We start from the raw sequence: 72,089 nt of genomic DNA on the forward strand, positions 1-72,089 counted from the left end.
GCTACCTTCGATACGCATTCTACATACGGAACCGGCGAATGAGGAGGACTACCGGGACGTTGAAGAGCACTTCGCTGCGGAGGTAGCTGAGGCTACATCCTGCGCAGAAGGACCTAAGCGCATATTAAAACACAGCTGTCAGGTGAAACGGAGCACCTCATGAAACACATTCCTTTAACTGAAAATAACTATAAAAAAATCGTGGGAAATGTTCAAACATAATAGATATAACAATAAAAAACATTTTTGAACAAAAAACCTTGGCTTGCTCTATTTAAAAATTATTTTATTTCTAAAAAACGACATCCGGTGTCGCTTTACAGCACCAAGAAATAAAATATTTCTATCACTTTAATTATCTATTGTATTGACCTGTTATTAATTATATATTAAAAACTTAAAAAGTCAATTTAAAAAAATATTGAAGGAAAAGATCAAGAAAAATATTGTGGCAGTTAGGTAATCATCAGATCCGTATCCTGGGGCTGAATCTGGAAATAATATAGACTCTTGAGACGTAGCAACGAGAGATTAAGACTGCTGTCTCTACTGACGAAGACTGTATTTGTTGATTGTATTTTCTGTAACGGAAAATATAGCAAGGATGGAAGCGGTGAGAAATGGGTACAGTGCTTAATGTGCGAATTGTGGGTCTAACTGATGGACCTAACGAGGACGTGCCGAAGACGTTGTAATTTTGAATGTCATTAAGAAATGTGTCGCAAGTTAAAACACGACAAATATCAAGCTGTCCTGTCTTTGGTTTCGCAGAAAAGTTACCTGTTTCTCAGTTACCAACTTACAACGACATTACGAAATATGATTTATTTATCAAACATGAATTGAATGACGTAACAACGAAAGAGCCAACAAGTTTTAGAAATGTGGCAAAACTCGTTGCTGCCAACTGTAAGTTTAGAAAGAATCTTACAATCCTACAATTGATTTGCGTTTGTCACGACAAATACAGATGCTTAATGAAACCATATCGAGGTCGTCAAACGAATATTAAATACCAAGAAAAAAATAATAGATTCACATCAGACTCTCATAGTTTGTTTGATATTTGTAGCTGCAAATGCAAAGTTATATCGGATTGTAACTGTCATTAAGAATGTCGCAGTCACAGGGAGGAAGTTGATATTTTATTGGATCAAAATCGGTGTCGATGTGGCTACAACGACAAAAATAGGAAAAATTAAGAAAGAAAAGGCTTTATTTATATCGCAATAGAGCGGTCATTCTATCGTTGTGCAGGCAACGGTCGTATACCGACACTTGTGGATTTTAAACGATATAATCCTTTTTACTCCTTATACACCAATTATTTACATACATAAACGGAAGGTTACCTGCGTCTTCAACCTATTATTCTATATCTTTGAGAGGTCTAGGCTACTAAACCTCTTCGTAAAATACCGGCCACGTACGATATTTGACTTGTGTTGCCGAATACTTATTTATTAAAATACTCCTGAGGGAGTGTTTTGTTTTATTTATTTATATACATATATACTTTTAAAATAAAAGTTTATTCCGAAGCACTACAATATTGCCTGGTGGATTCAGCTGAAGATTATTGCTGAGTTCGAGCATCTGTTTCTTTGGAGGAATTGCTGCCTGTCCAGTGCTGCTGCCGCTATTTTTGATTGCACTGCTTTTGTTCATGCGTTTCATTTCTGGATTCTGGGTTAGAGCTGTCCTGCTTGTTTGTATTAATTGCAAATTGAAATTTAAAGATGCCAACTCATTAATATTATTAGTGAGTATTAATATCATTGGTAGAATAAGCTTATTATACGATATAAAATTTTATAGATGATAAAAAAGTGTGGAGTTAATACCTGTTGACTTCCAAGCAGGATATATTGATTTAAATAATTGTATTTAACTAACATGCCTCTGTATTTTTTAAATGTTAAAAAAGAGTAACTACTGAGTTTCTTGCCGGTTCTTCTCGGTAGAATCTTCTTTCCGAACCGGTGGTAGTTTCACTTAATTGTAAAATGACGATTCAAAAGTGCTTGTAAAAGCCTACTTGAATAAAGTTTATTTTGTTTTTTTTGAGTATCAACTCATAGTATTTAGCATATCATTTAGTACATCTGAATTAACATTTTAAATGCGGTGGATATACATACATCATGTATTGATGCTTAACCATTGCGTTCATGACCAGATACCGTCAACGGCCCCTGAGCTTTTGTGTAATTTAAAATATATTTTTTTAATCTGATTATATGATTTATAATTTTTTTTTCAATTAAAACTGTTTAGTTTCTTCTACTGTCCCCGCGACAGGTTTCAGCGGTTAATGATAACAGATTATCGGCCTTTCCAGGTAGAAACGTCCAAGGGACAAAGGCTAATACCAGAACATAATAATAATAAGGAACAAGTAACAATAGAGACAGATTAAGAAAATAAACCAATAAAAATACAAAAGTTGTAAAAACAAAAGCCGACCATAAATAGTTATCCTAATGGGCTTAATCATGCTTCTTGTTTCAAATAATAACAATTCTTGTTAAAACTATTCATTGTTTCAAAAGATAACGCCAGATATTGTGGCATTATTGTTCGTTGCTAACGGCGTAACTGACGGACTTGTTACAAAAATAACAAAATTAATTATAACCCAAATTGTTCCTTGTCCCAAAAAAGCTTAATTTACTTTTCTTAATTGAGGAAATTAAGAATATCTTAATTTAAGATTTTTCATAACCAAATAAATATTAACGGAGTTAAGATGAGGCAGGTTTCAATTTTTTTTTTTAAATGCTTTATAATGTTAACTTCTGATTGGACAGGGTCTAGAGCGCAGACTATTTTCTAGATACCATAAAAAACCAACATTATGAGTTAGCAACGAGGTAAGGACCGCAATTTTTTTGTCGTTAGGCCCTCATGGTCCCGGTTGAGTCCCACATACCCGTCCCGGTCCCCGGACAGGACAGAATGCGTAAATGCATTTCGTCATCGTTAAACAAAAAAAATGATCAAGAGCGCAGATCCAGGTCCCACTACCTCATCCCAATAACCAATACATAAGCTAACACTACTTTAATTTTAATTGATAAAATTATGTATATAATAATAGAAAAGGGATAGCTTATTGATATGCGTCAATAAAAATAGGGTTTCATTTTCCTGAGTGCCCTAAGCCTAAGCTCCAGAATGGTCTTCGGTCAAGGGCCATAGCAGAAACCGGTTCCTGTTAAACAAACAAAACTGTTGTCTGGAGTCATGAACAGCCAAATGCTATACAAGAATTTCCTATGCCTCCTGAAAAAACGACAACGACAAATATGAGTGTTATTCTTTAAGTTAAATATTAGGAATGAGTTACGTAAAACCATAGTAAAGAATAGTATAGGTATATAGCTTAGATTGCAATTTATTATTTGTTGAAGTGAAATAATTTGGGACGGATATTGTGAAATATTGCATCAGCCGTCCATTATTCATATATCATCAGGATGCATTTATCCATTAGCAATGTAAATTATTAGATTTGACTTCAATAGAGAAGTTAGTCTTAATTAGAAGATAGTTTTAATTATAAATTGTAATTTTAAATAAATAATTATATGTAATTGTTTTTTTTTTCAACCATCATATTTCTACCAACGTAATTAATGTAAAATAGCAATCTAAATACAATAGATTGTAAATTAATGTATAGAAAGAGAAGGGCAATAGCCGCACGCTATTGGCCAATGAAAAAAGGTGCTCAATGGAGAGGCGTAGGAGTGGTATGCGTCCGTCCGCTACCTGCTATAAAATCCGAGCCTTCGTGCGTAGAAAATCATTCTGTCAGTGACGTCGGGACACTGCACAGTCACAAACAAGCAAGACTCTTACTCAGCTAGATAGCGAGATTTAAAAAGATTATTATGTCAACGCACTGTCCTGGTTAAATAAAAAAACTCGTTCAGGCACGCTATAGTTGGAAGACGTGCTCGAACATTTTAGTCATCCGAACCGGATAATTACGAAGATTAAAAAGAAAAATGCCTACTACCAGGCGTCAACGTACCGAAACGTCTGTACTTTTCGGTGACCGAACTTAATGACTGAATATTCAATAGAACGTACATCTACTACAGAAGGAACTTAAGACTGCTAACAGCCGCGATAATAAACAAAACAAAGGGAGTATAATCAAATTGAAACAAAATGCAACTAAAATCGCCTGCGCCAAAGAAGATGCCATTAAGCTATAAGTTAAGATAGCAGTTGCTCGCAAAGATTAAAATAGCTAATTCTTTCAAATCACAATACAATAAGGTTAACACAAAGGATCAGCAAAACAGAAAGACTATTTCAGCCACAAACTACAATGGTATTTTTCAACGCGATGTTAAAACGAAGGAAGACAGCCACAACGGGCGGCTCTACTCTCACAAGGGTCGGCACTCAGGTAGAAGAGCAGGTACGTGCGGCTACAGTTTGTGTGGTTAATAATAACGGATTATCCGGCTTTCTAGGTAGAGATAGATATCTAATTCTCTCAAAACACAATACAATAAAGTTAACACAAAGGAACAAAAAATGTTTTTAAAAATATGGTGATATTTTCGTTACCAGTAATCTAGAGGATTTGAAATTGACACAAATCTAAAAACCAAATACTCAATGGCAATTTAACTAATGTCAAAATTTCACTAAGCACACGATACAGATGCTTGTGAAAGATTAGAAGAGTTAATTTCCAGAAACTGGACTCCGATCCAATTCTGAGCAATAGTATGTCTATCGCAGGATTGAAGTAACATCCGTCGAATGTTACTGGATGAAGTCTAAACTATCGAGGATTCAAACTACCCTAAAATATATTTACCTAATGGCTAGCCTTGTTTGCCATCAAATACTGGAGTATTTGAAAACAATATACACTCAGCGGCAGAAAATGTGGCCCAAACTCTAAAATTCTTATAACAATTTTGCAATTTTGGTGTTGCGTATGAGAATTCTAAGTGGCAGCGTTTGTTTAACGTAAGTGACACTTAACGTTATTAAGTGTAAAAACGCCCAAAACTCAGTTGAGTTTGTTACACCCTGGCTACATATGGGAAAGGGCTGACTATCCATTCCTGTGATCTGCTTCATCAGCGATATGGAGTCAAGCCCTCAGTTCCATTCCAGAGACAGTCAGTTCAATCTCAGTCTCGGTACGGGTCGGAAGTCGAATAATCGACTACTAAATCTATTTCTAAATCCTTAATTAATTCTATTTCATTGTAATAATTTTCTTTTTCATTAAATAATAAATTATATTTCTAAATTAAATTTAGTTTCGTGAATAGTGTTCTTTTTTTTTTAAAAAAAAAACGAATAAAGAAATCACGTATAACAAGTTAAAGTTCGATATTCATGTTACTAAAAACTGAAAACTATGGCCTTAAGTTGAGCACAAATCGCTCAAGCTGTGTTACTTCGGAGTCAAGGTTTAACGCAGCGTGAAATCGCTGTATCATTAAATGTACCACGTACAACTCTAAGATATGCCCTAAAAAGATACGATGAGACCGGCCTATACACGAGGAGACCAGGAAGTGGCAATATCAGATGCACATCAGCTCGAGATGACCGATTTATCTATCTTTTAATTATATCTGTTTCCTTACTGCGGGTGAAATAATGCGGCGTCTACAAACGACAAGAGGCGTCCGTGTAAGTGAGCGAACAATAAGAAGAAGAAAGGAGGAACAAAACCTGCGTTCCCGAAGATCAGCACGAGGTCCAGAACTGCTCCGACATCATCGTGGAGCTCGACTTCAATTCGCTCGCGAACACGCTAATTGGACTCACGAGCAGTGGGCTAAGGTTCTGTGGACCGATGAATGCAGAGTAGCCTTAAGGCATCCAGATGGTCGCGAACGTGTGTGAAGAAGGCGAGGAGAAATGTTTTTACCCACCACTACCTGACAAACAGTAAGTTTTCATGGTGGCTCTGTTATGGTCTGAGCAGAAATAAGTTCAGACGCACGTACGGAGTTAACAATAATCGAAGGTCGCTTAACAGCAGTGCGATACATCGAAGAGGTCCTCCAAGAACATGTTTAACCATATATGGAATTTATTGGAAGCCAGGAATTTCTTTCAATGCACGATAATGCGCGACCTCACACAGCATTTTGCGTGAATAGCTACCTATCGGAGGTAGGAATTTCAAAATTGGACTGGCGAAGTCCGCGAAGGTGTGAAGGTGTGAGTTCCGGAAGTGGCGAAGAAAACGAAGTCCGGATTTAAATCCAATAGAACATGTATGGGACATGCTTAAAAGACGCATCAGATCCAGCATCAACCCTCCAGAGTCTACTAGTGATTTAAAAACCGCCTTGATAACCGCCTGGGAAGAAATACTCCAGGTTGACATAAAAAACATAATTAAAGGGCTTATTACACTACGCGGTATTCAGACAGTCTTACTAAGATTTAGCATAATGTAATAAGAGTTAGCAAGTTAGCCTGTCTAATTAGACCGACCGAATGGGTTCGACCATGCTTACTTGCTTGCTTGCTGAATACCGCGTAGTGTAATAAGACTTAGCACGCTTAGACCGTTCAGTCAGCGCGCGGCAGCCGCAGAGCAAAGTCGCTCGTATGTTTGTTTGCTGTGGCCGCGTGCACCATGGCTTGTTCGAAAGAGAAAGAAGTGCTTTTTAATGTACTCGATTTGTACCGAGACATGCCATATTTATGGCAGAAAAGTCATAAAGATTATTCTAATCAACCACTACGTACTGAAGGATTCCGGGTGTTGTTGAAAATTTATAAAAACTTTGATGAAAAAGCTACAGTCAACACAATAAAAAAGAAGTTGATGAATATGCGCACCAATTACAATAAAGAATTGGCTAAGGTATGTACCTACTCAATTCCTTTGTTATGTCTTTTTTTGGTCCCAATAAATACGTAGGTACCTCCATATACCTACGACAAAGCGCACCTGCGGGGCTATTACACTATTTTGCCGAAATGAAATTTGACCGTTATTTCAAAAACTTAGACGTACATTGCCTAATTCGATTTTCTTTGTATGGCGTCATCTGTCAAACGATTTCGATTCACGCAATGTACATCGACTGTGTGTCCTGTCAAAATAGTGTAATAACCCCCTTTATAACTTTTGATTTGAATTGAACTGGGCCTAAATCGTTTCAAGCTTCGAAATGCGGTGTTTTTACAGGTAAATGCTTCCAAACAAACTGGTGCAGGGACAGATGACGCGTATGTACCAACTTTATGGTATTACGACGCCTTAAACTTTCTTGGGTCAAGGAGTGAACCGTGTCGCATAACACCAGAGAGTATCGAAGATGAGGAGGTAATTGTATTCAATTCATTATACCAACTTCGAAATCGCGAATAAAAAACAGGTTTCATCAATATTATGGTGGTACAACATCAATCATTCGGTCTTGGAAACTAACACGTCCAACAGAATTGAAATAGTCCATGAATTTATTGCGAACAATGTTGCCATCTTCATTACGCTGCCTATTTGATGAACGCTGTAATGAAACTAAGGGTGCAGAGGTTTGTCTCCAATCTCCTTCGCGAAACGTACCCAGTCTTATATTTTCTGAGTCAATATTAGAATGAGATATATAAGTTGGTACTCGTTTCCTCAGAAAGTTATGCAGAGCGCAACATGCCAACACTACAGCATCCACATTGTCCAGATCTAGATCAAGTGGTCTACGCAGTATTCTGAAACGGGAACTTAATATGCCAAAGGCATTTTCAACCACTCTTCTGGCTCGCGATAATCGATAATTAAAAATCCTTTGTGAACGATTAATATTTTTAAAAGGAAACGGTTTCATTAAATTTTTATTTAATGCGAATGCACTATCCCCCAGAAACACGTATGGTACAATTTCGTTTGTGCCTGGTAGTGGAGATGGAGATGGCAAATTTAAAGAATTGTTCATCATTTTCTAATAAAATTTTGTACATTTTAAAATTGCTCCATCTGCAACGGATCCATTGGTGCCTGTGTGTATATACATGAATTCGTAGTTAGCGTTTACAACAGCAAACAGCACTATACTGAAGAATCCCTTATAATTATAGAACAAAGAGCCACTTCCGGGGGGTTTTTCGATGGCGATATGCTTCCCATCACATGATCCAATACAGTGACTGAAATTCCATTTTGTTTCGAATTCCTCAGCAATTTCTGTCCATTCTGTCTCATTTTCAGGTATCTGGAACAAAAAAATTAATTTGATTGTATTTTTAGGGCTCAAACTCATCTGACGAAGACATTTCAAGCCAGCAAATTCAAGGATCAATTCCTTCAACGTCTAGAGGACATAGCGTTAAAAAAAAGAAAGAAACACTTCTACAAAAACAAGAAAAAATTATTAAATCTGCTGAAGTAATGTTATCAAATAAAGAAGAAGAAGACTGGGAAGTATTTGGAAAGTCTGTAGGCTTGCAGTAAAAGGATATAAATGGAACACAACTGATATTTACTCAAAAAATTATATCCGATGTAATTTATAATGCTAAACTTGGACGACTTTCTGAAGATTCTTGTCTACTCGTCACGCCATCGGAAATAAGACATACATTGAACAGATACAACTATCAGATACCCTTCATCCAATCACCAGCATCAAGTTATTCATCCCCGTCACTATACAACCGACAGTCCCCTAAGTTGCCTCACAAACGTCCATCATCACGCAATTATTTATCACCCACACCGAGTCCTCCATCGTCATCTACTACACAGTATCATCCGCCTCATCCAATTCAGTTTCCACAACAAGCATTCCAGTCGTCACAACAAGCAATCCAATCGCCACAACAGACAATTCATTTACCAAAACACACATTCCAGTCGTCACAACACACAATCCAGTCGTCACAACACATAATTCAATCACCACAACCAGCAATCCAGTCACCACAACATTCATTTCCCTCGAGAATCACTGTCAACAATCCTGAAGATTTTTTAGAATACATTGAAAATGAATCAGGGTCAACTGTTTCCCCGTCTATAGTAGAAGGGAGTGCCAATGTAATGAAAGATTTTTTGATTTTCAAGCCGAAAAAAGAATAATTTTCTGTTTAATTTACTGATTGTTTTTGTTATTGATTTGATTTGAAAAATAAATGTTAAATTGAACTTTGAATTTTGATTTGAAAAATAAATGTTAAATTGAAAAATAATATACAGTGGTTTTACTCAAATTGATCAAATGTATTAAGCATTTGTAGATAGCCCGGCATGTTTCTGGTATAATTGACGATAAAAGAGGTTGCGATATCAAAGAGCTGAACCTTAGGTCTTGATAGGAGTTGCCCGTTGCCAGGAATCTTAAAGTAACTACCAATCTTTGTTTAGCACTGACACTTTGTCTAAGAATCGTATCTTCTTTATGAATATACGGAGTAACTAATTTCAAAAGACATTCAAACTCGGCAACTCCTACTCTAAGGTAGTTTCTTAAGTCACATGGTTCCAGAACACTCAGTATTTGCATATTTGATAATTTTTCTCGTAAAAGTTAATACTCTTTCACCCATATTTTTCTTTTCTTTTTTGTATTTAAATTAATAGATGCGGCAAGAGCTATGGCGATTTTCTGGTGCTTTGAAAGTTTTCCCATCGCGCGACAACCGTCACCGACTACGTACGCCTTGCAAATGAGTTAGCATGCGATATTCAGCACAGTGTAATAGCGAGCTTGTCTAGTTAGATTTTAAGACAGTCTTAGTAAGACTGTCTGAATACCGCGTAGTGTAATAAGCCTTTAAATCCATGCCTGATCGCATGCAGGCAGTCATCAAGGCTAGAGGAGGCAATACCCGGTATTCATTTTAAGTCCCGTAAGTTTTGGAATTTTTTTTTTAAACTTTCTTTTGTTTATTTTTTTTCAATTTTAGAGTTATTTGTTATAAAAAATCAATTAATTAATTTTTTAAGATAAAAAATTAATTAATTGAGGTATTACTTTTTTTTTACTTAATATTCACTTTAATACCTTTAAATTTTATGTAAGTTAATGGTCTCATTGGCGGTTTTTTTTAAGTGTGTGTGTTTTTTTTCCATTCTCAGTTTCTTTAATGCTATATGTGACAACTTTTATTACTTTTTTTTTTACTTAATATTCACTTTAATACCTTTAAATTTTATGTAAGTTAATGGTCTCATTGGCGGTTTTTTTAAGTGTGTGTGTTTTTTTCCATTCTCAGTTTCTTTAATGCTATATGTGAGAACTTTTATGGGCCTAATAGTTATTACGTATTTATTATTTTGTTTATCAACGGCTGTATGTTCTCCAATTAAATAAATAAATAAATAATGAAAAAACAATATTGCTATTAGCTAATGGGTTCATAAACTATGTGTGTATATACGTATTTCAAAATGATATATTGTTATTGTATGTATATTAATATTCTAGTGTTTATTAAAATAATAATACCATAAATTGTCACAGCGCGTCACAACCACACAGGGTACTATTGAAAATCAGCGTTGGGTTCTTGGAAGCTGAATGACACGTTACACGTTAATTATCATTGTTTTGTTTTTAGATTAAGATATAATTAGTTAATATGTTTTTTTATTTTAGTTGTTTTTCTTTTTTTTAATTTTTTTATACTTTTTAATCGTTTTATTGTGTCTCTTGTCCTAATAAACATTATTTCTTTCTTTCTTTCATTTCTATTTAGAATAAAGATTTTTGACTTTGACTTATGGTAACCCGCACGTTGGCGGGTAAACCACCACGATAGCATTCCCATGGAGGGTTAGTGTCAGTCCAGCGGCCGACTTCAAAATTTAAGCCAAAATCCTTAGCAGCATGGACAATTAAAACCTTTGGCCCGCGTTATTGTCGATCCATCGAGAACTGTATTATTTCCAGGATGAAGATTAGATAGAGATAGCAGATATCATGCCTGCCGTATCTGTACCTTACCTTACCTTACCTTCATCGCGCCGCCTTCTGTTTGCGTTGCTCCTAAGTTGTCATTGTCAACATAAATAATTAATTGTCAAACTGTTCAGTCCTTATTTAACTTGAACATACAAGTGATTGTATACGAGTAGTTTCATTTATTATAAACATCGGCTTATTAATCCACTGTTATCATGGAACCACTAACATCAATAATTTCAATACATTTTATTAAACCAAACGAAACAATTGCTAAATGTAAACCATGTTTTAAGTCAGCGTAGTATTGTATCAATACGTCCAATTTATTCAAGCATGGAATTACTGTGGCAAAAGGCAAATTACAGAATAAAGCTAATCAAGGGACCAACGAAGGTAAGGTCCTAAAATTATGACTCAATTTCAATCCACACGTAGAGGAAAGTCACCAAATATGAAATAGTATCCTAATATGGAATACCTTCATTTCTCTGACGGCCGAATACTGAAACGTCCCTCAAACACTCAGTTGAGCGCAACTTAACTTTGAGTAGCTCCTAGATTTAAATGGTATTCTCAAACGTCACTCAAACAATTTGAGGGCGTGATTAGCTGAGTAGCTCTCAAATGTTTGCTTATAAATAAAACAGTCGGTTTTCGATGATCATTTTATTTTAAGTTCGGTTTACGTAGAATATTATTGTCGCAATTACAAAATACTACTATACAGAAGTAAGTAATAAATAAAGCATCTATTATGATACTTTTATGTTATTTAACTTAATCATACTCATCTTTTAAGATATCAAGATGTAATTGAAAATCAGGAGACGAATGCTCGCATTATTTTAAAAAAGCGCGAGGCTTGGGACTCACTAACCAGGCAATGCTGATGCCACTAGTGGTACCAGGACGTGCCTGCTGCCACGTCCTGGTACTCCGCCACTTATATGAAAATATAAAACAGCGGTCAAAAAAGAAATTAGCAAATGAAAACGTAATGCTTCTTTGTTTAAGTCTATATCATTAGATTTCTTCATAATTACAATACAGCTCATTTTATCTAATTATGTAACTTCAATTCCAGAGAATTTTTTTTACAAAAATGAAAGTATAAGAAATATTAAAAAAAAAGCTTTAGATGATAAGGTGAGGTTGACAAAAATGCCATGGAGCACTTCATCAGATTTCATTTTTAAGTTAAATTCATTTTATAGAGAGAATTAACATGCACTGGTGGTGGACCCTACAAAAGTAGCAACTTCACAAATATGGATGCTCAAATTCTCGCAGTGGTTGCTCCACAAGTACAACCATTGCACAACCCTTACGATGACGCTGCTTTTTACTTTGTACAGTAATAAAATATTTTCAAACTGCTATAAATCTAACACATAAATAATAATTGTTATTATAAATTTACGTTGTTGAACGGATATGTTCCAACAGAAACCATGTGTGGTATGACCATTTTTTTTTTATTGAAAAAAAAATTATTTAAAACAGTTTCAATGTACTCAAAAATATTATTTAAAATTAATGAATGAATTATAATTTTAACTGAATGACAAAAACTTATTATTTTAGATGAAAGAGCATCTGATTGCAATGCTATGTATGCTGTTCCATCAACTTCAACTGCACCAGTAAATGGTAATTAAATATTTTTATTTATGTTAATAGATGTATTTAAAATAAAATCCTAATATATTTATAAATCTGTTTCTTAGAAAACAATGTAACACAGAAAAGGACTCTAAATAGCCCAGCACATAATGTTAACAAAGGTTGAAACAAATACTGTGTATATTTTATTTTTATTTCACAAATATAAACCTTAAATAGATAATTGATATTGAACATAATAAAATTATCAAAATAACAGCATATATTTGTAATTCCAGAAAAAGCAGGACCAAAAACATTAAAAAAGAAATGCATTGCCCGTGGATCTATAAAAGAACTTTATTTTAAAACTAAATTACACACTGCCAGACTGGAAAAAAAAAATGTAATAAACAGAGAAAAAAGAGATTACAATAGATATAAAATGGAACATAATAAACATAAAATAGAAATGGAAATACTTCTTTTGAGGAAGAAAAAATTACAGGGTCGACCATAGATTCTCGAGCAAAAGAAATTCATAACGCCATCGCTGAAATGATCGCAACTCACAATCAGCCTATTTCGATTCTGGAAAACGAAGGCTTTGACAGATTATTGCATTTATTGAAGCCTAAATATAAATTGCCTGGAAGAAAGTATATGAGTGAAGTGCTGATTCCGGCAATTTATGAGAGAGTGAAAAAATTAATCAAAGATGAAATCTCAAAAGCTAAGGCTGTTTCGATTACATCTGATATGTGGACTTGCTCGAACAACATGCTTAGCTTTCTAAGCTTTACTGCACACTGGCTTAATGAGGATTTTGTTCTACAACATAGAGTTCTGCAAATGAAACATTTTGTTGGGTGTCATTCAGGTGATCACATACGTTCTGTATTAGAAGAGTTAGCTTCAACTTGGGACATATCTTTGCTTATCCATGTGATTGTGAGAGATAATGGTCGCAATAAAGTAAAAGCCATAAGGGAAAGTGTATTTGAAGGCAAGGGGTGTTTTATACATACATTGCAGCTGGCAATCAAAGCGGTATTAGAGGTTGAAAACGTAAGTGATGCTTTGATCTCCGCCCGAAGAATAGTAACACACTTCAACCACTCCAGCACGGCGCAACAAAAACTGAAAGATATCCAGAAAGAACTTCACCTAGCTGAGCATCACCTTGTACAGGACGTCACAACTAGGTGGAACAGCACCTATTACATGTTGGAAAGAATCGTTAAACAAAAACGTGCGATTTCGCTTTACATTTCTGATAATTCTGGCTCAATTAACATTCGGAATTATACTGAAAGACAGTGGCAGATTCTCAAAGAATCTTTAATTCTATTAAAACCTTTTGAAGAAATCACCAAAATCACAAGTTCTACATTTTCTACAATTTCAGAAGTGATTCCCCACAGTAACACTCTGATCAAATATTTAACAAAGCCCGAAATTTCAGAAATATGTTTAAATATACCAGAAATGGTACAAAAACTACGAGAAGAAGTTCAGAGTCGTTTTAAAAATTTGGAAGAAGACAAATACTACTGCCTTTCCAAATTGTTGGAACCCCGATTTAGAAGGAAATTATTCGCTCAAGAAAATTATGAACTGGTAAGAAAAAAGCTTTATCTAGAAGCGATTCAAAGAAGCGACTCTGATGCTGAAAGCTCAAGCGAAGATGAAGCTACAAACAGAGGAAGACCACCACAAAATGTTTCAAATTTTTTAGAGGAATCTCATGTGACATTTTGGAATTGTTATGAAGAACTTGCCTTGACGAATCCTGTCATTTCGGAAGATCCTAAAATCCCAATCGCCGTGGAATTGAACAGCTATGAAGCTGAAAGTTTACTACCAAGAAACCAGAGCTCTTTTGATTGGTGGGCAAAGCATAAGTCAAAATATGCACATTTAGTTAATTTAGCTAGAGTGTTTCTAAGTGCTCCTGGTAGTAAGTAGTGTGTACAGTGAACGATTATTTTCGGAAGCAGGGAACCTGTATGAAGAAAAACGCAATAGACTCTTGCCGGAGGGCCTCGAGCTTGGTGTTTCTGCACCATAATTTATTTAGATTCAAGAACTAATATAAACTTTGTAAATTGTCAACAATATTTTAGTTTTTAACCCTATAAGGCACCTAGTTCCATATGTGGAACCCAACTTTAATCGTTCCTATAGCTATAAAACTATGAGCGACATCTCTTGACATCTTGATAAAAGCTACTGAGATTTAGCAATGTAGTAATACAAATAATTACCTAAAGATGTCGTTTGTGTTTATGTTATAGGGCAGTCGGTGTGAAATTCGAATGAAAGTGATAACTTCGTCGTTTGTTTGTCAAAAATGAAATAAAAATATTAATTGAACAGTTTTTACTCAAAAAATATTTCGTGTGTTTTTAAGAAGTGTATATTTTCCAGAGGTAAGTTGTTTTTTTTATATTACAATAGCAAATATATTAGTAAATCATATTTTTATGATTATCATTATTTTTATGTTCCACATACGGTACGTTGTGCTTTATTGTGCGTTTTTACTTATACGTACTTACGATAACTTTCCTTATGAATACTTTGATTTTATTGCAGATAATATCGCGAAGAAGATTGTGTGATAGAGATTATTAGTAAATCATATTTTTATGATTATCATTATTTTTATGTTCCACATACGGTACGTTGTGCTTTATTATGCGTTTTTACTTATACGTACTTACGATAACTTTCCTTATGAATACTTTGATTTTATTGCAGATAATATCGCGAAGAAGATTGTGTGATAGAGATATTGTGGTTTCTTGAATATTCCTTCTGGGAGTGAAGATGAACAAGATTTTTCTGACGCTGAAAGTGAAGATGACATCGAAAAACTTCAGTCCACCCAAATCTTTTTATCTAAGCCACTTAGCGACGTGGGATCTTCCTTATCTCCGCAAAGACATCAGTGTTCGTCTCCCGTCAACGAGGTTATTGAAAATCGCCAGTCAGAAATATCAGACCTTCAGTCTAGTACATCAGGAATGACTTCAGGGACAACTGCAGGTACACGATCTCGGACACCTAGACGATCATCGACTATGAGTAATGCAATCGGTCATAGATCTATAATCCCTGGTTCTGTGACTGTCACCAAAAAAAAAAGAGAAGATTTATTTGGAAGAAAACATCTTGTCAATCACCTCCTTTTACATTTACTGGAAACACAAATTTACATTCACCAATCATAGACTTTGAGACTCCCGTTCAATATTTTTTTATGGTTTTTTGATGATGAGCTACTTCAGCATATTGTAGAAGAAATGCACAAACATAGTGTCCAAAAATATCCTTCAAAGCCATTTACAATAACAACTAATGAATTGAAAAAGTTTATAGGTGTCTGTGTGATTATGAATTGGGCACCTGAATTGGGTATTCCTTTGATTATGCAGACAATGTCGCTAAATTATTTCAAAAAATCTGTCAGTTCCTACATTTCAACGATAACTTTACGCAACCGCGATCAGGTAGTCCAGGGTATGATCGTTTGCATAAAATCCGGCCTATATTGGAAACTCTAAAAAAAACTGCCAAAGCGTACCTAAAATAAGAATCCTATCCGTCGACGAGCAAATGTACGCGACGAAAGCCTCTAATCTTCTACGACAATACCTTCCTAATAAGCCACACAAATGGGGCTGCAAACTGCTGATTCATTGCGATGATCGTGGCTTTGCTTACGATTTTCAAATTTACTCTGTAATGAAGAACGATCCCGAGCTAAGATATCCAAGTGAGCCAGACTTAGGAGCAAGTTCAAATATCGTAGTACGCTTAGCTAGGTCCATACCAAAGAATCAAAATTATAAATTATTCTTTGACAATTATTATACGTCACCAGAGTTGATTGCTTATTTGGCCAAACAGGAAATACAGTCGCTGGGAACTATAGTCAATAAAGGTCGTTTAGGATATGACCTCAAAATACCTTCCCTAAAAAACCTAAAAAAAAAAGGTTCAGAGAGGTTATTCAGAGCAATGGGTAGCAAATTGTGATAATACAGATATTGTCACCGTTATGTAGTACGATAACAAACCAGTCGTTTTATCATCGTCTTTTATAGGTCAAGAGCCAATAGAAACAACAAGAAGATACTGCAACAAACAGAAAAAGTACATACAAGTGGATTGCCCCCAAATAATCAAAGCATATAACAAGCATATGGGTGGTGTGGACCTCCTAGATTCTCCTTGGGAAATATAAAATGAAAATTAGGACCAGAAAATGGTACTTGAGGCCTTTTTATCATCTTCTTGATGTAAATCTTATCAATTGCTGATTATCGTACAGAAGAGTCGGAGAGCAGCAGCATTCGTCAACTCCAATAAAACAGAAGGTCTACAAATTCGAAGTAGGGAAAAGTTTATGTATGTTAGGGTTATCGATAAACAAAAAAAGAGGTAGACCAAGTTTATCTGATGACATTGATTATAAAAGGCAAAAGCCAAATACATCAATCCTCGTGATGTCAGACGTGATGGGCTTGAGCATTTTCCTATTTGGGGTGAAAATAGACAACGATGCAAATATCCTAGTTGCAAAGGCAAAACATTATTAAACATGTTTTAGATCATTTCATCAATAAAAAAATAGCAAAGAGGGAATTGTACTAATTAAAAAACTAAAATATAAAATAATTATTTCATTTTGTTTCAAATAAAAAGTCAAAAAATTCAAATATGAAACTATTTCCAAAACAATTCACTTGTACTACTTTAACACCAAAAAGTATAGTTAAGGCTCAGTGTACCGTATGTGAAACTGAAATAAATATAATAAATTGATTTTATTGTAAAATATGGGTTTATTTTTTTTGATTACTTTAAAAAAAATACGAGTAAATGTATTCTTCACTATCCCAGTAAATATTTGCTGGAATGTATAATGAATATAGAAATTATTGCAATTGAAATTTTAAAAACGAATTGTGAATCCAAACAAATACTGAATTATATAGAATTGGTAACCACCACTCTTGTTTCACTGGAATTTATTAAATGTGACCAACATAAGTTAAATTAAAAGAATTTCTTTTACAAAAAAAGCATACATCTAGTAATTTTTAATTGGTGCAAAGATGTTAGCAATTTATGTGGCAAAAACACAGTTTATGATGAGAACGACCAAATAAAACAATTAGCTAATAATTACTATGTACGCCATAAAATTAGAAATAAATAAATATTTTCTAGAAAAATAATGTTTTTGTTTATTCATGATATTAAAGTAACAGGTATTGGAAATATATTCATGTATTTATCGGATGACTTTTTTACCGTCGGGAAAATAAAGAGTGATTCTAGACCTTAAATACAACTTTTTCTATTGTTCCCATAGAAAAAGTTGTATTTGAGGTCTAGAATCACTCTCTTTATTTTCTCGACGGTAAAAAGTCATCCTGTCTATGTAGGTAGCTTGGTACGATACGTCTGTGTGTGTGTGTATTTGCTACTAAGTAGTATGGGGTCAGGGAACTAGATGGCTGTATAAAATACAAATTGAGAGATGGCTATCTATACGTAGTACTTATACTCATCTATGACTACTACACTACTACACGATTAGACATGTCTCGACATGTCTTTGTGCATAAAATTGAAATATAGTACAAATTTCACCTAATCAAAAATACAATACCTACCTACCTAAACCTATTCCGGACAGTGAAAAGTTGTCAAAATAACCAATACTTTGTAGAAAATTCTATAGAAAATAATATATAGTATATTAATTCAACCATAGAAAATAGGAACACGGAAACACGTTACCAAGGGCGACTTCATCGACTCATGCGTGAAGAACTATTATAAAGCTAAGGGCCGAATGCATTTCAAGTCACAATGCAAGTAGCAGCGTACCATATAATAACGTGTGTGAACGTACCCGCGTACATTAAAGATGGAGGACGGAGATTTCACCGAACAGAACACACAAACAATAGAAAGCATGGACGAGGAGGGTCAAGATGTCTGCGGGATCCGGGATTGGGCCATGACGTCTTCTCATCGCGAAACGCCGCCCAATACCCAGAGGACCCTCAAACGTCAAAGAAACGTCATAGAAACCAACTGAAATTCAGAATGCGCCGAAGAAGGAGAAAACAACGACAATACACTGGATTGTCAAAGTAATAAAAGTGTGTGCGACACCCCAAGAAATAAATACTCTCCTTGGAAAGTCATCGCTGAGCATACAGGATCAAAGCGGTTCCATTATCATCTCATACTCATAGCATACTCACAGCAAAAACCTGGGGCCATAATTCAAAACTTGGTCAAGCTATCAGATCAAAAGAATACAAATGTTCTACAATTACATGTGTTGAGTGCATTACTAAGTACATTACTACCAGTATTACTAGTTGTTGATCGTAAAACACAGAAACATTCTCCAAACAAGTGATACAGAAATATTCAAATGCGTCGCTCATGGACTTTGATTTAATCCTAACACCGACCAACACAATCCGAGTACTAGTACCGAAGTTGAGAAAAAACATATTTCAGTAACAAGGCTCAACTCGTGAAGCTCTACACAGACGAGTAGGTGGCTGGAACCAATGAACAAGATCCCTTCCACGGAGGCATTGCTTTCAACGACGGAGAAAATGATATTAGAGATGAACCGGGCACAGTTCGTAGGGGAAGGGAAACAGGGTTCGGTAGTGGACCAGCTACAAACTATGCACGACAAAATCAAAGATTTGTTATATTACTATGTGAAAACAAAGCTTTTGACGAAGGAGAAGCATAGAAATTACTTTGCGGAACACCTAGCGGGATTGCCCTCCAATTTATTAAAAGGTTTGATGAAAGACTTAAGACAGCAGTACATATTGCAAAGACATTGGTATTTCAAGAAACAACGCAACAGAGAATTGAGCGAGCAAAAGCCTGGGCCTTCAAAAGAGATCCAGACGTCGACTCATACTCAACAATATACGACGGAATAGCAAAACTGCTAGAACATCTACAGATGAACTACATTAACGAATACGACTTCGCAAGACAAACTAGAAGACATTTTTTCGGATTAACCGGAAAAAGAAATAATTTATTTTTTTGGGGACCACCGAGCACAGGAAAAACATTAATAATGAAATCATTAGTAGAAATGCATTATAATTATGCTATAATCACAGGACTACAACCAACATCTCCATTCAACTTTAGTAACGCATACAACAGAAATGCAGTATTCATGGATGAACGCAAATTAACGGATAATCAATTCGAACAATGGAAATTATTATACTATTTGCGCTGTAGTTTGGTGCGGGTGACATTTGCCTATATGACGTTGATATCTGTCAGTACCATATGACTAGTGATGTTGCGTAATTCATTTTTATCACTAACGATACTCGCAGTATAAATAATATAGTAGTTATATAAAATAATTAAAATCGGGTTTATGATTTTTATTTCGTAACAACATTTTTGCTCAATTCAATTCAGTTCTTTGGTTAATGGCAACATTTTTGCTCTATGACGCGTCGGTGCGGCGGCCATTTTGTTTACTCGTGCGATGCTGTCAGTACGAAAGTCGCGCCTTGTATGTGACACCCATTTATTGCTATTTCATTGTTTGTTTTCATTTTTGTTAAATTGTTATTTGTATTAGTTTGTTCTTTATTTGTTAAAGTTTGTGAGTTTGTTGTTTTTACCATGCCTAAGCATACAAAAAAAACTGTTTTGGGTAGTCAGGCCAGAGAGCTTGTTGTTCACCTCCGAGACTACTTTGAAAGAGAACAACAAAATAATGGAGCGTTGTTACCATTGAATCAAGTTGTTGACCGAGTAGCTGAAGCTCTTCATATTGGCCGCAATACTGTTTCACGTATAACACGTGAGAAAATTGGCCAAGATGGGATGTCTGAAAATAAATTATCGTCACCCAACAAAAAGCGGACTAAAGCAAAGTCAATCACAGATTTAGATGATTTTGCTAAGGCTGCTTTTAGAAATCATATTTATGGTTATTATAAAAGAAAGGAGCTACCCACATTATTCAAGCTTCTAAAATCGTTAAAAGAAGCTGACTTGTTCAAAGGAGGTATTACTTCTTTGCGGCAAGTTATGAAAGATATTGGTTTCGTTTACAAAAAAGTTAACAAAAGGAAGATTATTATGGAGAGGACTGACATTGCCCTAGCAAGATGTTCGTTCATTCTTAAGAAAGGCCAAAAACATAAGCGATTGGAGCAAAGTTGTCTTTTTGGATGAAACGTGGCTAAACGCCAACCAGACAGTGGGTAAAAGTTGGACCGACGATACGGCACAATCGTGTACCAAAGTGCCGGAGAGCAAAGGCGAACGCCTTATTATTTGTCACGCAGGTACAGCAAGTGGCTTCGTCCCTAATTGTTTGCTGGCTTTTAACTCAAAAAAAACTACAGAGTATCATGAGGAGATGAACAGTGTTGCCACCTTGGCGATATTGTCACTAAATCTGGTGATTTTTTATTGTTCGTAGCGATATTTTTCAGTCGATTAGCGACTTTTATTTTTTAGTGATTTTTAGCGGTTTTTCAACCAGAATCTGGCAACACTTTTTTCCAATGGGGAATCCCCTACATTGTTCCAATAATAACAATGTAGGGGATTCCCCAATCCTGAATGCTCCCATTCATTCGTCTTTCGTTTCTTATTGTTTCGTCATTCTATTCATTTCTTAAGTGAATTCGTTTGTAATTTTTCGTGTCCCGTAAAAGAGTAATACTTACGAGTGGTGGTTATACAAATTTCTTATATTTTGTTATCGCGAAGTGAAAATCGCTGTAAAATGGAATTGCCGCCAAAAAAAAACTCTATACACAAAAATACAGAAAAGAATGGGAACAGGAAGATGAGTTCAAGAGCTGGCTTAAACCTGTACCTGGTGATGATCTGAAGGCGTATTGCTCTTTATGCAAAGCCGAGTTATTAGCAAAAGTAGCGGACTTGAAAAAACATTCTGCAACAAAAAAACATAAGCAGAAATTGCAAATAATATCTAGCAACCGAACAATAGCATTTTCACCAGCTGAAAAGTTATCGACACCCAAATCCCGTAAAGCTGAAGGAATGCTAGCTCTTTACATCACAGAACACAGTGCAGTTTCTAACATTGACCATTTGACAGATTTAGTTAAATCTGCTTTTTCTGATTCTCAAGCCACAAATGACTTAAAAATGCATCGTACTAAGTGCACTGAAGTTCTAAAAAATGTCTTAGCTCCACATTTTATCGAAGAATTGATTAAGGATATAGGACAGCAGAGATACAGCTTAATTATCGACGAATCAACGGACATCAGTATCAGCAAACAACTAGGTATTGTAATCAGATATTTTAGTAGGTACAAATCTTAAAAAAGTTGTTTCGTGGTTTTTGGCTTTGGAACCTCTTAAAAGCAGCGATGCCCCTGGAATTGTCGAAGCTTTATTTTGTTGCCTACAAAAATACGGACTCGACAAAAATAAGATGGTAGGATTAGGCACAGACAACGCGTCTGTAATGACTGGCATTAATAAAGGCGTATACAGAATACTGAAGAATGACATTCCCAATTTAATACTTATACGATGCACATGTCATTCACTACAATTGGCTGTTTCTCATGCATCGGAACATGCGCTACCAAGAAATATAGAATTTCTGATACGAGAAACTTATAATTGGTTCGCCCATTCCACAAAGCGTAAAAGTGAATATGCAGACATTTATGAAATTATAAATTGTGGCGAAGCTCCATTAAAGATTGTAAGTTTATGTGACACTCGCTGGTTGTCTATTGAACCAGCAGTTCAAAGAATTCTGGGACAATGGGCAGAACTGACTTTACATTTTGGAATCGTAAAAGATCCTTGCTATATGGCTGATATCTTATATGCTATGTATAAGGACAAAGCCAACTATTTATATTTGCTATTTTTGAGAAGCATACTAAATGATGTCCAGATTGCTGTAAAAAGCTTTGAGAGTGAAAATGCAAATCCTCTTCAATTATTAAATGTGTTAATTACACTCTTGCGTTCAATTTGCAACAGGATACTTTTGCCAAATGTAGCAGTTACAGATAAGGACTTTTTAAATATTGACATTGAAAACAATCTTAATCCGGTTCCATACATGGGATACCTCTTCGAATCAGAGAGTGAAAAAACGTCATTAACAAATGATACCTTGTCAACAATAAAACGCCGCTGTATTGATTTTAATGTAAAGTTAGCAAAGGAAATACAACAAAGACTGCCCACAAATTATGCTGTACTGGAATTAATGTCGAAACTTAGCCCAAATACAATTTTATGCCAAGGCAAAAACTTAGCCCAAATACAATTTTATGCCAAGGCAAAGATAATTCAATTTCCGAACTCGCAAAAGAGCTGGGCTACAATCCCAGTGACATTGACAAAATATTACAGCAATGGCATCGTATTTGTTTTGTACACTGGAAGAATACGACCGATGTTATTAAATTTTGGGTTGAAGTACATGACCACAGGAATGAGGCAGGTATAAACGAATTTGGAGAACTGGCTCATCTTGCCATCTCTGCGTTGTCATTACCTCATTCCAACGCTGAAGTTGAAAGAGTATTTAGTGTTATGAGCATCGTTAAAAACAAACTGCGCAACAGGATGGCGAGTCCACTTCCAAACTCCATACTTTTTATTAGAAACCGATTGAAGGTATTAAATGTCACATGCTTCAATTAAGAATTGCCAAGCGACGTCATTATGGCTATTGGGAAAAACACTAAATATTCTTTCAAAGATCCACCACAAGCGTCAACATCATCAGCGCCGGTCGCTATGGAGCCTGTAGATGATACGGATAATAATATTATGGAATATTTAACATCGGAAATTTTTGAATTTTAAAATTCAGTTAATATAAAAAAGTATTATGCTAATTTTATAAATTAAGTACTTATTATTTTGATTATTGTAATTACTTATATTTTATAAAAAATTTAGCGACTTCTGGTGGTTTTTTTTTTCACTAAAAAATTACAAAATCTAGTGACATTTGTCAATTTATCTGGTGACAAAATTTAAAGATTGGTTCATAGGTCTATTAAATAATTTAAAAGAGCCTATGACCATAATAATGGACAACGCACCCTACCATTCGGTACAAGTTAATAAACCCCCAAACCAATCCAACCGCAAAAGCGAGTTGGTAAAGTGTTTGAATGAAAACGGAGTTACAGCAGATATAAAAATATTAAAAGCAGAGCTTATTGCCTTAGTACGACGTCATAAACCATCAACTCCTACCTATGCTCTGGACGAAATGGCAAAAGAAAAAGGCCACCAGGTCATTCGACTACCACCCTACCATTGTCAGTATAACGCTGGTTTGGGCCCAAATAAAAGGTCACACCGCAATAAATAATACATCGCCGCCATTTACGGCAAATAAGATGTTGGCCCTATTACAAGACGCCATCAACTAAGTTCAGCCTGAAGAGTGATCGAAGGTTGTGAATAAAATAAAAAGGGACATTATGTCTGATTGGGATCGTAAAATCCATATTGACAATATAATGGACTCATCGTTAATAATATCCGTCACAGATACAGATGATGAATTTAGTGACAATTCAGATGTTCCTGGTTCTGATATGAGTTTAGACGAATAAAATCATTTTTATATATACAATAATAATTGAACTACAGCCAATTTATTTATATTTTTTTATTATAAAAAAAAAACATCGACTATCCATTGTAGCAGTACATCCCATCACTAAATACGTCTATGGCATTACGTTAAACGCATAATACTTTGCTTAATTTTTCTTTCCATTAGATTATATTTGTACACTAGAACATTCTGGTTTGGTTTAATTTAAACTACTTCAGTAATTAATGATTTAATTTATTACGAATGTGGTACGGCTGAAATACTAAGTCATAATTTGTAAATCGCGGCAACTTTCAAGAGTGAAACGAAACGTTACTGAAACTGTCACCCGCACCATGCTACAGCGTAAATAGTATAGTAAAAACTATGAAAAGGATGAGACACCCCACACAAAACTAATACGAATGTGTGACACTCCATCAACTCGGAAAGACGTTGTTAAAAAGGCACTTTTTGGAGAAGTTTTAAATGAACAATTAAAAGAAAACTATACAGGTTTAAAAACATAAAAAGAGAAACAAATTTTCAGGAAAGTTATATCCGGTGAATTAGTAAAACAATATAAGCTATGGAGGAGCCAAGAAAGTGCTATATCGTATAAGAGGCTACAGAAAATCAAAAATCGGTCATTATTCGCCGGTCAGACAAAACGGTCTCGTCTACCACTTATTGCATCCGAACATAAGAAGACAGTACAACATTTTTATGAAAACGATGATAATAGCAGAATTGGTGCAGGAAAGCGAGAATGTGCTACCAGAAATGGAGTCAAAAAACAAAAGAGATATTTACTAGACACAATGACCAATTTGTACCAGAAATTTAAGAGTAAAAACTAATTAGTTGTCAGACATTCTGTCGTTTGCGTCCATTCTGGGTAGTTACACCCAAAATAAACGAAAGGGATATATGCCTTTGTGTCAAACAAGCAAATATTGATATGAAATTGCCTGCCTTGTACTGCCGGAAGATTTTGCGCTACGATAATCATAATAAATTGCTTGAAGAAACTTGCCGTATTCGTTATGATGAGCAATGTTTATCTCGGGAATGCCATCGTTGCTTCAATAAGAATCCTGATTACAAAGAGTTTGATAACAGCAAGCTTATACTGTTTAAAAAATGGATAGCTGAAAAGCAAGACTACAAAGATCTAAAGTTGAATAAGGTACGATCTATAACTAAATATGTAAAAAAAAATAAATAATGGTTAGTCCGCGTGAACTAATACAAGAACTACACGATGAACTGGATGCATATTACAACCACGAAAGAAACATATTTCATCAATACCAAGCTATCAAGGAATTAAAAGAAAATCTTAACCCTTAATCAAACCATGGTAGCATAGCTCCCACATCAGTTTTTATTTTTTTTACCAAACCATGGCTTAAATACTCCCACATCCTGTCATAGTCTATAGAGCTTACAACATTTCTGAACGAATTAAAAAAAAAACAAAGTGTCAGACGGCCATTGTCTTGTTGTCAGTTGACATTAATTTTCCCGCGACGGTTTTTTTCGACCGTTTGGTGTTCATAGTACAGGATCCGGGGCCTATTTTGTCACTTGATTATTATCAAGCTAATTTTCCGTGAGTAGCTTCATTTTGATAAGACGCCCAACAATTTCCTGTGCGAAAATTCTCGATATTGGTAGCTAACAGAGGTAGCAATAATAAAATATGTCGATTTGATGATTCTCAAATATTAATTACTAACTGGATTGTTTTTTATTAAATCTTAAGATAATTATCTAAATTATTTGAAAAAATATTTGTCCTACAAAATCTATGGTTTCATCAAAGAGTCCTCCCCCTCCAACATGTATTGATAACGAGATCACCAAAAATTATTACTAACCAGCTGATTTTTTTTTTATTACTTAGTTAATATATATATAATGTCACGGTCATATTGTCCTACAAATTCCGTGGTATGTTATCCCGGTCCTACGGTCAAAAGTAGTAGTACAGATCATTGATGTAAAAATAATTACTATCAAGCTGAATCTTCGTGAATAGCATCGTTTTGATGAGACGCCCAACAATTTCCTGTGCGAAAATTCTCGATATTGGTAGCTAACAGAGGTAGCAATAATAAAATATGTCGATTTGATGATTCTCAAATATTAATTACTAACTGGATTGTTTTTTATTAAATCTTAAGATAATTATCTAAATTATTTGAAAAAATATTTGTCCTACAAAATCTATGGTATCATCAAAGAGTCCTCCCCCTCCAACATGTATTGATAACGAGATTACCAAAAATTATTACTAACCAGCTAATTTTTTTTTTATTACTTAGTTAATATATATATAATGTAACGGTCATATTGTCCTACAAATTCCGTGGTATGTTATCCCGATCCTACGGTCGAAAGTAGTAGTACAGATCATAAATGTAAAAATAGCGTGGTACGCTATTGCGGTGCTCCAATTGAATATATATTGGAAAGTCATGAAATTAAAAATCAATTTATTTCTCAAGCGTGAGAAAAAAAAATCTTGACTTTTCGGTAGATTTCACTTAACAATAAGTTAAAAAATTACTGAACGCCAACTGAAATTAAACAAAACAATAACAAAGAAAACTTTGTGCCGCTTGGGTTTCTGTATTTTTCTACAACAGCTGATACACGCCGTTACGCGTGCGCAGAGCATTTTTACTCCGTCGTAGTAGGTATCCCACGTTTGTGTCGAGTATAAGCGTGTTAGTAAGCATTTTTCAGTTCACGTGCTGCAAAATAATTATGGAGTGTTTTTTGTGTAATTTGCTTTGTGAAAATCCTACTTTCCGAGAGAAAAGGGAAGAAGTGAAGAAGTTTAATGCAAACATTTGGCTTTCCTGTAAAACTTTTTTATCTGCTCGAAAACATCATCAACATAAATATGGAGATGTTATATTACCTGAAAATTGGAATGACGAAGTAATAGGTTATCATTCCTCTTGATACAAAGAATTTCGAGTGAAATCAAAATATTTGTCTTATGAAAGGTAAGTCGCTCGAATATTTTTTTACTTTATTTTTAAAATTATTGAAAGATTTCATGAAAAACGCTAAAATAAATAAAAATCGTAGCGTGGTCACATTATTACCTAAAAACTGCTAGTTTTAGTAAACCGGAAGTAATTAATTAACTTTTATAATTACATTTTTTTTGAGACTTCCTTTTGAAAAACTAGTTTTATAAAAAAAATGTGGTAATAAAATAACAGTTTTGAATATATCACATCTTAAGACACTTCAAAAAGACTCAGTGATTTTTCTGCCATGATCCTTTGGAGTATAATATAAATATATTTAATGCAATAATAAACTAAGCCACGCGTTTATTGTTTACTCATTCAAGCCTCGGAGAATTCAAATACGTTCGGAAATGCTCGACTCTTCTCGGGAAGTTTTTTATTATTTACATTTGTTCTTGTATAACTATTTTACCAAATATTAATTTAATATGGGATCATTTTTTCAATATCGATAATCTTAAGTGATATTTATGTAGACTGTGTGTACTTGCATCTTTCTCAAATAAATAATTATCTATTTTTTTTAAAATAATTTCTCATATACACAGCACTGAGCCAGCTTCAACATCATCTACGTCTCAATCTACCGCAATTATTGATTCCTCGATTTCTTTAACGTCTGCTCCAAATGCAGAACCAGACCCATTGCCATGCACTTCACGGTTAGTTAATTAAAAATTTTTAAGCTATTGCATAGCTTCTATCGCAGGCCTTGAGCGCGGGGACTAAATCCAGAAATTCCGTAACGAAAAAACCTCACGCTCCCCACTCCGACGGGCACGGAGGTGTGGCTTGAAGGCCGTGCATCGTCTAACGTCGTGTCAGTTCGGCAGTCTTCGACACGGCGCTGTGTGTCGTGCGATTAGACGTATTGTACGACTTTACGGAACTCGCCCGAATCGAGACGAGCTGCTCCGAAATCGGACGAATACATAATCAGCTGTTTGTGAGAAAGTATATAGGTGTATAAGTATTTATCTACAACAGTGAACGGCTGTACTTGTAAAATTTGTGTATAAAGTGTTTTGAATATGAATGAACAAAGTGCATTTATTATTAATGAAGAAAGTCACGAAAAAATAGTGAAAGAAGACGAGTGAGTACTCTATATACATACATTTTATTATTATCACAAATGCAGTATTAATTCTAAATTGAAAATATAATACTGCTATAAAGATAACCTCAATTATTTATACCTAGATATTTTCGTTTTATAGAGAAGAAAAGCGTAAAGAGCTAAAAAGAAAAAAGACTAATGCACGTCAAAGGGCATATTATCAGCGTCAGAAAGATTTGAAAAAAAATGCAGGAATAATAAAAAAAACAGTACCAAAATCAAATGCTGAACGTCAAAGGAAATTTCGTCAACATAATGCAGAAAAATCTTACATGGATATGTAAGTTGATTTAATAATATTATTTCTTATTTATTTTTATCTATCTACAAACAAATTGTAATATATGCTTCAATATTATTTAATTTAAGGATTGTATCATTTTTTTTTACAGAAAAAGACGAAAATTGTGCAGTAATGAAGACAATATCGTGCGATGTAGCGCTGTTGAAAATATAGAAAATGTAACGCTACAAGTAAATCAATTTCACAGCCAACAACTTCATATTTATGAACAGCGTAATGAATGCATTACTCCTGAAGTTATTCTACACAGAAACACAGCAATTCCTGGCGATGGTAATTGTCTATTCCACTCGCTCATAAGTGTTTTGCAACTTAATATTGAGAGTTGTGACTTGAGAAATCAGTTGCGCGATTCACCCTATTTAAACTCCTGCCACAATCCGCAAGAAGCATATAACATTCTATCCAGCAGTAATGGTTACGGAGATTTGGATTGTTTGTACTTATTCTCTAAAATGTACAATCAAAATATTTGTGTACATTATTGTTTTTACAACATAACTACAACGAATGAAGACACTATCTTTTGTCATTTTAAAGCGAATGATACACAAAACTGGATTCATCTTCATCTTCGTGAACAACATTTCACACCTTTTTATGAAGTATCAGATTTATTGGAGACAGTACAAGACGCTACCCAAAATGAAGCCCATGTTGATGCCAATATTGAACTATTGCGTGATAATTACGATGAAGATCCTACAGAAGATAACCATAACAATCATGGAAATGAAATTGGGATTGATAGAGAAGATCGAATTGGTGAAAATAATACGGATTTCATTGATGATGATACTATTCCAGTTTATACAAATTATCGTAAACACAGTACAAGTCATATTGATTTTTATAACGAATTTACGAGTAATTCATTCGGTCATTCTTGTATTATTTGCGACAGACTATGGTGGAAAGGAGACTTGAAAAAGTCGACCAGTAAACATGAAAGTATTTTGAAAACAATACTACAGGTAATTTCATTTCTTAATTATTCACTTTATATTTTTTTCTTTCTATATCTTGATAATACGAACTTGATTTTTTTTAGAATTACATACCTGGTGAAATTGTTCAAGTCTGCTCTACGTGTTATACATCTCTGCAGAAAGAAAGAATTCCTCTCATGTCAACCTACAATGGTTTTGCATATCCGAAACTTCCATCACATTTACCAACGTTAAACCTTATCGAGCAACGGTTGATTTCCCCGAGAATACCGTTCATGCAGATTCGTAGACTGAGACACGTTAATGGTCAGTACGGTATTTATGGCCAGATAATTAATGTACCTGTTGAAGTTAATACAATGGTGAAACAATTGCCAAGAAACATTGAAGATGACCATTGCTTTTATGTGCATTTGAAAAAGAAGTTGATTCACAAAACTAGTTATGTCCACGGGCTTATAAATAAGAGCCATATTAAAGAGTGGTTGTCGTATTTAGTATCTACGCCTCTTTATATTTATCATGACATTAAAATCGATGAATCTTTTTTCACGGGCAATGAACGTACTTCGCAATTGAATATGGATGAAATAAGTGAACATGTGCCAATTGAAGACAATTTAGTTGCGCAGCAACAAACTCTTTTGTGGAATGATGATTATTTTTTGAGTATAGCACCCGGTGAATATAACAGGCCAATCAGTATTTTAATGGATGAACATGCGGAAGAACTATCTTTTCCGACAATCTACGGCGGTCAGTTTCGAACATACAGAGATGGTGTTATTGTTACTCCGTTCATGCAAGCTACCAGCGAACTTCGGCGTACTGATAGGCGTGCTACTGACCCACAACACCTTTTATACATCGCTGCTAAAATCATGAGGTTGAGAGTTAGTAAATGTGTCAATGTTGCGTTTAAGCATGTTGGACAAGGTACTTCAATTACAAAAGAGACCATTCAATCTGAAGAATATATAAATAATTGTTTAGAAACAAATCTCGCATTTCTTCGCTGCATACCAAATTCTGCTTGGTTTTGGTCAGATCGCAAAAAAGATGTTTTTGCAATGATCAGGCAATTAGGGCCACCAACTACTTTTATGACTCTCTGCGCCAATGAAACTGGCTGGGAAAATTTATTGAAATTATTGTACAAATTAAAAAACGAGGGAACGGAAATTTCAGGTGAGTTATTAGCAGAAATGAGTTATGTGCATAAAGCTCAACTTGTGAATGAAGATGCCGTAACTTGTGCAATCTATTTCAATAAAATGGTAAATTGTCTGTTAAAAATTTTGCAATCAAAGAAAAGAAATTCATTCGGAAAATATAGAGTAATACATTATTTCAAAAGAATAGAATTTCAACATCGTGGTAGCCCACATGCTCATATTCTTCTTTGGTTGGACAATGTTCCTGAAGATTTATCAAGTAATGATCCCGAAGTAATTAAATTAATCGACGAATTAGTTTCTGTGTCAGCGTCAGAGGCGTCTGGAAATATAAAACTAGTAACACACAAACACACATTCACGTGTTATAAAAAAATGGATCCTAATAAAAAACAAGAATGTCGATTTGGTGCACCATTTATGCCAACAAAAAAAACTATTAATTTGATACCTATGAAAAACACTGATCCCGATTACTCAGAAGCACTTTTCAAAGAATATAAGGAACGATTTAAGTTTATAAAAAATAATCTCGAAAATATTGACTACACAGATTTTGATGAATTTTACTCGCATAATGGTATTATTTCTGATGATCATTACTACGATATTATTCGTGCTGGTATCAGTAGACCAAAATTATTCTATAAAAGGACACCAGCCGAAAAATGGCACAACACTTTTAATCCATTCGTATTACATCATTTGAAATCCAACATGGATTTTCAGATTATACTAGATGAATATGCTTGTGCAACATATGTTGTTGAATATGTCAATAAGCATAATAGAGGGATAAGTAATTTGCAAAGACAAATAATTGACATAATGGACGAGCATCCAGAATTCGACATTGTCGATATCACGAAAAAAATGAGTATTGACATACTTCAGTCTGTTGAAATGCCGGCACAAGAAGCTGCTTGGTATTTATTAAGAGAACCTATGGCTAAGTCATCGGTGGTGACAGTCTACATTCCAACGGTATTTCCTACTGAACGCGCAAGAATTAGAAAATCTATGAAGGAGCTTGAAGCGTTAGATGATGATTGTACGAACGTTTGGAAAGAGAATTGGCTTGATAAATATGAGAAACGACCTGAAGAACTCCGCGATGTTACGTTAGCACAATTCGTTGCAAAATATTACCTAAATACAAAGGGGACTTACACTAAAAGAGACACTGCAAAAATAATAAGATACAGGAACTACAATATGGCTGACAATTACAACGATTACAGGCGTGAGATGGTTCTGTTGCATGTTCCTTTTCAAAGTGAAGAAAATGATATTATTGCTGAAAATAAGTTCATTCAAATATACGAGGACAACAAAGATACGATATTAGAACGTAGGAAAGAATTTGAATCAAATTTGGACATAGAGAAAACTTTAGAAATTTGTAGACAGTTGTGCCGAGAAAACGATGAAGAACAAGAAGACGAAGAATTATTAAGAGCGGTTGATATATTGCATGAAAGAGATCCTTATGACTTATTGCTACGCGATCCAAACTCAACTGCTAACGTTGATTTACAAAATGCATCTCTGCATAAACTTGGCGCTGTAGCTAAAAAAAGAGAAAATTTAATGGATTATCAACAATTCTATAATTTAATGCGGATGGCCAATGATCAACAAAGAGATATTCTTATGACTATAATCCATCATTTACAAACTTCAATTCAAGAACCGTTTCAAATTTTTTTTACGGGACCAGCAGGTACGGGAAAATCATTCGTTATCAAACTGATTATGGAAATTTACAATAGGTACACTGATAATGATGGTTACTGCAATGCCTATATTACATGTGCTTCAACCGGCAAAGCTGCCGTGGCCATTGACGGTACAACTGTTCATACAGCGCTGAAAATTTCTCTTTCAAAACTTTTGCCTCTATCATCAGAAACGTTGCAATTGTACAGATCTCTCTTCAGATATGTCAGAGTACTGATCATTGATGAAATTAGCATGGTTAGTGCTGAACTTCTACATAAAATCGATAATCGTCTAAAACAAATAACAGGCAAAAACACAGATTTCGGAAGTATAGATGTTATTTTGATCGGAGATTTACGGCAATTGCCACCAGTAAGATCGACACCAATTTACAAGACGATCAGAACCAGCATGATTGGGCCGCATTTATGGAGAAAATTAAAATTTTATCAACTCACCACAGTAATGAGACAAGCTAATGTTGCATTTTCACAAGTTTTGACAAAAATAGGTAATGGAGATGTACTAGATGAGCATGAGTTTCAACTTATTGAATCGAGATTTTTCAAAAAAGAGGATGTTGCTACATTATGTCCTGATGGAGTTCGTTTATTTTTTAAAAATGAAGATGTTGCCGCCTATAACAATTTGATTTTAAGCCAATGTGAAAACAAAGTTCTTTCAATGTCCGTAGACGTCATTATTGGCGCTAAAAGTGCTGAGCAAGAAGCTAATTTTAGACTTAAATTACATAAAAAATCTGTTATTGACACTGGAGGACTGCCTTATCACATTACTTTTGTCGTTGGAAAACATTATGTTATTACAACTAACATCGACGTTTCTGATGGTTTGTGCAATGGTGCTGTTGGGAAATTGGTACATCTAGAATTTGATGAAAGTAACACATTAATAAGAGTTTGGCTAGAGTTTTGTGGTTCAGATAAAGTGGGTAGAAAAAAAGGCAAAAAGCAGCCGCTCTAGCAGTGCAAAACAGAGTTGGCAATCTCGCTGTTCCCATTGAATTACGAACAGCAAATATTTCATTAACATCGGATAGAAAATGTATAGCCAAACGCAAACATTTTCCATTAACTTCAGCTCTTGCTCTAACTATACATAAGTCGCAAGGTGGAACTTTTGACGAAATAGTATATGAGTATAGTAAAGCACATTCTCAGGAACTCGTTTATGTTGCGCTCTCTCGGGTGACTAATATTGAAAAATTGTATATCACGACAAAAAACGATAATTCTACATTCAGGTTTTATCATAATCGAAAGCAAGCTGCATCGACTGTATCTTTGTTGCAAGAATTCAAAAGACTGTCTTTAAATAGTGTTGAGACGATAGCTCAAAGTGTATTAGATTTTATTAGTAATAGAAATGGCATTTCAATAATGACTTTCAACTGCCAAAGTCTAAATAGTCATAAATACGATTTACAAGATTCAGTTACGAGACAAACAAATGTGTTACTTCTTACCGAAACTTGCATGACCCATGATAATCCGATTGAAATACCTAATTTTAATTGTATTGTTCACTTCAAACGAGATACTGTTTCAAAAGGTGGGGTAGCTATTTACCAAAATGAAAATGATATTACTAATATTATGACTCCGAATATTGAAATAAATATTGCACACGTTAGCGATGTTAATGTTAGGCGCTCAGTTGTTGGAGATATTTGTGCGTGCTTATGCAAACTTAGAAATGGCCTACAAATAGTTATGGTAGCAATTTACATTTCTCCGAATCCAAAATTGGACGAGGTAGAGCATTTTATTCATCGCACTTTACTGGAGTATACTGAAGAAGGGTCGAAAATACTTGGCACAAATGGTAATAAATTTCCACTTATCTTGGCTGGCGATTTCAACATTAACTTCGCTGATAAAAAATCAGAGCGGTTGACAACTTTTTTATCAAAAACATTGAATTTAAAAATGAATAATAATCCACAAGAGTCCACAACGAAATATGGGACCACCATTGACGCAGTATTTTCTAGGTATTTAGAGGATATTAAGTCACAAACTTATGTTTCTTATTTTAGTTATCATAAACCTATAGTTTCAATGATAAATATTCCTGAATAAGCAACAGCTACTGTAAGATAATAAAACCCACATGTATTGTAAAATAATAAAAAATATTTTAAACAATATTAACTTTTTATTTATTTAATAAAAGAAAAATTTGTTTCCCTATCCGTCACCACGCTCAAAAAGTGTAACTTGAATTAATATCAAAGAAAAAGAAATATTGTATGAATAAAATAAAAATAAAAAATAAATAATTATAATTGCATAAGTTGATACAGAATGCTATGCAATAGCTTTACCGCGGCAGTCCCCGAGTGCCACACGTATTTTTTTTTTATTTGTTATACAAATCTCAAAAAATCTTCTTGACATTATTTATTTATTTTCCATTATAAAACTGCTGCGCACGTTATTATTTACAGAAATATTGACCAAAATTCAACATTAGTAAATGATGAAACCAGTAATATCGAAGACTCGGAAAATACTGTTGAGGGGGACAATACAGATTGTGAAGTAGATGTACAAAGTTTTCGAGATGATGAGTCAGCAAAGAAATGTTTTTTTTGTGAAAAAGTCAATATAAAACGTAAAGGGCGACAAATTTACTGTCGTAAAATTAAAAACAAAATGTCCTTTCTGGAAAAAATTAAAAATTATTCAACAGAACTGGGTGATATAGAGATGTTACTAAAAATTCAAGACGAAACTAACTCGGTTAACGATGATTTTTTGGCGTATCACAATATATGTAGTGTGAATTATTTTGCGAAATACCAAAGGAAAACGAATCCACCTCCAAGTAATGATTGGGCTACGAAACGAGAAGGCCATAAAATTGCCAGAGAACGATTGATTAATTATATTCAGCAAGAAATTATTATAAATCGACGAGTGATGTCATTAGCTCACTTGAAATATTGTTATGCTGAATTTGTGAAAGAAATGTATGACCACACAAATTTAGAAGCTACCACATTCAGCAATAAAGCTCTTAAGGATTTTATACAAGCTCAATTAAGACACAAAATATCATTGGTTAATATTTCTAATCAACAATTTGTTATTTCATCTGATGTAGATATTGAAACAACCGATGATGAAGAAATCAGTAACATATTATTTCAACAAGAAGCACAGGATTTTGCCTTGAAATATCGAAAAAATATATTGAAAATTAAAAAAAAACCTTTAAATTATTTCATTGATAGTGAAGTATTAAATGAAGGAGAGTGCGATGTTCCAAAATGGTTGGATTTATTTTGGACTACTGCTTTGAACGGTATTGGCAAAGAAAGCTGCGATCGGGTTCAGAGATTGTCTTCATGTTATTCGCAGGACTCAATCTACAGTATTACTAAAGGTTATATTAAACCGCGAAAACATATTTTACTGGGTATAACAATGAAAAGCCTCACGGGAAGCAAAAAAGTTGTGGATATATTAAGCAGACAAGGTTACTGCATCAATTATCCAAGCGTACTGGAATTGGAGACGTCTGCTGCATATTCTTGTGCCACTAATAATCGATCATGTCCTGCCGGCATTCAACCAACTTCTTTATTATCATCTGGAGTAGCGTGGGATAATTTCGACAGATATGTAGAGACAAGCTCTGGTAAAAATACCTTGCATGACACTGTGGGTATCATTTATCAAAATATCCCTACAGAAGAAGAATTGAACATCATCAAAAGGAACGATGCATCTACAGAAGCTCAACAGAATTTATCAGTTAATGTTCGTGATTTGACTGGCCGTAGAAAACGTTCGTTTGAGGAACAGACATTTGAAAATGTACCGTACGCGAAGCAACGTCGTCCAGAATTTTGGCGTAGTAGTGTAGCGTTATCTGAAGAACCGCAAAATTTAATTAATTTTCAGCACAGATATTTTACATGGATACTTTCCCATTACTTTCAAATTTCAAACACGCCAATGTGGGTAGGATATAATGCCAAAATTTTAAAAGATGACAGTAGAATTCAAAAGATTGAGTATTTAACGCAAATTAATAATTCACCCACGGATCCGGCTGTTGTAAAGGAGACCATGCGAAGAAGTTTGCAAATCGCTTCGGAATGTCAGAAAAATTTCTTCAGCGTTACTTACGATTTAGCTATGGCCAAAATTGCTTTACGGATACAGAGTGCGGAGGATGAATTTCAAAAACTTTTCATTAATTTTGGACCTTTCCACATAATGTTATCATTCATGAAAGCTATCGGAAAATTTATAAGTGGATGTGGGTTAACAAATATTCTTATAGATAGCGAAATTTTGGCCAGTGGTTCTATCAATTCCTTTATAAGTGGGAAACACTTTAATCGGTGCAGGAAAATTCATCCTCTACTTTCTCTTGCTTTGCAGATTTTGCATTTGGAAAGGTTTTTACAACATTATCAGAACCTGGAAAATATTAAAGAATACTTAGAAATATTTAATGAGCAACAAAATGATGACCCACAAATAACCAATGGGAATTTAAAGATCTTATTTAACAAATATGAAGAATATAAAAATGAAACTTTAAATGGAAGTCATGGTAAAACACCTCAAATTTATTTAATGTACACAAGATTAGTAGAATATTATCTCCAATTAGAATATAGTATTCGTATAGGTGACTTCAGTTTATTTGTACACACTTTACCGAAAATAACAAATGTCTTTTTTTCAATGAATCATCATAATTATGCAAGGTATATGTCTATTTATTGGGATAAGTTGATAAATATTGTAACTACACATCCCGGATTGCTTGATGATTGTCAAAAGAGTTTCATAGGCATTCGAAGAACAATGAAACCTTTTTCAAGAATCCCAGTTGATTTAACACTTGAACAAACAATCAACGCTGACGCTGCTTCTAAAGCTTCTGGAATTATTAATATTACAAACTCGTTCTCTGCAAGACAAAAATGGTCAATTATTCATTCACTACGTACAAGTATTATATCTAAAGTAATGGAGTTTTGTAATATGAAATCAACAGATGATATTACGAATGATTTAAAGAAGTCAACTATTAATAAATCTACCAAAAACTTAGAAGTACTGATGCAACTGATACAGCAGTATACCAATCCTTTTGCATCAGAGCTGTCAGAAGATCATCTTTACAATATATCGAAAGGTCAGTCAGTGAACGATGAAATATATAAATTTTTATCATCAGTTGAGATCGAAGGCGAAAAACAACAAAAGAATTTCATTACTGAGACTCGAGCTACACCAGATAGGTTTGATAAAGCCATAACTAAAAATAAAATAATTAATTTTGAGTAAAAAAATACGAAAAAAGTCAAAATTAATGGAAAAGTGAGAGAAGTTAAGATACAAAGAGATGTTTTTGGTCGTCTACTTTATGCGTCACTACAAAATAAAATTGATATAGAAAAAGCATTAAGTTATCCTCTAGCTCCTATTCCATTTTCACTTTGTCACACAAATGGAACAATTTGCAAGACCCCCAAATCTGTGGTTATTAATGAATTACTAGAATATCAAACTGAAATACTAAATCCTCCAGAAGCAGACATTCACTTAGTAGATGGATTTTATTTATTACATACATTCAAGAACCTTCCAAACAAATATGGTAAAATCTCGATGCATATATTAAAAATACTTACATATAACAGAAAAGAAGTACATATTATATTTGACAAATACAAAAAACCCAGTATTAAAGATTTTGAAAATGATTTGAGAGGTGAAGAGGACACACAGTATGACTTAATACGTAAAGACTCTAATCGTCCTGCAGATTTCTGCAAATTATTGAGGAGCAACAACTTTAAAGAAAAATTTGTCGAATTTTTAATTGAAGATTGGACAAGGGACGAATTTATTATATTGATCACAGGAAAAACTGTTAAACTTAACTATGATCAATGTTACACTTATGAGGTGTCTAGTGAAAATAAAATAAAAAGAGTCATTGACTATAACCTCTCGTGTTATCATGAAGAAGCTGATACCAAAATTGTATAACCACATTTGTCAATTAAATTCTAAATATCGTGTGCAGATACATTGTACAGATTCTGATATACCAATAATAATGCTGGCTAATTTTAAGTATTTAAAAGATGAAATTCAAGTAATAATTAATTTAAGCACGTGTAAAAAAAAATGTACTTAAACATAAATGAAATGTATGAAAAACTTGGGGATCAATTATCTTGTTCACTCGCTATATGCCATATTTTTACAGGAAATGATTATAATCCCGCTTTCTTTCGTAAAGGAAAAAAGAGACCTTTTAGTATTTTAAAGAAAAATAAAAAATTTCAAGAGGCTTTTATTCAACTCCTACACATTGAAAATACAGCATTAACAACATCGAATGAGGTATTTCAAATTATTGAAGAGTATGTATGCAGAGTGTATTCATTAAAAATAAAAAATGATATCAACAAAGGACGGTACGAGTTATTTGAAAAAGGATATAGATCAAAAAATCAGAATGAAAAAATTTTAAAACAAAAAATCGTAGGATATGATCCTTCCAGTTTGCCACCGACAAAAGAAGAATTGTTACAACAAATTAAAAGAACTGTATTTATCTGCAATGTATGGTGTAACGCACATATGCGGTACCCCACGGAAAAATTGCCGGAAAATATTGGATGGACAATAATTGATGGCAAATATGAATACTATTGGTTTGATGGTCCCCAAAGTCCATCTTTTGAAGAATTATCTTCTGAAATACAAGGTAACCTATTTATACTATTGTTATTTATTAATTGATTATTCATTATTATATAATTTACTTAATTTTTTCATGTTATTATAGAGTCAGATATCACAAGTGAGGAAAGTGACACAAATGAAGATGACAGCGATGTTAGTAGCGAAGATTATGATTCATCGGATGAATAAGATGAAGATTAATTTTTATTATCTATAAATACACCAATACACCAATTTTTGTACGTCATTTTTCAAAAAAATAAACTTATTTAAATTTTAAAAAAGATTTTCTCACTGTATCTTATGTTAGAAATCGGAAAACGAAAAAATGACAATTTTTGTCGGACTAGTGATACATACCTGTTTTTTTGTAGGACATTGTTTTATTTGGGCACTGAACACACTAACCTATTATGTAATATTTTTGTCCTACAGTTAGTAATGAGAAAAATGGTCTTATGGTATTAACAATTTCTGACCGTAGGACCGGGATAACATACCACGGAATTTGTAGGACAATATGACCGTGACATTATATATATATTAACTAAGTAATAAAAAAAAAATCAGCTGGTTAGTAATAATTTTTGGTGATCTCGTTATCAATACATGTTGGAGGGGGAGGACTCTTTGATGTAACCATAGATTTTGTAGGACAAATATTTTTTCAAATAATTTAGATAATTATCTTAAGATTTAATAAAAAACAATCCAGTTAGTAATTAATATTTGAGAATCATCAAATCGACATATTTTATTATTGCTACCTCTGTTAGCTACCAATATCGAGAATTTTCGCACAGGAAATTGTTGGGCGTCTTATCAAAATGAAGCTACTCACGGAAAATTAGCTTGATAGTAATCAAGTGACAAAATAGGCCCCGGATCCTGTACTATCAGTGCAACAAAATATTTATTTCTTTGAGAACAAGTAAAGGTAAGTCGTGCAATTTTTTTACCATTTATAGTTTTTGAGCGTAACTAAGCATTTACATATAAAAATCATTGATCAGTAGTCAATTCAAGCGACACTCGGCTTACAAACCACGTGGGAGTTATACTCCCATTACCCGATTCGGTCACCCAATTTTATGCAAGGCCTCAGCAAAATTTGACTCATTTGATTATTTTTCTTTTACAGAGAGTATAAATGTCTCGAAAAAAATCACTACGTGATGACGAAATTGCGAAGGAGTTGCAAGCGTTGATGAAGTCCGAAGATGAAGAAGAAATAGACAATTTTAGTTTCGGTAAAACAAGTAGGTATATCTATAGACGTGAACTTCGCTTTAGATAGAATTCAAAGTATCTCTTATGAGGAGCTTTTGGAGACCCTGAAATCTTCAGTAGAATCTCATAACCCAGAAATAAGCTGCATCATGCCAGTAAAGCGATTCAAAAAGATTTTGGAAAACTTTCATGTTAGTGACATAAGCAAAGAGCTGCCCCGGGATCACCCAAACTATGATAAATTGGGAAAACTTAGACCTGCTATATCTATTGTGAACCAAAGTTTCCAAACATTTGCTGAGAATTCTAATCACCAATCAATTGATGAGAGCATGGTGAAATTCAAAGGCCGGGATGTAAAAAAGCAGTATATGCCTATGAAACCTATCAAGGGTGGGTATAAAATTTGGTGCAGGTGTGACTCGAAAAGTAGATATTTATATCAGTTTGATATTTATACAGGTAGCTCTAGTTTTTTACATTCTAAATTATTAGGAGTTCCATAGTACTTTATGTTTATATTGAACTTTATATTCTATTTCAGGAAAGGATAAATCAGGAGCTCCAAGTGAAGAAGGACTGGGTTACAAAGTGGTTGTAAACCTGACTAGAGATGTACCTCCTGGCACATTAGTCATATTTGATAACTTTTTTACAAGTATACCCCTAATGGAGGTTTTATATGAACGAGATATTTATTGCATTGGTACTGTAAGATTGTCCAGAAAAGGAATGCCAGAGGAATATTCCCCAAAAAAGCCTAATGACAATGCTGAAATGAAAGCTAAAAAAAAATAACTTTCAAAACTAGCTCCAGGTGAATTCACATTTCGATATGATAGCCCTGTGGGGTGTATCAAATGGCATGATACAAAAGATGTGCATGTTTTGACAACAGCAGTCAACCCATCAGAAGTGTCTATTCAAATCAAATCAAATCAAATCAATTTTATTCAAGTAAACTTCACAATGAAGCGTTTTTGAATCGTCAATAATCAAATACTACCACCGTTTCGGAAAGCAGCTTCTAGCGAGAAGAAACGGCAAGAAACTCGCATAGTTGCTCTTTTCAAATAAACACATTTACAATGCTGTTATTGACAGTAATTAGCGTCCTATGATGGAACCCGAGCCTAACTCCAGGCGTTTCTTTCTAAAAAGTACTCTTTTAATGAATAGTATGATTTATTTATTAATTTAGTCTTAATAATATTTTTAAATTTTGAAAATGGTAAATTGATTATATTTTCCGGTATCTTATTATATATGCGTATACCATTGCCCAAAAACGTTCTATTTACCGTATGCAAACGGAAACTGGGGGTTACAAGTTTATTCTTATTTCTTGTATTAATAGTATGTACATCAGCATTGATAGAATAATTTTTAATATTCTTTTGTATAAAGATTATATTATCATAAATATATTGTGAAACAGCCGTTAATACACCTATTTCTTTAAATTTTTCGCGTAATGATGTCCTGGAGCTAATATTGTAAATAGATCGGATAGCTCTTTTCTGTAGAATAAAAACAACTTCAATCTCTGCTGCATTACCCCATAACAACATTCCATATGACATAATACTGTGAAAATTACTAAAATAAACTAGTCTAGCAGTACTTATGTCCGTAAGTTTTCTAATTATTTTTATTGCATAAATGGCACTACTTAGTTTTCTTGCCAGGGCATACAAATGGGTGCCCCACTGCAGTTTGGAGTCAAGGGTTATCCCTAAAAAGACCGTCAACTCAACAAACTCAAGCCTTTCATTTTTCAAAGTTATTGCAGAAGGATTTGATTTGACATTTGGCAAGGAAAACAAAACACATTTAGTCTTTTTAGCATTTAGTACTAAATTATTGATGTCAAACCAACCAAGAACCCGCGACAGAGCACTGCTTACAACGTCATAGTTGTTTATTTTTCTATCAAGTTTAAAAATGAGGGATGTATCATCTGCAAACAGTACAATATCGCAAGTATTTTTTACGAAATGAGGTAAATCATTTATATATATTAAGAACAAGAGAGGTCCCAAAATTGAACCCTGTGGTACACCCATTTGCGCCACAGCGCCATTTGATTTTGCACCATTAACCACAACCTTCAAAACTCTTTCACTAAGGTAGGAGGAAATTAATTTCAATGCAGGGCCCCATGATACCATAATATTTAAGCTTTTTTAGGAGAATATCATGCCTAACGCAATCGAAAGCTTTTGATAAATCACAAAAAACTCCAATAGCGTTTTGTGACTTTTCTCATGCATCATAAATGTGCTTAACAAATGCTACACCCGCATCAGCAGTCGAGCGACCCTTAGTAAAACCAAACTGTTGAGAATGCAATAGCTTATTCGAGTTAAAGTATAATAGCAATTGATTAAGCATGACTTTCTCAAAAATTTTACTTAATACTGGCAAAATAGAGATCGGTCTGTAATTGTTTGGATCATTTTTATCACCGGACTTAAATAATGGGATTACTTTACTTAATTTCAACATATCAGAAAAAATACCAGATTGTACACATTTATGAAAGATGATAGCTAAATAAGGAGCCAAGTCAACAATTACATTGTTAATAATTGTGACTGATAAATCCCATAGATCACTGGTTTTTTTCAGATTTAATGTTTTAAATATTTTTAATATTTCGTACGGAGTTATATTCTCAAAAGAAAATTCTAACTCATTCTGGGGAACATAACATTTCAGTAGGTCTAAAGCGTCATTAGGAGACGCATTAAGTCCTTTCGTAATATTCAGAGGAATATTAGAGAAATATTCTTCGAATTCATTGGCCACATCTAGATCTTTGCCTACAATTTTGCCTTTTATACTAAGAGATAACTGCCCTGCATCAAACTTCAACCTACCTGTTTCCGAACTTATAATATCCCAAGTAGTTTTCATTTTATTATTAGATTTTAAGATTTTATTTTTAATATGCAACGAACGAGCTGTTTGACAAACTTGTTTAAATAACTTGGAATATTTTTTAACAAAATTGATAAATTTACAATCACGATTATATTTCCTAAGTTCATATAGCTCATACAATTTATTTCGACTTATATAGATACCGGTAGTGGCCCAGTCTGAGAACTGCATTTCATTGTTTTGATAAAAGGTTTTTAACTGAAATATTTTATTGAATTCGTTATTAATTACTTGTAAAAGAGAATTATATAAAGAGTTGGGATCATTTGAGCTAAGATTCAATTTTGGAAGGCTACAGTGTAAAGCATTATTGAAGTTGATTAAACCTTTTACAGTAATTGGCCTACAAGTGATTTTTCGTTTCTTTTGATTTTTTTTTATACCTATTGACACCATTTGGCCAAAGTGATCTGATGTAAAGTTTGATAAGATTTTCTTATTAACGGCCTCACAACTACAAAACACGTTATCTATGCAGGTTGCGGAAGTCGCTGATATTCTTGTAGGTTCACAAAATATGTTATTTAGATTATAAGATTGAAATAAATTTATGAACCTAGTACTTATGGAAGATTGCACTAGAATGTCAATGTTAAAATCTCCACAAATAACTATATTCTTTCGCCCAGTACAGACTCGCTTAAGGGCGTCCTCCATCACACATTCAAAAAGGTTAAAATCCGATTGTGGAGGTCGGTATACGCACATAGCTATAGTATGCTCGAGTTCCACGCATGACAGTTCAACAGTGCGCTCTATTGAAAGATCCACAATGTCTTTTCGCTCTTTACAATGTATATTCTGTTTTGTGTATATTAATGATCCTCCATGTTTAGTTAATTTTCTAAAGAACGCACTTGACAATTTATAGTTATTAATACTAGGTGGTAGCTGATGTGACAAGATCCAATATTCGCTAATACAAAATATGTCAATATTATAGTACTTTAAAAATAATTCAATTTCGTTATCTTTGCTGGATAAGCTCTGTATATTCTGATGTACAATACTAATAATATATTTACAGTGCTTATCCGTTGTCTTATTGATTAGTTTTTTAATTTATTATTGTTAGTAGCACAACTACTAATCAAGGGTATAATAGTTTTTTTAATTGTAGTGTCTACAATTGGATCAAATATATTGTAAGCTAACAATGTAGCTATATGTCGTTTATATTTAAGTGGCAGGTACATTGTATCCTTTGTCAGCTTAAAGTTAAATATAAATTTATTTATGTCAAAATTAATAAATACGTCACTATGACGGCATGTCATGCTATGTAAAAATAGATTTAAATTATAGATGTATTTATTTTGTGCTTCCGTTAGTAAGTTAGAATATGGGAAAGCACATAGTAAATATTTACATTTATAATTTTTATTTATGTCAAGAAGGATGTTTATTGATTTTAAGACATCTTTTTTCCTAACTGATAAACTGTCTCCATAGAAAATTATAATATTAGAATTTTCCTTATATTTAGTTTGTTTAATTTTGTTTATCATTTCTAAGTATGGAATCCCTGGACTACAAATGTTAATTACTTTTTGTTTCAAATTCTTACTTAATAATGATCCCATGCCCTGGCCTACCTTGTCCGAGTACATATATGTATTATAAGTATTACAGACAGTGTCAGACATTGTATCCAGACTATTTGGACTATTAATATTGGTAGTGACACATTTCTGGGAAATGGTTTTGGTAATACTATTTTCTTTGACACTATGTGACTCATTGACCATAGGAAGTGGCTGCACAGTGTGAACGGACTGACAGTTACAATTTATGTGCTTATTTGTTAGGGAGTCGAATCGCTCCATATTATAGTTGCTGATATTCAATAGCTCATTAGCTGCAAGAATGTGCTCTCCTATTTGTTTTTGAGCCAGTTCATATTTATTACTAATATTTTTTAGAGCAGATTCTAGTCTATAAATTTCATTTTGGAACTGCTCTAAGTTAACTAACTGAACAATTATTCAAAGAAGACAAAAAATGGCACATTTAATAATTTGTTTTGTCCAACTGCAATTGCTACATATACTCAGCACATGGGTGGAGTCGATAAATTAGATCACTATAGAAGTTCATATCCAATTGGCAGAAAATCAAGAAAAACCTGGCTTCGCTTGTTTTGGTTTATATTTGAAACTTGCCTCATAAATTCTTATATATAGTATATAGTATTGTCAAGATAAGGATAGAGGTAATATACACAATAATTTTAGACTTCGTTTGGCAAGAGCTCTGATAAATGGGTTGGTTGGTGGCGGTTTTATATTTCCATATTTCAGTTTACAATGATTTATTTACAGAGTTTTTTGTTTCAGATATAAAGAAAGAAAGCACGCCGTTGCCAACTTTGTAAAAAAGAAGATTGGACTCAATGTTCCTGACGAAATCAGACTTTCAAGACCTGGAGAGCATTATGGCAAAAAAGGGAGTTACAGGAGGTGCAGACACTGTAGCACAAGAGCAAAGGAGGTCAGGACATATTTTGAGTGCAAAATATGTGAGGTGCCTTTATGCTTTGTCCCATGTTGGGAGCAATTTCATAAAATAAATTGATTCGAACGTCGTAAGCAGCCTGGTTTTATTTTACCCTAAATATAATAGCCCTTTGGGAAAAGTAATACAGATTCATAATAAAATTATTATTTTTTCCTTTTGAAAATTATGTAGTCTTAGTAGGGCAATGGCAGAATAGCTCCCACATTTAAAAAAAAAATAAAAAAACAAAAGTAAAAATATATATATTTATTTCTAATTATTTGTGACATTATGATAATCATGGCCCAGTCCGCTTGCACCCATTTTTTTATACCAATTCAAGATGCCTGATTAAGGGTTAATGATAATGAAGTTGTTATGCTTATGGATTTTTCTGAGAATTACTCTACCAAGTACAGTGAGGAGACACAAGCCTATCATTTTGGAGGATCTAGACTTCAGCTAAGCCTTCACACTGTTGTTTACAGTAAAAATGCGATAAAATCCTTTTGTACTGATTCCCAAAATACTACACATTCACCTGCTGCTATTTGGGAACACTTGAAGCCTATTTTCAAATCATTATCGATGCATATTACCGTCATTCATTTTGTGAGCGACGGACCCGTTACACAGTATCGGAATAAAACGATGTTCCATATTCTAGCTTCGAGGCTACATGTGAAGGTTCCAAATGTAGAAAAATTCTCCTGGAACTTTTCAGAGAGTGTCCATGGCAAGAGTGCAGCAGATGGTATTGGCGCCACGTGTAAAAGATCTGCTGATGCTGTCGTTGCCGCAGGAGATGTTGATAGTTTGGAATCATTTATAGAATCTATGCGTCAAAGATGTCCTTCAATCACATTATTTACAGTTGATGATGATGCAATTACAGAAATGACTAACAATATTCTGAAAGACGCCAAAAATTTGAAAAGTTTTACTGGCACCCTAAAAATACATCAGATTAAAGGGAAAATATCACGAAGCCCTTTGGGATTGCCACAAGGCACTGCCAAACTTATAATGAAGAGCTTAAGCTGCTTTTGTGAAGAAGAATGCCAGCATTTTAACCTATTAGTTATGAGCTACGAAGTGGCAAAACTTCGCGTCAAGGATGTCTACACAGACTCCGATTCCGAAGACGATATCCCGCTAGCTCATATTTCACAGAATAATGACTGCATTACAGAAACTGACCTTTCAAGACCATTTGAAAATTCTAAGACTGGTTTTGAGAATACTGCGGAACCTAGGCGGCCAACAGCAATCATATTATAACAATGGTGATTACGTTTTAGTTAAGTTTATTGCCAGAAACAGGGAATATCGTTATGATGCTGTTGTTAATAAAGTAGATAATGACGACGGCGAACTAACAGTGACTTATATGAAAATTTGTGATAACAAGGGTTACAAGTTCAGAATTTATGATATGTCTGATGTCAGTTTTGACCAAATATTGGAAAAGTTGCCTGATCCGAACGTAACCGTAAAAGGAAGTAGATTATTTTTTAGTTTTCCAAAATTAGTACCGGTCTTTGAGAAATAAGAGATGTTCCCTGGATGGTAAGATTGATTTTTAGTAATATACCTACCGTGTTATTGATGATAATTTTAAGATACTTGAAAAGTACAAGTGTTTCCTAGTTGTAATCCAAAATGTTTATTGTGATAATTAGTTAACAGAGGTAATTTTTTTTGTTCATTTGCAATAACTAAATGGTGACTTATGTCATACAATCAGTATTTTAGAAAGACTGTTAAAGTAAGAAGTTGATTTTAGCCAGTTTTTCACAAATGTTATAAAAAGTTTACTCTAAAGTCTAGTCTAAGTTACACATTGTAATAAAAATAAAGCTTTGATTACACTACTCAACACTTAAAAATATCTGACCCAATTCATATTAATTCATAATAAGCTTGACCAATATAAAAATACTGTATGCATTTTATTTCGATATCACATCTGGTTATAGGGATAAATTTTTTTTTTTTTTTACCTACCTACAAAAGTTAAAATGCGGGTAGTCCGGAAACTTATTACTTTTGCAAATGGAACATAGTGCATTTGTTAGTATATTAACTGACTTCTAAAATGTCGCGAGTGTGTGTCGCAAAACAACAACAAGTAACAGTCCTGATTTATTTTGCTATATTTGTTGCGAGTTTACGGCGAAATCGAAAAAAAAAAACACTTTCGGACTAAATAAACAGTGCTATCAAGCTTATTTTAACCGTGTAATAAAGAATCAAGATAAGTCATGGGTTCCTAAAGTGTGCTGCTTAAGATGTTATACATATCTCAATGGTTGGTGTAAGGGAACAACTAAAAAAATGCCATTTGGTACGCCAATGGTGCCAACGAATCATGCCGTCGATTGTTATTTTTGTTTAACGCAATTAAAGGGGTTTTCTGAAAAATCAAAACGAAGTATTAAGTATACCAACGTGCCATCTGTAATAAAACCTCAGCCACATTCTGACGAGTTACCTGTTCCTGGGTGCCCAGTGAATTTAATTCAGACAGTTGTAGTAGACTCGAGTTCGACGGATAGTGAGAATAGCGAGGACCCCCCATATGTCCCAAAATGTGCATCTGAGCCACTTTTATTGAATCAAACAAGGCTTAATGACTTAATAAGAGAATTAAATTTACCCATTGATAAGGCAGAATTATCGACATCCAGATTACAGCAATGGAATCTATGTGAATCCGATGTGAAGGTATATTTTTATCGTAAACGACATAGCTCACTGGTTCCGTATATTCTAAAGAAGATGGCTTAGTTTTTTGCAATGATGTAAATGGATTAATGGCACAGCTTGGGCAAAATCATGTAGCTTCTGAATGGCGTTTATTTATTGATTCCTCAAAAAGTAGCTTGAAAGCAGTATTGTTGCATAATGGAAATGAGTTACCGTCCTTGCCCCTCGCTTATAGTGCTAATTTGAAAGAAACTTATGACGTTATGAAACTTTTATTAAAAAAAATTAAATACAGAGATCATAAATGGCCAGTTTGTGCAGATCTTAAAGTTTTTGCTTTGTTAACAGGCTTGCAGTCAGGCTATACAAAATATTGTTGTTTTCTTTGCGAGTGGGATAGCTCGGCTATCAAGCTCAACATTTTATTAAAAAAGATTGGCCATTACGTCACTCTCTAGTAGTGGGCCAGAAAAACGTAAAATTTGAACCATTGGTTGAGCAAAATAAAATAATTTTGCCGGCATTGCACATCAAATTGGGGCTCATAAAAAAAATTGTGAAAAAAATATGCAAAGAAGGTGCTGCTTTCCAGTTTCTCAAGCAAAAGTTTCCTAAGCTTAGTGACGCGAAAATTAAAGGGGGTGTTTTCGTAGGTCCAGACATAAAAAAGCTGATTCAAGATCCATATTTTATATCTGCTCTCAATAATATTGAAAAACAAGCATGGAACGCTTTTGTCGATGTCACTAACAATTTCCTTGGTAACAAGAAATCTGAAGATTTTCACGAAAAAATAAAAGTTTTATTGGACTGCTACTATAAAATGGGATGCAATATGTCACTTAAGTTGCATTTTCTTCACTCGCATTTGGACTTTTTCCCTGAAAATATGGGATCAGTTAGTGACGAACATGGCGAACGCTTACACCAAGATGTTGTTTTTGAAAAGCGATTTCAAGGCAGATGGGAGCCTGCTATGCTCGCGGATTACTGTTGGAGCCTTATTAGAGAGACCCCTGCTACTGAGTACAAGAAAAAGCCAGCCACTCCTAAAAAACTACGCAATTTCAATTAAAATTAGAATAAAATTATGGAAAATTCGTGATTTCGGACATGGATGTTTATCTGGACATTGAGATGTGATGGTGTGTGTGTATATTTGCATATTTTTATTACTTTAGTGGCAAGAAATAGTAATCACATAATGCGACCTCAGATAAAATCAAAAGTTGAAAATTTGTTGAGTAGTGTTATTTAAACAAACAATAATACTAGTTTTTGTTCATAAAAATACTCCCCTGGTTGGTCACAACAATCCCCTGTCACAATTTTGCACAAAACCGTCCATAACTCAAAAACCAAGAGGAAAATGTGTGGGCTTCTTTAAGAAATATATTTGATATACTATTGACTTTCTTTTGATTGATTGACAGACATTCTCAACATTTAATAAAATTTGCTTAGGACAGTCTTGTATGGATGAATTTCCAAATAGCAGAGAAAAACCCATACATCGGTAAAAGCAGCAAAAGGAGGTTCAATAAGAAAAAAAAGAAGGAATAAAAAGTTTTTCAGGCACACTGAATAGACCGTTACCAGTTGCCTATTTATACATAATTGTCTGACACTGAATAGTTTGAACTGCTTCTTTGACTCATCTGTGAGTTATGGCATCATTTTCAATTAGGTACTTTGGATTAACCACAAACACATCCTACATATCGTCGATGTATGATGTATAAAGCTAGCAACTCAGAAGATGAACCACTAAACATTTTCAGATCTCGGGTCAATGAGAAGCCTCAAGAAACACTACAGCGTTCTGTATATACCAGTATTAAAACCAAACTGCAAAAGAATGATTCAAAGGCCTCAATGTCTGAAAAGAGAACAGTCTTCAATGGGGATATTAAGCTGGTTAAACTTCAAGATACAATAACAGAATATTTTTATGCTGCAATGTGCTGGAGTTCAAGAAAGTGATGAACTTCAAGGTATATTTTATATAATCAGTGATGAATCTAGAAAGATCAGAATTAACGATCATTATATATATATTTTTTTTATCAACTGGGATCGGGTTTCCAATAAATATAGTGTACAGGTTTTAGTTACCTTTTACATTAAATATTTTTATAATGTTTTTGTATCTTTCATTAAGTATTCAGTAGTGATTAAAAAAAAAAAAACAGTAAAGTTATAGATATATTTGTTTTGATGGAAAGGAAAACTAAGAACCTTTTTATGTTTTGTACTAGTTGTAGAAACATTAAATTTTATAAACAAAAAATCTGCTAAGTAATAAAGTCTGATTATAAATAATTCACAATTAAAAGTAAAATAAATAAATAAAGTTGTTTCTTAAAGATAACCCTGTTTATTATATGTCTATCTATCTTCCCTGTCCACAAAGTAACCTTCCCTGTGCACTAGTCTCTACCCTGTACAGAGCATTTATCCTAGTTATAAATTGAGGTAAAATCAACATATGGACTGGCCACTCTGTAAATGTTTTTAACCTTTCACAAAAAAGATGTATACTTAAGTAAAAATAGTTAAAAAAAATGATATATCTGTTTTATATGTTTATAAAGTATCCATCCCTGAGTCTCTACCCTGTACTGATTATTTATTCTGGCCACAAATGAGATAAAACCAACCAACCAAAAAACTGTCTGGCCACTTTGTAAATGTTGTCAGCTTAAAAGTTTCCATAAAAAAATATAGTAAAGTAAAAATATTTTAAAAAAATCCTTTGTCACTTCATACAAAATATTACCTTACATACACACCTTAATTAGAATCAATGAAACTGGGCTTTGCTGAAAACAACTTCATATACATAACCTATACCCATAATAGATTTATGCTTAAGATAGCATAGCTACTTCTATATACGTATTGCTCATTAACAACTGTCAGACTTAACGTGGGAATGTATATGATTCCTTCAATATCACTATATCAGATACCGACTGTAATTCTATAATACTGAATATACAAAAGTGTGGTCATGAAAGAAAATAAAACAAAATTTATTATTAAAATTTTTAATTGTCCTTTTTCTAACATATTGCACTAATAATTAAAACATTAGTAGTTGTAATTTTACTTATTATAAGTATAATTTTTTTTTTTTATGGTTTTATGTTTACATTTTGAAACAGTGAGTTTACCTACTTTTAAATAAACCATCAGGGGTAGTCGCTCATCTCTTACAATAAGAATATATCTTAATAATTTACACACAAGTTAACATGATCATTTAATAAAATTAAAAAAAGTAAAATTCGTGGCTTTCATATAGTTCAATAATATTATTATTTTACACTATTAATCCAGATTCTATAACTATATTCGTATGAAAGAATATAATTTATGAAGAACTCATTTCATTTAAATAAATAAGTTTATATTTATAACTTAAGCATTGAAATTTGTGAATCTACTTGATTGTTTTCAGTTGTATTATGTTTTCAAATTTTTCATAAATTAATTAAGTAATTCTCAGATACTTTTACCCTACATATTATACAGCAGTACATTTTAGAGGTCCGTCAATCAAGTAACAACTATTCTCTTACTTCTATGTCGTGAAGTTATGAAAAAACCTCTACTAGCGACGAATACATTGAAAACGACATAGTTGTAAATACGGAATTTCTTCGTAGTTGTGCACTTTTAAATAATTAACGAAGTATTAAAAAAAGACAGATAAAACCTTACCTTCTTTTGTAGCCTGATCAAATCTAGTTTAAATCAGGTAGGAAACAGTTAAAAACATACTTAAAATACCTTCTTAATTTTCTCGTCAAAACAGTGCTTCCAAGAAGGCACTAGAAACTAAAACCGAATATTAGGCTAACCTAATATAATTAACCGAATATATATAGTAATAGGTAAAGAACTGCGGATGGCATTCACTAATTTATAAACTGTATACCGAGATAAACAATTAATACTGAATGCAAAATGCGAATCAACAGTCAACACTATGAAATTGGATTACGTTTCGGATCCATAATACATAATACATATTACATATTTCATAGGCCATACAGATAGATAATATAAATCACAGATAACGTTCAACTTTTTTAGAGCCAATAATCGATAATAATCAGATTGTACGATTCGAATCAGTATAATCGCTCAGCAGTCACGGCAAATTTTCTAGAATTTAAAAAATCATGTAAATATTATCTTGTAATTAACTGCGTTCATAAAATAACAAAACACCGAATTATTAAAAATTTTAATATATTTACTTAAAAATAAATTGTTTACTTTTTAAAACAGTTCAGTAATGATCGAGTGGCTAATCGAGATGGCTTATTTTTACTATTATTTTGCAAGAAAATAATAAAATGTAACTTTCATTTCATTTAATATGGAATTAGATGAATTTTCACTTATAATTATTTCTTAAAAGTTTGTAAATTATAAAAAATAAATTAAAAAATTTTTAATAAAATATAGCGAAAATTATATTTCACGGTTCACAATATTTCGACAGATTACAATCTCTCTCATCAGATTGTAATCTAATGAATTTAATAATCTTAAGGTGAGTTATTTATTATAGCACTTATTATCGAGTAAAACAATATTTTAATCGATTTCTTAATATCTTAATGTTGGTGCTACTGATTTATGTTCTTACATCCGACTCCTCCAGAATTTTTATCGTTCTATTCAATTTTACCCCCTGCGCTCGCCCGTCGTGTTCTTAGATATCTTTCTATCTCGAATTTGATCAGTTTTATTTCTTTAGTACATTCTATTGCTTTTATTTTATTAAAATAAAGGTGCAGATTATAAATGTTACCAAAGATTCATAACGTGAGTTAACATTTTTTATTTTATTTATAAGAATATATTTTTTTAATCTTATTGATTTTTGTTGTCTATAACTTCAATCTGAATCCAAAGAATTTATTAAATAGTGTTACAGTAATTGTTAAAGCTGTTACAATCAAATATTTCTTAAACCAAATATTTTACATTTCAAAATGATTGTGAACTGTTAAAGTTCGTTACAAAATCGAAACTACCCTCAACTTTGTACATTTTGTTACATCACATATTCGAAATTTGATTTAATAATGTTTATGGTTGTATAATATGGTATACGGTTGGAAATAAAATACAATTTAACAATTATAAGATTAATTTTAATAACGGCTGCGTGCAAGCGGTATTTCGATGGTTGTAATGCTAATTAGCCATGTTTTGCTCCATGTGGTGTAAGGTAAAATTATAACGTAATTTCTACTTCGCCATTTTTCTCTTGCTATTCTTCCGACATGATCGAATCATGCAGACTTGTAATTTTTATCAAGATTTAATATATTTTTTCTAAGACTACTTGCTATAAGCGTGTGCATCTTAACCCATGATTGCGGGTTCGAACCCAGGCAGGCACCGCTGATTCATGTGCTTAATTTGTCTTTATAATTCACCTCGTGCTTAGCGGTGAAGGAAAACATCGTGAGGAAACCTGCATGTGACAAATTTCATAGAAATTCTGCCACATGTGTATTCCGCCAACCCGCATTGGAACAGCGTGGTGGAATATGTTTCAAAGCTTCTACTCAAAGGGAGAGGAGGCCTTTAGTCCAGCAGTGGGAAGTTACAGGCTGTTGTTGTTGATAAAGAAATATAATAAAAGCTAGTAGTCGCTTTCGCTTCGCTCGCCTTTTAGTGTTGGTTGTCATGCAAGAGGAACATAGTAGCGTATGTATTTTTTTGTAATTCAAGTTAGCTTCATAATAAATTGCATCAAATTCGGTTCAGCGGCTTGGTCGTGAAAGAACATCAGACAGACAGACAAGACAGTTACGTTTACATTCATAATGTTACTATAGATATCTTTTTTGCAATTATTTATTTATTTATTATTTATTGCACCCAATCGTAAAACTAAAAAATAACATTTTTGTTACATAAAAGTTACATGAGGTGCAACAGGCCTTATCATAGGATCATAATGTTGATATAAATGGGAAGGGTACAGTAAATTTATACTTATATGTAGTATAAATACATAATAAAATAGTACACAATACACAAATAACAATAAATATATATAATATAAATATACATATATACTACATTAAATTACTTTAATAACTTATACTCCAAAATATATTTTTTATATCTTTTTTTATAACACACTCATAAGCTTACACTATTTTATATGTACATAATGTGTTATGATAGTTTATGGATAAATTGAACCAGCCTAGTTACAAGTTAATTTGAAATAAGGGACGGTAAAAATGTGTCAGTGTTAACAACTACAGGGATTTTTATTATCAGCCAATCTTTAGCTGTTTTTAATATTAAAAAAGCATTCAAAGTAATAAAACAATCATATGTAGATTTGTATATAATAAATATAATATGTTTTTTTCCAGATTATAACGAGCTGCTTTACAGACAACTACGGCAGGTGGCTAACATATCTACATGATCCTGGCTGATTTACTTCAAATGTGTGAGTATATGTTCAGTTTTATCAAGGAGTTCAAACTGTTACTTTATTCAAACATTCAATATAATATAAGCAAAACAAATGCCTACAAATTGAGCAATATAATATTTTTATGCCAGTTAATAGGTTTAGTTATAATAATAATAAGTTATTAAGTTAAGTTTGTTTATTGATTATCAATAAACAGTGGTCAACAGCACCATTACCACTATTACCATTGGCACTAAGTAATATTCCCACTATCCATCCCTTACATCACTAATGTGTCAACCTTGGCCAAACCACCCTCACCACCTAAAATGATTTGTATGACATGAAAAAATAAGTTAATTTTATATTAATATGACTACAAAATTTTAGCTTCAAAGCCATAATGATTTTACATTGGCAAACAAATTCATTCTTGTTGGTAGGGCTTTGTGCAAGCCGCCTGGGTCAACGTGGTACCTACCCGCCTGGGTAGGTACCACGCCAGTTATTCTACCGCCAAATAACAGTACTCGGTATCGTTGTGTTCCGGTTTGAAGGGTGAGTGAGCCAGTGTAACTACAGACACAAGGGACATTACATCGTAGTTCCCAAGGTTGGTGGCATATTGACGATGTAAGGAATAGTTAATATTATTTACAGCGTCATTGTCTATGGGTGATAGTGACCACTTACCATCAGGTGGCCATATGCTCGTCCGCAAACCTATTCCATAAAAAAAAATCAATCTTCTTTTTCTAATAACGATAATGTTAAGATTTTGAAAACATCAATGTTTCTAATTGGTTTTTAATTTACATTTCAGAAAGAGAACAAAGTCATGAGTGAAAGAATTTGGAAGTCTTCGCACTTATGACATCTGTGAGTAAAAGTTATATTATTAATTGTTTATGAAGGACTACGAACCTGTTAACTTTTTACGATTCAAATTAATTATTTATTTATATGTATAAAACTGGAGTGTCTGTTTGTAATATTGAAATAGCCCTTTTTTACGCAATGCATATCGGGGGGCACGGCAGTACTCCAGCCAAGTCTAGAGCAAAACCACATATAAAGGAAAAAATATAAAAACATTAAAAAATAATATAACATAGAAAACAATTTTATATTTGCGGTTTAGCAAGAACATTGTGTATGGATTTTGACTGCATTATTAAGTTTGTTCGTTGTGTAAGCATTCAATTGGATGAATACATACGTACATACGTACATACATACATACGTATAATTAATACAAATTAATACATAAAGTTCATAATTCGTTAAATTAATAAAGTTAAAACTCCATTGTATTGCGATAAATATTGTATGCGCGCACGATAGATGGCGTTGTACCTGTATGAATCGCGCTGTGGTTTCGATACAGAGCGCAGTCTAAGGAGTACTTTAAAATAATTTGATTGTTCATTTCATCTCATTTGAGCAGAGATGGCCCAGTGAGCAGAGATGGCCCAGTGGTTAGAACGCGTGCATCTTAACTGATGATTGCGGGTTCAAACCCAGGCAAGCACCGCTGCTTGATGTGCTTAATTTGTCTTTATAATTCATCTCGTGCTCAGCGGTGAAGGAAAACATCGTGAGGAAACCTGCATAATGCACAAATCTCATAGAAATTCTGCCACATGTGTATTCCACCAACCCGCATTGGAACAGCGTGGTGGAATATGTTCCAAACCTTCTCCTAAAAGGGAGAGGAGGCCTTTAGCCCAGCAGTGGGAATTTACAGGCTGTTGTTGTTCATTTGATAACGCCATCTATCTAGAATATTAATATATATAAAGAAAACTATTGATGCAATTACTAAGTGTTGATTTCTAACTACATAATAATTGAAATAGGACTTGGCTATTATGAGATCTCAAAACTTTTTACGATGGAAAGACTGCAGCGAGAGGCTTGGCATTTTTTTAAATTTAATATTTTGGTGGGATGTATGTATACACGGTACGTATACTAAAATAACATTTTTTTTCAATTTTTGTCAGTCTGTCTGTCTCTTTGTTTGTTCCGGCTAATCTCTGGAACGGCTGGACCGATTTTGACGGGACTTTCACTGGCCGATAACTGATATAATAAGGAGTAACTTACGCTACAATAATATATTTTTTTTGTTAAATTCAAACGCGTACAAGATTGTGGGCACAGCTATTTTTGTTATATAAAGAATGATAATATGGAACCCAATTACAGTGTTGCTTACTTTTCATCTAAATCGATCCTGATAGGAGTTGGGTTAGAAACACACATACAGAAGATTCATATGTGTATTGTTGAATGAAATCCTGCAGCAATTCTCCTTCTAACCCCAATCTTGCTCACTGAGGTGTTACACTGGCTAACTCTTCGAACCGGAACAAAACTATACTAAGTGTTACCATTTGGTGGAAGAGTATCTGATGGGTGGGTGGTACCTATACTACCCAAAGGCTTGCTAAAAGACTACATAGTAAAAAAGACTTCGCACCATTTGCAAGACTGTCACTTGTTTCTTTCAAAAAGAAAATGATTTCATTTTATAGTGCTTCTATAAAGGTTTTATATTTTATTTCCACCACCAGTTTCCAGGTGAAACCATTAAGTATGGAAGGAATGCTTCGCTTCACTTCACTGCGCGACTGCTGTTCGTGATGTCGAGTTGAGTTTGATAACAAGTTAAATTAAATAAACCTTATTTTACGGCTAAATGTAATTAATAATAATAATAAATATTGGACAACATCACATACATTACTCTGATCCCAATGTAAGTAGCTGAAGCACTTGTGTTATAGAAAATCAGAAGCAACGTCACCACCAAAAACACCCAGACCCGAGACAACATAGAAAATTATTGAACTTTTTTACATTGCCTCGGCCGGGAATCGAACCCGGGACGTCGGAGTGGCGTAAAATATTTTTTGCTATGCATGCAGTGGTCCTATAATTGAAGGAGCACACTACTTGTGTAACTATTATACTGTTTTATTTTGAGAATGTGTACTTACGGGGTTATCCTTTGTTGGACTCATATAAATAAAATAAATAATGTATACATACAATAATATTACAGCTTCTGTTTGTAAAATTAAAATAACCGCTTTTTACCAAATGCACTAACGGAACATATACCAAAATAACATCTATTTATTTTCAAATTTTGTTAGTATCTGTTTGTTCCGGCTAATCTGTGTAATGATTGGACCGATTTTGATGGGATTTTTACGGCAGATAGTTGATGTAATCATTACATAGCATAAAACCGAGTCGCTAACCGCTGTCTGTACCTACCTATATATGCTTTCAAATTACGCAACGGATAGTGATGCGGTTTCTTTTATTAAATAGGACTCGAAAGGGAGGTTTTTGTGTATTATTTTAAAGTTTGTAAAGTGATGTAAATAAATATATATTTTGTAGATATTTAGTATCAGTATTTTACCCGTGCGAAGTCGCTAGTTAGAAGTAACTTAGGTTACAACGACGTCTCTGGCATAGCAAGTATTAATAATTATTTTTATTAATTCTTCTTATCTATATCTTTTATTCGATTTGGGTTTAGTTTCTTGTTGCAGTTCGTTTTGTGTCGTGAACAATTTGATTGGTTTGTTGAGCAAACTTTGTTGTTGGCAATCTTTTATCCTGCTCTTATGTGTGACAGAACTTCATGATTGGTTGAATAGTTATGACGTGGCCGGTTCTTCTCGGCAGAATCTACATTCCAAACCGGTAGTATCACTGATATGGTTGATAAATGACGATTCAAAGGTGCTTGTAAAAGCCTACTTGAATATTTTGATTTTGATATTTTGATCTTGTGGAAGCGTAGAAGAAAAAAAACTCATTTGATTGGTCAGCAGAGCGCCGTCAAGTGGCGACTGGGAATGTTAACTCTGAAACAAACATTGTGTTCTATTGTTCTCTGTCATTCTGTGTCTAGCATTACTTAAACCAACCGAATTACAGCGACACAAGATGGCTGTTCGTGGCAAAATAGGTGAAATGGTGTTACTGATCCGGCGAGGCTGCTCTAAGCTCGACTAACTATTGAGATGTTTGAAGTACTCAAGATAGGTATCATTTTTGGTCCGGATTAACGTTCGAGGTTCAATGAATTTGGTTGACTCCAGATTTTATCTTGACACAGATTAAAAAATAAATAAATTGTATTTTAAATTATCTTTGTAAATTAAGATTATGCAAAGTTGACTTTCGTATATGATGTTCTGACATATAGCGTGATATTGCGCGTTGTTTGGTTTTATTCCTTTGATATCGCTGTACTTTGAATTGAATGCCGCTTGACCTTGATCTGAGATGTAACAGTGCTTTGTCAATATGAACACATTACTTGCAATGTCAAAATTTATATATAGCTGTTACGTTTCGTGGGAAGTTTTGAAACAGTTCCGTTTATCATTATTTCAAAGGACAAAAATTTTGGTGTACGTAAATTTCTACCAAATTAGGAATGTGGTTGATGCTAACAGTCCGTACAATCGTCAGAGGCTTGTCTTGATGCTTGGCTGATACTTAGCGGGATTTATATGAAGTTAATGGAGAATCAGGCATACTTGATAGAGAGGCAGGGCGCCCACATGATCTGGCAACTCGGCCACACAATGGAGTAAAACTTTCGTTGTTGTTTGTAAAAGAAGGCTGGCTTGGCGATCACGTTTTTTGATTGTATGAAACTTTCTTGCTTTACGTTGTTCAGACGACTGCTGAATTTCACCGTCGGACATCTTGTCAAAATACGAAATTTCACTCGGACCACCTTGATGTCCGAAAATAAACAACAGCGCAATTTTAACGACATTTTCTACCTCGCACAACCACTCTGTGGAACCAACTTTCGTCGGTGATTTTTCCGAACCGATACGACATAGGAACTTTCAAGAAAAGAGCGTACTCCTTCATTAAAGGTCGGCAACGCATCTGCAAGCCCCCCGGTATTGCAAATGTCCATAGACGGTGGTAATCACATTCATCATATGAGCCTCCTGTTCATATGTTTATAATTTTGTAGCGTTGATCAAGTAAGTCGACCACTCCCAAATTGAACTTTTAAAACAAAACCAGCGTTATGGTCCTGTTCATCTAGAAGAGTTTAATGTTTTTAATGTTATCGAAGTCTCACTTTATGTTTTAGATCTGACACCTAATAATATTCCATCTTTTGATACTTTGTTCAAAAACTTTAAGCTATCTCTGATATAGTACACTGGTTAAGCATAAATAATGTAATACTATATAATAAAGGAAAAACAAAAATTGTAATATTTATTTCAGCAAATGAGGAAAATGTAAAAGCTGAAATCGACGATTGGCGGGTAGACTGAGTTGTGCCGCATTTGCAGTCAAAAAAATTCGATTAGCATATTTCATTATCGGTTCAAAATGCTTCTGTTGCCAAATTGATAAAATGAAATGGTTGTGTGCCAAATGTTAGTATCTAATTAGTGTTAATGATTGACAGCGCACATCTTGCGAATGAAACGATTGCGTCTTGGCTAATTCTATTCATTTTCAAAATAAGTATGTATTTAATTGATGAGATACAAACAAAAGACACGCTGAATTTCTTTCGCTGGTTCTTCTCAGGTCACGGTGTTTTCTTCTCCGAACCGGTGGTGGTGTTTACTTTGACTATCAATAAATAAGTGTAATGCTTCTATATGGAATTAATGGGAACTCGTGAGTTGAGTTTGAAAAAAATATTGCTGAACTGTCAACTCTTCAAAAATTCGTAAACTGTCTTGATAGTAAATTGCCTCTTAGTAGTCTATTTTTGGCTTTTGAGTTTTTGTCATGTCAATGTAATCAAATAGTGCTGTTGGATATAGATTTAATTCGTAATGTAAACCTTGGTAAAGATTTTCGTCAAATTTATTATATACTCGTATAACGAAGGGAACATTGGAGAATGTGGGCGATCTTCCATCGTATACTTTTCGAAACGCGGCGAAGCCGGACGGTGATGAACTATATTATCTCAGCCGTCAGCTGTCAACCACTTCAGTGTTGTCCACCATCGTGTCCGAATATGCCCAAATCGATTAGGATTTGATGTTCCACTTTCCAGTCTCCGACATATATATTTAATTTGTCGATAGATCTTTTCCTTGTATACACTTACGATGATTGAAGAACTCTGACGAGTTATTTAATTCGTTTTTGTCGAATATACATTCGATAATTTCTTTTCTCATAACATAGTGGATTTTATCTTGCCAACAATAATTCCTGTCGATACAGAAACTAGAATAGAGTAAAACTCTAATAAAATATTAAATGTAAACAATCTATTGACCAGTAAAATATTTTATCAGCGGATGTGAGTCCAACACACACCTCGTGATACCAAACGCCACAAATAAGACACTGTCGCATATCTTTAACTCGATCTTCTTTATGTACAGTCAGTAACTGACGCTGGTATGGCCATCTTTGTGTTCATCTATTATAGATGAAGTACTAGGAACGCCTACTCTTGACAATGGTACAGTAACCAAATTCGTAGCACTATTATCAACATATCTTGTGTTACCTCTTGAGCCCTTATAATTCAAAGACTTCTTGCGTGAGTATTCGGATTGTTTACGTAGAGCAAGAACAGTAGCAAATTCTCAGTATCTGTGCCTGACTCATCTGAATCTTGTCTTAGATTTTCGCAATTATTACACATTGAAATAAAACTAGTTTTAAAGGATTTAAATCGCATATATTAATTATTTTTATCATCCCGACGTTTCGAGCACTTTACAGCGTTCGTAGTCACGGGTAGACTGAGGTGACATTTGTCTATTTGAAGTACAAAAGAAATATTATTTATAACTACCGCTAACCGCCATTTCTTAATTGGTATCTTGAGTAACGTTCCGCACGCAGAAGGCACTGACTGTATCTTTAGGTCTTGCAGTCTGTTGGATTTGGGATTTTAAATTTATAATAAGTGGACCCCAGGTGTTAGAAAGTCTCCAACCATCTTCTCTATTGAAGTTCGAATGTTTTTGAATTTTAATAGCCTCGCGTATCATTCTAGGAATAAATCTGTGTTCTCTAGCGAGGATCTGTTTATGAAATCGAATAAAATAGTTAGGTTTATCCAGAGCATGTTCACAGACTGCAGACTTTGAAGAACGCCTATTTTTGACATCTCCTATATGTTCCTTGACCCTAGTACCGATACTTCTCTTTGTTTGGCCTTTGTAAGATAAACCACACTCACATTCGAGTTTATATACTCCCGCAGTTTGTAAAGGAATATTACTCTTGATAGGTCTCAAAAACTGGCTCACTTTCTTATGAGGCTTGTAATCGAAGCTCGCTTCAAGATGTTGCCAATCCTGTCTGTAATTCCTTCCTCCCTTCACATATGGTAGAAATGCAGGTTGTCGCTCAACTGTGGGTGGTGGCGAGGCACGGGCAGCTTGTTCTGGTGGAGTGCAAGCTTGACCTGACGTAGCTCGTCCTCTAGGTGTTCAGCATCGCAGAGATGGTGGGCTCTCTGAAACAAAGATTTGCCAACGGTAGCTAACTGACTAGGATGGTGGTGCGAGTCACCATTGAGGTATTTATTGGTGTGTGTGGGTTTCCTATAAACTGTGTGACATAATGTATTGTCAGGATTCTTGATAATAAGGATGTCAAGGAAAGCTAAAGAATTATTTGCCTCTAATTCCATATTAAATTGAATGTTTTTATTTATAGAACTAAGATGTAAGTAAAATGCAGATGTCAGATCACTTGGTAGTATTGTGAAAGTGTCTTCTACTTACCGTTTATAAAACCTAAGTGTTATTGTTCCGGAGCGAAGAGCCCTCTCCTCCAGGTCTTCCATAAATAAATCGGCGACCAAGGGGGATACTGGAGAACCCATGGCTACTCCGTCAACTTGTACATAGAATTCATCATTCCACAATAAATAACCAGATGTGAGGCAGTGATGTAACAGCTCTGCATATTCAATAGGCATGTTGTGTGTCTGTAGCTTCCTCTTGACAATTTCGATGCAGTCTTGTATGGGTAAGCACGTAAACAATGACGACATCAAAACTAACCATTGTCTCGTTGTTGGTTAATTTAAGGTCTTTGATTTCACCAACAAACTGGTAAGAATCCTTGACATACGCGCAGTGTGCCCTCGGAGGGGTGATAATATCCTTGCTTTGTGTTGAGCCAATCTTCATATATGTTGGTGTATCGATTTGGCTTACAATAGGACGCAGCGGAGCACCAGTTTTATGGATCTTAGGTAACCCATACAGTTTTGGTGGCTTTGCACATGTAGGCACGAGTGATTTTTTGTCCAGATTTAATTTCTCTTGATCTTTTGATATTAACGCGGATGTATTTTTAAGAATTTTATTAGTAGGGCCTTTAGTTACTTTTTTATAAGTTTTTACATCCGATAAAATCGCGGAAATTTTCTGGTTATAATCACACGTATCCATCACAACGGTGGCGTTTCCCTTATCTGCTCGGAGGACTGTAATGTCTTTATTGTTGCGTAAGTTTTTCAGTGCAATAGATTCATCACGGGTAAGGTTTCTTTTCGGTAGCCGGCTTCGACGTAAAACACTCGAGATGTCCTGTCGAATGGCTTCCGAGTCTTCCTTTGTGAAGTTATTTTTGAAAAGACACTCCTCCACATGGCAAATAATGTCTTCAAACGGTATTTGGGATGGAGCCGGTGCAAAATTTAAGCCTTTATTTAATACCGCAATAGTCGATTCATCTAAACTTTGTTTTGACAGATTGACAAGTGAAGTACGCGCAGGTTTTTGAATTTTCCCGGTGTTGCCATTATTGAAATTGTTATAATTTGATTTTACTCCGCTGAGTTTTTCGAACTTTTTAATTTGTTTTAATTTTAAGTTATTATATTTTATAGCGGCTCATTTATTAGTAAAATCGAAGCATTTTTGCCAATCTGATTTAGATAATCGTGACTCGAGTTCTTTACTTAGGCTGTCAATTTGATCCGTTAACGATGTTCATAAAATCATAAAATCGATGTTCTCGGATGAGTTGTAACAATAATTTCTTACTTGACTGAGTATTTTATCACCATGCTTTATGTCCTTCTTAGGTGCGATCCTTACACAAACCGGAATAAGATTATTGTCACGACATCTTTTCAGGAATTTCATGGACGTTACGAATCGGGCATGTTTGACTTTTAGGTACTCCAACCGGCAAATTTTATTTGATGTTTCCAGTCCGTACTGGTTCACATAATGTTGTCTTAGATTTTCGTGATTATTGCACATTGAAATAAAACTAATAAAGTTATTCATTAGTCCAAAATATGTCTTTTCAGAAACTTAATAATCCTTGATTTAGAAAAAGCAATTAGTACGCAGCGTTTGTTGGTGTTTGAAAATAAAATATGTTTATTCTCCAATAACTTGAAAAAAATAAACAACATCTCGCAGAGTTCTTAAAGTAGGTCATGTAGCCTTCGACTAAAAGAAAGTAAAAGGACTAATGCAGTCTGTCTGCTTTGATCAAAAATTGATATTTTTAACCAGTCTAAAAGAATATTATCATATCACACATGAGATTTAAGTAATTAAGGTTGAGAGGCTAATGGCTTTTAAGACTTATTGAATAAAAAAGTTCTTCGATGAGCTCAGGTTATGTAATTTAATCGAATGCAGCCACTACTTTAAAGGTGCACTTTAGGCATTTAAGATAGACGGACGCTAGTTCCTTTTTTTTTAAATTTCGTTGTTCTGTACTTCAATCAGTTATTTGATCTTCGCACTCCTCTTTTTTCCAAGTCAAAAGCTTCAATTTGTTCGCTTGATTCCTGTTGTCCAGTCCACTACTTCTTTTAGATTCTGTATTCGCAGAAGGGAAGCTAATGCGCGGGACTGCAGGTCGGTCTGGTATCTTTGTGTATTTCGTCATTTCTGACGTACCTCGGAGCTCCCACTATAAGAGGCAGGCATCGATTCTTCTGGATCTGGATCTTTCGCCTCTCATGCACTGAGCAGAGTTCATACCAGCCCCGCCTGGTCATATGTTAGGGGCGACCTGACGTATACACCGTCGATCCTCAATTTGGTTCTCATTTATAGCCTGGAGGTGAGCAGGGTGTGTAACTCCAACGGAGCCATCACGCCATGGTTTGCCGTTTGTTGACAATGGAAACCTTACTACGACCATTCGATGTGACACCGCACATAGCAAACTGAGTTCTACCACAACTTCCTGGTAACGAAGGTTGAGCTGACGCAACGACCGATCGACGCGACACCCCACATAGCAAACTGAGTTCTACCACAACTTCCTGGCACCGGAGGGTGAGCTGACGCAGCGACCGATCGATGTGACACCCCACGTAGCAAACTGAGTTCTACCACAACTTCCTGGCACCGGAGGAAGAGCTGACGCAGCGACCGATCGATGTGACACCCCACGTAGCAAACTGAGTTCTACCACAACTTCCTGGCACCGGAGGGTGAGCTGACGCAGCGACCGATCGATGTGACACCCCACGTAGCAAACTGAGTTCTACCACAACTTCCTGGCACCGGAGGGAGAGCTGACGGAGCGACCGATCGATGTGACGCCCCACGTAGCAAACTGAGTTCTACCACAACTTCCTGGCACCGGAGGAAGAGCTGACGCAGCGACCGATCGATGTGACACCCCACGTAGCAAACTGAGTTCTACCACAACTTCCTGACCTCAGAGGGTGAGCTGATGCAGCGACCGATCGACGTGACGCCCCACGTAACAAACTGAGTTCTACCACAACTTCCTGGCACCGGAGGAAGAGCTGACGCAGCGACCGATCGATGTGACACCCCACGTAGCAAACTGAGTTCTACCACAACTTCCTGGCACCGGAGGGTGAGCTGACGCAGCGACCGATCGATGTGACACCCCACGTAGCAAACTGAGTTCTACCACAACTTCCTGGCACCGGAGGGAGAGCTGACGCAGCGACCGATCGATGTGACGCCCCACGTAGCAAACTGAGTTCTACCACAACTTCCTGGCACCGGAGGAAGAGCTGACGCAGCGACCGATCGATGTGACACCCCACGTAGCAAACTGAGTTCTACCACAACTTCCTGACCTCAGAGGGTGAGCTGATGCAGCGACCGATCGACGTGACGCCCCACGTAGCAAACTGAGTTCTACCACAACTTCCTGGCACCGGAGGAAGAGCTGATGCAGCGACCGATCGATGTGACACCCCACGTAGCAAACTGAGTTCTACCACAACTTCCTGGCACCGGAGGGAGAGCTGACGCAGCGACCGATCGATGGATGTGACACTCCACGTAGCAAACTGAGTTCTGCCACAACTTCCTGGCAACGGAGAGTGAGCTGACGCAGGTACCGATCGATGGATGTGACACTCCACGTAGCAAACTGAGTTCTATCACAACTTCCTGGCAACGGAGGGTGAGCTGACGCAGGTACCGATCGATGGATGTGACACTCCACGTAGCAAACTGAGTTCTGCCACAACTTCCTGGCAACGGAGAGTGAGCTGACGCAGGTACCGATCGATGGATGTGACACTCCACGTAGCAAACTGAGTTCTATCACAACTTCCTGGCAACGGAGGGTGAGCTGACGCAGGTACCGATCGATGGATGTGACACTCCACGTAGCAAACTGAGTTCTATCACAACTTCCTGGCAACGGAGGGTGAGCTGCTACAGCGGTCTGGCAGCGCCGATTAGCAGAGGGGCCTTCTTCCCGGTGTTGGCGTGGTAGCCCCGATTTTTTATGTTTCAGCCGTGTTCCGGGTTTTAAATATTGGTTAGTATACTGTCGAAATCTTTGGTACATTTCGAAGCGTCCGACAATTTGATAATCTGGCATAAAAAAGTTTTCCTGAAAGTCCTGGTGAATTGTATGCAAGTGAAACAAAACAAGTTTTAACGGATTTAAATCGCGTATATTAATTATTTTTATCATCCCGACGTTTCGAGCACTTTATAGCGTTCGTGTTCACGGGTAGACTGAGGTGACATTTGTCTATTTGAAGTACAAAAGAAATATTATTTACAACTACCGCCAACGTTTTCTTAATTGGTGTCTTGAGTAACGTTCGGGTTGCACGCAGAAGGCACTGACTGTATCTTTAGGTCTTGCAGTCGTTGGATTTGGGATTTTTTAATTTTTTTAATATGTGGATCCCAGGTGTTAGGAAGTCTCCAACCATCTTCTCTATTGAAGTTCGGATGTTTTTGAATTTCAATAGCCTCACGTATCATTCTAGGAATGAATCTGTGTTCTCTAGCGAGGATCTGTGGTTTTTCAAATCGAATTAAAGGTTAGATTTATCCAGAGCATGTTCACAGATTGCAGACTTTGAAGAACGCCTATTTTTGACATCTCCTATATGTTCCTTGACCCTAGTACCGATACTTCTCTTTGTTTGGCCTATGTAAGATAAACCACACTCACATTCGAGTTTATATACTCCCGCAGTTTGTAAAGGAATATTACTCTTGATAGGTCTCAAGAACTGGCTCACTTTCTTATGAGGCTTTTAATCGCAGCTCGCTTCAAGATGTTGCTAATCCTGTCTGTTACTCCCTTCACATATGGTAGAAATGCAGGTTGTCGCTCAACTGTGGGTGGCTTGATACGGCTTCTGCTATGCTGGCGAGGCACGGGCAGCTTGTTCTGGTGGAGTGTAAGCTTGACCTGACGTAGCTCGTCTTCTAGGTGTTCAGCATCAGCAAAGAATTTATAAATTTTATGATTTTGGTTACGTCGCGGCCGTTATTTTTATTTTTAACTCTCATACTTTTTAATAGAAGCTATGATTTGTCTAGCAAATGTTCTTCCTTTGTAGTACCCCTCTATGATTTATTGAAGGTTATGGTAAGTCTATGTTGCTTGAATTTAATAAATCAAAGAGGTTGTTCATGATTTCAATAAAATGTATAGTATTATTAGCTGGTTGTAGAGTAACCGACGATGAGTTATTATTTAAAGCAACTACTACAGAATTGCTAATAACTTGAATGGCAAACCGAACTTTTTGTTTTTGAAAACTATTTGGATGTAATATGCGAATCTGTGTCTTTTGTTTTGTCTTGTTCCTACATATTTTCTATATCCTCCTATCGAGCAATTTTGTTTTCAAATTCATAATTATAATTTATTAAATTGTTACGAACGCATTTCATTAAGTAGAGCACATCAAAAGTCATAATCAAAATAAAATTTATTCAAGTAGACTTTTGAATCGTCATTTTACAATGAAGTGAAGCTACCACCGACTCGGTAAGAAAATTGTAAACTAAACCGAGAAGAACCGGCAAGAAACTCAGTAGTTAATCTCTTTTAACATTTAAAAAAATACAAAGTCATGTTAGTTAAATAAAATTATTCAAATTAATATATCCTGCTTGGAAGTCAACAGATATTAACTCCACGCTTTTTTATCATCTATAAAATCTTGTATCGAATAATATGCTTTTTCTACCAATGTATTTTTTACAATCGATTTGAATTTACGAAACGGCAATGTTAAAAATGTCTGCGGGATTTTATTATAGAAACGGATACCTTGCCTCAAGAAGGATTTGTTGACTTTGCGGAGTCGGAAACTTGGCGTTATCTATCCTTACTTCTAGTGCACATACAATGATTATCACTGATTTTATCAAAGTGATCAATGTATGAATATACATAACATTGTTGTAAATATAACAGTGAGTATTCCTATTTTGCTAAAAATCTCCCGAAGAGAGTCTCCAGCTCCAAGATTATATATAGACCGGATTGCTCTCTTTTGTAAAATAAAGTCAGATTTAAATATTTGCAGCGTAACCCCAAAGTAATATGTCATATGACATAATACTGTGAAAATACCCAAATAAACTAAACGAGTGCTATCAATATCAGTTACTTGTCAAACTTTTCTAACCGCGTATGCTACGGAGCTGAGTCTTCCTGTTAGCCATGATATATGAGGACTCCACTGAATTTTGGAATCCAATTGTATTCCTAAGAATACCGTAGTATCAGCTACTTATCAAGACGGTCACCATTTAAAGATATATTATAATTTTGCTTTCTAACATTGGGTAGGGTATGAACATGAAAAGTGTTTGTTTTTTGAGCATTCAAAACTAAATTATTTACTGTAAACCAATTGTGTATCTGTGATAATGCATCGTTCGAATCGTCATAGTCAGTTTTTTTCCTGTCAAACTTAAAAATCAGGGAAGTATCGTCAGCAAACAATACTATATCACAAATACCTTTAACATAGAAAGGAAGATCATTTATGAGGGGAGTTCAATATAATCTCGGTATAGGTATGAAATAAAAGGCGGAAATTTCTGAATAAATTTTATTTTTCAATATACTCCCCTAACATCTCAATACATTTTTTTGTTTGTGACAGTAACTTTTCCATTCCCTGTGAAAATATTTTTTTCATGGCCCGAATAATGTTCGTTTATTGCTCCCTTCAACTCTTCATCAGTGTTAATATAAATTAAATTATTATTTTTATTATACATGATCCTTGGTAACATTACTTGAAAATAATTATTAATATTGTAGGCAATTAGGTTGCCAATTTGTCTTTTCGATTTCATTACTAGGTACATAGTATCCTCTGTCAACTTAAATTTATGAATGAATTTATTAATGTCAAATAACATTAAATCATTACTACAATGTCGAGTCAAATTGTATAGACAGATAGTCATAAATATGTAAATGCTGTGCATCTGTCAAGGTATGTGAATATGTAGTATATTTTTGTTGTCATCAATCTCAAAACATGAGGGCTCTTTAGAAATCTCTAATGTTTTGAAAATGCTAAATTGATCCTAGATCTGATACGAAGGCTCGTAGATCGCAGCTCCAAACTGTAGAAGACGTTTGGCAGTAACAATTGTTCATGGTTTTAATTGATCATCTATTTTACTACTGGAAAAGGTTCTTTTCCAATTTGATGTTATACCTCGAAGCATTGAGGTAAAAACATACCCTGCAACGGTTCCTGTTGTCAATGTACTTCATATAAGCCTAATATTTAGTCTTCATTAGTGTTATAGAAGAAGTTTAATTTTAGACTCATCTCAGCCATACAAAGTACACATTCTATTTGAGACGGTGACATATACTTGATTTTAGTTGTTCAAACATCATTTGTTGATTGCATTAAGTTGCCATAGGAAGGTACATCATAGCAAAAGTTGATTTAGATGGTTTTAGATAAAGAATGATAGCCGAGTGGGCTTGCAAACAATTTAAATTTTCGGTTGTATCTATTGTTTTACGATGTGGTTTTAAATATAGTTGCGGCTTTACGATTGCACTCAACTTAGGGGATAAAAATTGATCGCAACCTTCCATTTTCATCATTTCATCATTTGATTCTCGGTTAGTACTGTTTTCAAATTATTGCTTGTTTTCTGAGTGTCTTTTTTCGGGGAGTGTGATCAGTCAATCGTGCTGGTTGGGCAATTATAAATGAAGAACCCGCCGATTCATGGTCTCTTTGAGCCAGTTTTGTTTTAAATGCCTGTCTTTATTGTGTAGATCTACTTAAATTTTGAATTTATCATCGTTCTGTTGGCTCTTGCAATTCAGATCGCCTGCGATAATTGTCGGAGTTGGTGAGTCCAACAATGATCGGATGTTTGCAGGATCCATTCTTGCAGAGCTTGGGAGCTTTGTAACAGGCGAAGAGGCGTAGGGCTGTCCCTATTCAATGCACACTTCGACACCCAAGGCGTACGTCGTCCCTAGCGATGTATAATGCCCCTGGATAGGCGTGTGTACAATTCTCCTCTTGACAAGTACCGCTAGGCCTCTATAGGCGACATTGCTCACATCCGAGCGCTCGTCCTTGCGGTATGTGTGGGTAGTTTGCAAACTTCAGTTGATTCGAGTCTATGGCGTGGGTCTCTGATATGAGAGCCACGTCTATGTCCTGCTTTTGCAGGAGGGTCTGAAGCAGCAGTTGCTTGCTTCTGAGTCCGTTGGCGTTCCAATGAATAACTCGGAGTTTGTTATTCATTATAGTTGAGTAGGTTGGCGATGCCCTGTAGTATTACAGGTACTGGGTCACGGTCCTCTAGCAGAGCACTGAGTACTCCGTGAAGGATCGCGATGGTGGCCTTAATAACTTCTTTGTTATTACCTTTGCTGGTTGCTACCGATCGTGTGGGTATTGCGGCGGAGGCAGCTGGTTTGCGAGCCGGCGCTGGTGCCGGTGCTGGTGCTGGTGCGGGGTGCAGGTGTAGGTGCAACTTTTGTGGTTGCACTGGGCGTCTCTTCTTTTTGGGGCGACGCTTCTTCTTCCCGGTGCTCGAGTTTCGAGCTGGGGGAGCGTTTGCTGGAGCCATGAGCGAGGTCACTGGCTCTGATGCAGGTGTTGGTACCTTTGCAGGTGTGGGTGTTGGTGCGGAGACCTTGTTAGCGGTCTTCTTTGCTGGTGCGGATAAGGCTATAGTGCCAGCTCCGCGGTGTTTGGCCTCCCGCTTGTAGATTGGGCAGGCCGTGTTGTTTGCGGTATGTGCGCCTCCGCAGTTGGCGCACGTCGGTGGTTCCTCCTTCTTCCTCTCGCAGTCCTTTGCGAGGTGATCTCCTCCGCATCGGACGCATGCTGGTGGTCGGTGGCAACCGTGAGATGAGTGCCTGAATTGTTGGCACCTATGGCATTGTGCGGGGCCTTTTTTCCCTCGCCATGCTTCGATCTTTACTCCGGACATGCACAGTAACTCCGTTACTTCGTATATTGCCGGTGTCAGACCGGGGGTCTTCTTCAGTTGGGTGAAATAGATGCACCCAGGGCGGCCTTTCCGTGCTTGGATCTGTTTGATCGTTTCCGGTTCGAACCCAAGTTCTTGCAGGGCTTCTTCGACCTCTTCGGTCGTTGTGTTGTAAGGTAATCCTCTGATGGCCAACTTCAGGCTTCTGTCCGCGGGTAGTGAGTATGATAACCATGACACGTTCTCTTCTCTCTCGAGCGTTGTCAGGTAC

General features: G+C 34.8%; 2 long non-coding RNA genes across 2 annotated transcripts; both read left to right on the top strand.

The window, feature by feature from the left end:
- Positions 1–28,274: 28,274 nt before the first annotated feature.
- LOC124541775 lies at positions 28,275–28,826 on the top strand. Its single transcript, XR_006967271.1, has 3 exons — positions 28,275–28,329; positions 28,454–28,633; positions 28,746–28,826. It is a non-coding gene; the product is annotated as an uncharacterized LOC124541775 (long non-coding RNA).
- A 24,503-nt stretch (positions 28,827–53,329) lies between these two features.
- On the top strand, positions 53,330–55,989 carry LOC124541766. The gene is made up of 3 exons (XR_006967266.1): positions 53,330–53,476; positions 55,054–55,133; positions 55,924–55,989. It is a non-coding gene; the product is annotated as an uncharacterized LOC124541766 (long non-coding RNA).
- The last annotated feature ends 16,100 nt before the right edge of the window (positions 55,990–72,089 follow it).

This window comes from Vanessa cardui, chromosome 28, assembly GCF_905220365.1.
Source record: "Vanessa cardui chromosome 28, ilVanCard2.1, whole genome shotgun sequence".
NCBI lineage: Eukaryota > Metazoa > Arthropoda > Insecta > Lepidoptera > Nymphalidae > Vanessa > Vanessa cardui.